Genomic DNA, 72,089 nt, shown 5'->3' with positions numbered 1-72,089 from the left:
CCGTATCCTTAAAAAACAACACAAAACGGAAAAATGAACTCTATAGTTTCTTTCATAACATGTTTCTCTTGAAATCATACGCACTCACACATTTATATCTCCACATATCTAGAAGAAGAGACACGTTAAAAGTCATTTGTCTTAACAACTTCATCTCAAAACCACAATTTACGTGGTTTGTCCTTTTGTTGCGTTTTGTTGTAAATACATGATGATGGTGTTGCATGATGCACACATAATATTGCACTATAAAACAGCAACCATCTTAACTTTTCAGTTTCTTGGCACCTCACCGTTGTACTCATGCACCTTACCGCACCATACCACACATTAAGTTTCGGTCTTGGGTTGCAATGCAAAAAGCTGAACGCAGCAGCATCAAAACACCAACCATGAATCTGTCTGACAAGATATACTTTGTGTGAGTTTTATTGCGATTAAAATGTGAAAAGTTTCCTGAATCTCTAGGGAAGAACTCATCCCCGCATATATACTCCATATTCTCACACCTTCCTACAAAAATAAAAACAACAACAACGCAACCATTCTGGGATATCTGGGATTGAAAAATGTGCAGTTGCATTCTTAAAATGGCAAAAAATACATAAATGTCCTAGAGGTGTTGTAGGGATGTTAAATAAAATAGGTGATGGTGCAAGTATAGGAAGGAAGGTGAGGTGTCTTATGGGGGCACAACCCAAACCCATTAAAAAAAAGACTTTATAAGCGTTTAATGCACATCACTGACACATTACGTGTCATCAGCACTAGCGCACTTAAACATGCAATGTTTGTTTATTCTCAAAGCGTCTTCGTTGTTACCTACCTGAAGTTCAAAAGAAAGAACCTCGCACTCTACCGCCGCGCATATCTATATATCCATATTCACTCCACACTCTTGAAAACGGGTATGATTTTCTTTTTCGTTCCTACAGAGTGGCTATTCCCTAGGGCAGTCTTCTTTTTTTTTGCATCAACAGCGCGAGCGGCAGGAGTAGAATACGAACCTCTTGGTGCTGCATTTTGCACATACCATATAAAGCCTTATATGACATGGAAAGGTTTATCCCAGGAGAAAAATAAAATTAAAAACTTTCCTAGATGTACAATTTTATTCTCATATCGACAGCCAGTCTACTAGAACTTTGAAGGAATTAATCTCTCACATCACTTAATCGTCCTTTAACCTAGTTCTATTTTATATGAACAAAACTGAATTTAAATAAATATATATTTAATTTATTTCTTTTGCAAAACGAAATTAATATATCCTTTCAAGTCCTTTTCCAAGAAAACAAATCCATTTTCAATTACAATAAATCTCCTAACATTTCTTAAATCCCTTAAATATTTCCAAATCAACTCCAAAGAGTAAAAGAATTTTACAAAACTTAATAATAATAAATCCATTAACTTCCCTCATTTATCACAAAATACAAAAATAAATTACACACGCACTCAAAAATTTTCAAAATACCCAAACTTAGTTTACCCATGGAGTATATCAAAGGCACATATTCAAAAATAACTGTATATAAACGAAATAGGACAAAATAATAGAGAATCCTGAAAAAGGAGACCCATAATAATTATTATCTCTATCTTCATTGTTTATTGAATATCTCAAGTCCTTTGTAAACATGAAAATCGTATCACATCAAATGTCAAACAGCTTAACCTTGAAAGCCCTTCTTTCTAATGCATCAACATAAAACCCCCATCATCATCATCATCTGTTCTCTGATGATGGTTATAATATGTAGATGTATGTACATGCTTATATATATGGATGTCCTTTACACCAAAGAAAACGGAACCATTTTCACATTTTCCTATCGCACAAGCTTTTCCCAAAGAATTCCTGCTGACAATCGAGTTAAAAGAAGGTCAAGGATTGAGTTAAGAAAAGAAAAGAAGAGAAAAAAAATGGTATTTTTTAACACCAAAACACATTAGCAAAGCCGCAAGAGCAATTTGCCTTTTCTACACTCTTTATATAGTATCTACCTCCCTTTGCCCTCTTTTTCTAGTTCTCGTGTATAATGGTGTCGGCTGCCCACTCTTGAACAACAACAAACATCATCACCACCATTCACCAAACCAGTGTATAAGTATAAAGAAAAGAAGGACCTTTTGTCACGTTTAAACTTTATTTGTGCTGATCAATATCCTTTTCAGAAAAAGGATAATCAAATTTACACTGAAATTAACCCCAGAGTTTAAGTCTAAAGTAAGCTGCTCCAACCCTAACCAAGTGATGTGTAGAGGAAGACGACGCCTTTGTCATCGTTCTTTCTGGTGCTTCTTTAAAAAAGCAAACGAACTAAAGAAAGAATGAAGGCAATAGAGAAAAAATAGGTATTCATGGCACTCAAAAGGATTAGAAAGGAAAACAGGCAAACATGCATCAGGATATCTCCCCCCATTCTATATAACAAGGAGAATAGTAGAAAACTTCTTCCCCGCATTGATTTATTTGTCCAAAGATATATATCAAAGAACAACAATTTAAGGATACAAAACATTGATACAAAACGTATCCCTTAAATGTCGTGTCCTTCTGACCATCAGTGGTGCCAAAACTAAATAGGGTACCAGCAAAACTTCTAAAAGATCCCCCCAAATAGAGATACGAGCATACAAAAATGCTGATGATGACGACGACGACTTCGACGACTAAGCAAAGCAGGCTCCGCTTCGTACAACTCAGCTCGAGATGTGACCAAAAAAGGATGCTTAATAGTTGGAGTGAAGAGAGGGGAGAGAGAGAAAGGAGAGGAGCACTGAAGAATCAACCAGCATTCAGCCAACAACTTTACCAACCAACACCAACAACATCCGCTTTGATAGACGCAAGCTGAAAAGCAACAAATTGAGTTAATCCCAAATGATGTGTGTCCCATCTGTTTAAATGTACATACACTGTCCCACCCTCACCCTAATATACATACAACCTACGTAACTACTCTACTATATCTGAGGGCTATTTATCTCGCCGGCGTTGCTCGTCGTCGTTCCCATCGTCGTCTCCGCAATCGGTCGTGGGTCATTGGGGCTGTTCCTGCTGCCCGATCAGCTATCCAACGGGAATAAGTGACACATACAACTACTCTACCTATACTCGTGTACACCATATACAAAATACAACACAACTGTGGATATAGCAATGAATGTCCTGAAAATCCAGCCGGACACGAATGGCGTTAAAGGAGCGAATGGGGGAACAAAACCGTACCATCAATTCACTGAACAGACGGACGGGCATTGATTAGAATCAAAGAATTTTTATTTTGTGACAGGCATCAGAGGGAAAAAGGATATGTGGACTTCTTTATAAAAAGAGGACTTTTGCAGCAACAGGACCGCATTCATAAAAGACTTTACCTTCTGGAATCGGAGTGAATTCTTTGTATAACTCAATATACTCTTATAAGGTATCAATTGGCTGGTAGTTTTTGGAAAAGGTTTTTTAAATCTAAAAATAACAAGGGAGATTATTGCCCGATTTTTGAAAATTGCGTTAAGGCATAAGGTTATATTATGACAAGAAGAATAATCTCCAGAGGGCAATTTTGTATCCAAAATTCAGATTTAACTATAATTTTTAATACATGTTTACTCTTTATGATCTATTATTTTCAAGGCTCAAATCAATTGGTATTTTTCGTTTTCAAGTGCATTTTAGGAAAGGGGTTGATTTTAGCAGACAAAGTTAACGGACTGCATAGAAGAAGAAATATGACATTTTATGTTTAATGTTTTTACAACATATGGAGCAATTATCCAAGAACTAGTTCTTAGTTCCGTTTCGTAGTTTGTAAAAGTTGCAGAAAGTTGCCGAAATTGAAATGTCACAATTCTTAATTCAAGATTGCCACAGAAAAAGAACATAACATTATGAAGAATATCTTTTGTCTCGCTCGAAGACTGCAAAATTCTTTAAAAAAATACCTTAAATTCCATGTTAGCTTGTAAATTTAAAACAAAGTGGTATGCACAATTCTTGTGAACTCTGATGAAAACATGCATCAGCATAGCGAGTAAATTAAGTGTACCTACTCAATAACATCAAAGGATCAAGTTTAACTTGGCTTCGTTGAATTGAATTCGCTTTGTGCGAAAGCTTCCGTCCAATTCAAAGATATACAATTGCAGAAATCATCAAGTTTTGGCAGTTGAACATTGAGAAGTATCGAAAACGGTGTGAAATAAGCAATTCAAAATACTGGCAACATCATCAATGAATTTGTATTAAGGCATTTTAAGGAACAAATGAGTACCAAGAAATTAGAATTTAGAAATGTTTCATCCCCAGCTGGTTAACGAGGAATTTCAAAGAACTGGAAAATGTTGATGTTTTGGAGTAGTCATACCACATTCTCAAACCTTAAACTCAAGAAATTAAATATTATATTGTGGGACGTATTGCTACCCACACTGAAGAATTTCAGTTAGTGAATTTCCTAGAACATTTTAGAAGGAAAATTGTCAGTTAAGACTTTAAAAGTAAGCCAAAAATATTTGATGTTTATCCAGTATTCTGATAAGATGTTTAAGATATTGAATTAAAAAAAAATTAATAGAAGTAACTACTTGTGTAATCGATAATATTTTTGAATATTTAAGTATCCAATATGATTCTCAATTCTCATGAAATTTGATTTTTTTTTTATATTTGTAGGAAACTTTCAGTTAAATTTTCCTAAAGAGTTCAGAATTCACAAAAACGTCAAACTTATTATTTTGTGTGATTTCAAATCGACAAGTTAAGTGTTTCTGTAATTAAAAGAAAAAATACAGACTTTTATAAAAAGAATGGATATCTTAGTCAGAAAAATATGGCAAAATATTAAATACCAATTTATAAAATCTGGAATAATGCACTTATTTTAATTGCTCTTGAAAATGTCCAAACTTTGAGATTAAGATTCACGGAAGCTTTTTTTCAAAATAATTTTTTTTAATTAATATTGTTTCCCTTAACTTGTCTTCATTCAATAATATATTTGTATATATTTTTCAGTATGAACAAAAATGTATAATTTTATCCAAAAACGGTCTTACGATACCAATACCTATAATATTTTAGTACTTGAAATTAATAGCATTACTTATTCGTAGAATATATTATTAAAATCAAATTTTGTTGGAATGTATTTTCCACACTGGATGTTATCATTTTCAAAATAAAGTTGTTTATCAGTCACATTTCGATCATGTTTATGTAGAAGAAATGATCGTAGAAAAAAGATATTCCACACATGAAGACATTTGCAGTAAATTTATCGTCGAAATATTTAATATGACCCATAACCTTTTTAGCTATTCAATCAATTGCTTTCATATTTCTGTAGTTAATGAAATCCTTTTTTGTTGAAATTCATAATATTTTGATCTTAATGTAATTAAAATGCTAAAAAAAACAATAAGCTCATTTGAATTTTGACCAAAGTGCTTTTTGTTAGGATTGTGAATGAAGGTATTAAAGAATACCACGAATTTTGTTTTCAACTAAAATTGAAAATTAAACTTCATGTTTTTTTTTCTTCTGCTAAAAACAACCACCCCTGGCGTATACAAATTTTAAAAGCTGATTCTTTCTATACAATCGTACAACTAAGCTACTCTTAGCCTCACCTTACCCCTAAATTGCCTCTTCGCTGTCTATTTATTGGGGGTTCTATCGATTTTATCTCATTTATTGATTTTCTGTCAAGATTGATTACCATAGAAATCTCTATACACGTATTTTATTTGTAAATGTCCATTCAATGGTCAGGACAGCAAGAATTGTTTTTAGTTTTTCGATTTTTTTTTCGAGAAGAAACAAAGCAAACTAAAACCAAAAAGTGTAAAACCAAAGATTTAACTTTAACTAGCTACACACTACTTTCAACCTCTCTTTCTGCTTTCCCTTTGTTGGTCGACGTTTCCTCATAAATATAAATAGAGTCCTTCAAAAAGGACGGTTGATATAATAGACAAAGTGACATCATCTACATAGGTACAGACAAAACAAAGCCACTATGCAATGCATATATGTATGCATGTATGTGTGTGTATGTGGTCACATATGTATACATATGTGTGTGTATGTGTTTAAGTGTAGGTATGTTTGATTGAAGAATTCCATTCAAAGTAAAAGGACACATCATTCAATGGACAATTATATGGTGGCACTTTTATGGAGGTAACATAATAAAACTTTGGACTTTGTTTCAGAGAGTGGATTAACAATGAACATGATGGAATGTCCACCATGTCGACGTAGTCGTCGTCATCATAGTCATCCTCTTCGTCTGTGTAGTCGTCGTGTCGTTGATGTTCGACGGATGACGACCAAGCAAAACGGGATGGGGTGTTATGCTGTTGACAATAAGGACAACATTCTCTTTGTGCTTTCTTTTTTTTTTTTTGTCAAATGCCAATCCTGCTATAAAGCAAATAAAAATGTAAGCTAGGTCTACGTTACGTTGACATTGCGCGCTCTGTTATAGTTAGGTTGACTATAGATGGCTCCTATATATACTGGTATCTATATAAGGACGAAAAAGTTCGTGTATGTCAATCATGATTTTGATGTTTTGGATTCAATTTGTTCAGTAATTTGATTGCTATTTTTGATAAGGATATACGTTCTCCTACGAACATACATACATACATTACATTTGACATTGAGAAATGGCAAAAATGAGAAATAGAAACCTTCTTTTTTAATGAGTTTAAGGGGATAGACCGATTGGATTACGTTTTATAAGGATGTTCTGTATAACTTTTGTATATACATAGGTACTCGTATGTATGAATGTAAGTAGTATGTTATTTAATTAGTACATATTATATTTTTTACTTCTCAAGAGATGAGGATGTTAAGATTAAATGAAAAGAAAGAAGATTGCTTTTGTCTTGTAATTGTTGTTGTTTGATCTTAAAAAGAAAGGTTTTTGATTACAAAGTATTTTTCGATTCACAAAGTTTGATGGAGATGGTTAATGTTCTTGTTCACTCGAAAATAATCAAATTTTATGTGGATGATAAGAATGTTAAGATTAAGACCATTCATGTGATTTAAAAGCATTTGGAATATTGTTTTCTTGTACTCAGAAGGGAAATAAAATTATAAGCAAATATAAAGTAGTTAAATTGAAGAGATAACGAGTTATCAGTCAGTAAGTCATACATTTAAAAATCATCCCTAAAACTTCCATTTGGTAGCTTGAAAATGTAAAAAAGGAGGTGGACTACAATCACATTGACTACCTTTTATTTGTGTCCATACATACAGTTTTTTTGTTTTAATAAGCCAAATTGAAATTTTAGTAACTTTGAAAAACTTTGCAATCAGTTTAATCAATTTATTTATATTTTTTATGTCGAGACCTTTGAAACGTTAATCCGATTCCGATGTATTTTTGATATGGTTTTATATTCTTGTAAGAAAAAAACTTAATTTAGATTATTATAAACATTTTGTTAAATGTAGGCAACAATATTTTCTATGAAACATTACAAGTTTAAAGTCAATATCTTTATTATTTGCCAAAATATTATTTCAAAATTTGCCCATTTGTACGTTTATTTTATTATTGGGTTTTTATTCTTAAAAAAAACTACCGTCATTTTAGAATATTTTTTTTATATCATTATCTATAAACAAAAATTTTGTAAGTCAATATCTTTAAAAGCTAGTTTTTAAGATACAATTTTAAGTTACAATAATTTCCTAAAATATTTTTAATAAGGATATATTTAACCTTAAATGTAAGTTTAGATTTTTGAATGCCTTTTTCGTTTTTTTATGTACCTATTATATATATATATTTTTTTTAAAATTAATTTTAAGTTTATTTTAGTTTTAACTCCTCCTTCAAATCATATAATTTTTTATTTAAATTAACCATTAAGCAAACTTTGCACTCAAAGGTAGGTAATGTGAAATACGTGTTTGGTTGATTTAAAATTTTTTATGCGTCAAACATCATTCAACACTTTTTTTCGCAAAGCAAAGGCGACCAAATCATGCCTCAGATAGTAGCATCATTACCACTTACATACATATGCAAGAACTTCACACTCAAAAAATGAGATTTCTCTTCCCGGAAGAAGCCTGGAAGCACGATCCAAAAATTAGTCACCGCTTTTATAAAGCTCAATTAGCCTCAGCTTATCCGGGATTCACATTAGTGAAAACTTTGTCATCGTTTATGCCATCGGAAGTCAGATGGAACTGTGCAAATGAGCTCTTCTTTCAAGTTTCCTATAAAATTCTCCATCACCTATAGCAAGTGAATATAGGAGAAGATAGTGATAAAGAGAAAGAAAGAGAAAGATATATACTCTAGAAGGCCAGGTCGGATAGCGATGCACCTATGGCTAAACTTATATACGCTGTCTGCTAACGTGTAAAAGTACTTTCGCAGCAAATTATGACATTCATACTATTTTCAGTTAGGTATGTACTCGTACATACCTTTGAAGGACCAAAAATGGAAGAAGCTCCATATTAAACCTTTGTGCGGTAGGTGTAGTGCTATATAGCACCTTGCCGTTGCACTTTCCATCAAAAGTAAGATCTGTGCATGTTCACATTGTGCAGCACAATGTATTCATTGAGAGATACTTAGCCCATTCACGAGTCACGACATATACTTTTACCTATCCTTGCCTTACTTTACCTCTATACCATTACCATGCAAGTGTGTAAATTATCCTGGGTTTTCATTGCAAAATTTAGTACTGCACCAGGATGTTAAAGCCCTATGGCTTCAGCAGCTTCAGCATCAGCACAGAATCAGCCGTAGAAGCCTTAACAGCAACAGTAGAAGATGGAAACTACTATAAGGAAGAATGACAACAGACCCGACTAGACGGCTGGCTATAGGACTACTGATGCAAAGCAAAGAGAGAGAGGAAAACTCACTTCCATTTTCGAACGAACAAACAGAAAAAAACACCCACTTTCAAAACTCACTTGGCCTGAAAACTTGACGTGTGTGCTTAATGAAGCTCCATCCAGCTGCAGCTTCCTTCGCAAAAGGAATGAAACTTTTCTCATTAACCTGGAGGAGAAGAAGACCATCATCACAGATATTTTCGTTCGTTTCGTATCTTCCAAAACATGAGAGCCAAAGAACGTATACGAGTCATAGTAGCTATAGCCGTCTGAAATGGTATCTATCTGGGTCTGGGTGGATATGAGCTCTGAAGCTGATGCAACATTTGAACACCTTCAGGACATGAATTGCATATGTTGTTGCAGATTTCTGAATAAGGGATTGCTCCGCTTGGCGGTTGTTTCTCTGATGTCTGTTGTACGAGGTTTAGGTTGGTCTTCGTCGTTGTCGTTGTTATCGTAGTCTCGTAGTCTTGTAGTCGTATAGTAGTTGTCCTCGTTGTTGGGCTCACTCGTGTCGGCAGGAGATGCTTCCTTGTCTCAATCCTAATTCAACCGTTAACTGTTTACAAATGAGTGTATTTTTTTCCATATGAAGAAGCATGCATGAGTGTGAATGGATAATATGAATAGGGAGTGTTAATAAACGTTGCACGTACAAGAAAGTCTAATTTTATGTTTCCTGCTTTCGCAGAATTGTCAGTGGCATTGCTGTAGGACAACGAATGACTCTATACTTGTACACTTGCCAGCGTCCTTCGTAATAGAAGAGACAATATTGTAGGGGAAAAAAATATCTGGAACAGAAAGATCTGTTTTCGGCAGAGATGTAAAACGAAATTACTTTCTGAAAAAGCAATTTTACAGGGAAAATAGTTGTTGGTACATGTTTATAAGACAAAGGCGATAAGAGGAGAATCTCTATGGAGCTGATAGGATTTGACGTATTGAATTTTTGAATTCTTTTTGAATTTAAATCAATCAATATACATTATTGTCTTGAACAGTCCTTAAGTATTTCAGAACTTTAAGTTATTGTCTTAGAAATTCCTATCAAGTGTAGTATATTAGGTTTTCCAATTAGGCAAGTTTTATTATTGCATTATTATTTAAGTGTAATGAACTGCCAAAGTGTGGAAGTTCGTATTGAAGGACCCTCTATAAAACTGAATATAAATAAAAATACAAATAAACTGAATGAAAGTAAATATTCAAAATGCATTGATTCCAATTCTGTTACCTTACATTTGCCATGAGGGTATGTTTTAGGACTTACTTTCTACAAATTTTAAAGCTATGCAATGCATAGAAGCTTTACATACCTGTCTTTATTAACTTTACGATTTGGTTGCTGTGAATATTAAATGAAGGACATCATAATCAAAACATAAATATATAGAAAAATAGAAGCAAGTTCAAATCTACAAAGTTCTTGACAAATGACAGGACACGCTATTGCTTCTGCTTCTACAAATATTAACCGTTTCGCGCGCAGAACATTATTCATAACACTTTTACATGAGCAAATATGGAAGTATGTATAAATATATGCACGTAACATAACTTGCCTGCCCCTCAGTTTAGCCCCCATTCGATCGTTTAACAATTTCAATAGCGAAACTTATGCATACACTACACATCTTTGTTTGCGTTGCACATACACTTTAACGTCAGCGGACAAAGTTTATTCATCCATTAATTTAATTATATCTCACACGTATATATGTATGTATAAAATAACTTATAATACGAACAAGTACATATATATTATATATTGTTGTACATAGTCATAAGTATAAAAAGTTTTCCAGGAGCTATGGTACTACAATACAATGCATACGTTCGGTCGTCCTTGTCGTTGTTGTTATTATTTCTTCTTCTGTTATTTGTTTTTTTTTTTTTTGTGTTCGTCTTTCTATTTTGTTTGACAATCTTCTAGAAATCTTGGAGGAATTATTTTGTAATGATGATGATGAAGCTTAGATTGTTCATAGTTCTCTCAGAGTTTAACAGAGAGATTCTGTGGTGCAGTTTGTCTAAGCAACACCATAACTTTCTTATACATTTCCTTGCTTCCGTTGCCGCTTCCGCCACCATCACTACCACTACCGATGATGATGGTATTCCTTAAGGACGTAATATGTAAAACTAGGAAAGTGTTTATATTGTTTGCTTTTCCTTTTTATGTTATACGGTATTGTGTAGTGGGGCAAGGAGGTTAGGTCCAGGAACATAGTGATGTTGATGGTCTCTGTCTTATTCTATGATCCTGTTCGTCTTTTAAAATTGGATTTTTTTTATGATCCTTGAAAGTTCTACACATAGATTTTCAAAGATTATACTTGTATAAGATTTTGAATTGATTTATTAAAAGGAATGCACTTTTCAATAACTTTTGTTTTTTTTTTTGCTCATTTAGGTGTCATAAACACAAGGAAATTCTTTAATAAACTTCTTGGATATTGAATTTTGGAATACATTTTTTTTTAATATTTAGGTAAAAATAATGTAAAGGAATGCAATATTTTGTGGAGAATTCCTGAATGAATATTCTACGCAAGTTTTGTTAATTTAAAAATAATTAACGTAAAGATCCATGTTTTTGACACTTTATTTAAGTGAAGAGGTCCTTTAGTAACAATGGAAAACAAATTCAAAGGAAAGAACTTTTTAAAAGGGAATTCTTGAATAAACTCTCAAAAATAGTTTTGTCTATAATTTAACCTTTAAACGTCTCACAAACGAACAACGCTCGCAAATTATTGAATTTTACTATCAAAATGCGTGCTCTGTTAAGAAAGTTCATAGCGCGCTTCTTCCATTTTATGGTCAAGCTCATTTTTTGCTTAATAGGTACGTAAATAAGCAGAATTGTCGATTTTGGAGTGAAATTCAGCCAGAAGCAATGCAATGCTACCAATGCATCCAGAAAAAGTTACAGTTTGGTGCGGTTTATGGGCTGGAGGCACCATGGACCGAACTTCTTCAAAGATGCGAATCGTAATGTAACTGCGAATGGTGAGATGATATCCTCTTTTTTTTCGCTTAATGCAAGACCTTGACTTGCATGACATGTGGTTTCAACAAGACGGTGCCACATGCCAAACAGCACGGGCAACAATGGACTTATTGACAGCCGAGCTCGGTGAACATTTTATATTACTATCGGAACCGGTCAATTGGCCGCCTAGATCTTTTTTAAACCTCATGTCTAGACAGACCAGCTTCAATTGACGCATTGATAGACAATATTGAAGCATTCGTGAAATACCGGCCAAAATTGGATTAAGCGGATGGACCATTTCAGGCGCAGTCTAGGTCAATTGTATGAAATAATCTTTAAACATTGAATTATATGGACCATATTAAGCATAAAAGAATGTTGTCAGTTGTTTCTCTTTAGGTAAAAGCTTATTTAGACACTGGCAGCTGCTTCCCTCTAAAAACCTTGATGAAAAGTCACGGAAAAGCCGCAATGGAAACGTATCCATAGAGAGTGACAGTTTGGTGTGGTGGCATCATTGGCAGATTTTTCTTCAAAAAAATCAATCTGTTCTAGGGATCTGTAAAGAAGGATATTTTTCGAAAAATTTTAATTTAACGAATCGGGCCAAGGTTTCGATAGAAAGAAAATAAAAAAACTCTTATATGCCCTATTGAACAATATTTTGTTTCAAATAATTTCTGTACATAAGCATCAAGCCCTAGTAGCTCCAATTCTGTATATTACATTATTCCTTACACGTATATTAAGTTTAATAAATTGTTATAATAAAAATACAAATGATTCGATCGCAATAACTTATATTTAAACTAAAACAAATAACAAAATTAAAATGTCTAAAACCTAAAATATATTGCAACTGACTTTACAATTGTACTAAAAAATATTTGTTGCCTTAAACATACAAATTTCTGAGGCTAAAAATGCATTCAATTTTTCGTTTTGTTTTTAAATAACATACAAACATAAAAACTATGAGACTTATGTGTGTAACATATAAACAATTAGTAATTTTCTGCTTCGTTCCGCCTAACAGATTTGAAATTATTTTCTAAAACATTATTTTGTGTAGGAAACAAAAAGGTTATCAGATCAATTATCAAGTTTTAAAGTAAACAGGTTGTTGGTCCTTGTTAATAGGATATTTTTGGTTATATTCCTCTTTTCAACACCTGTTTTCTTGTGTGTATATATGGTTACGTAGGTAAACATACTAGAAAGAATACTTATGTAAGTATATTTTCATTTTCATTTTTTTTTTGTTCAAAAATGACCTCAGCCTATACCAAAGGAATACGTAAGATTTTTTTCAGCTTCTGCCTGCGGTGCTAACATAACTTTTTATATTCCAAAAAATATATCCTTTTTTGTCTCTATAGCGCCGTTCGTTGTTCAAGAAAACCTTATTTTATGCAACTTTTTTCGTTCTTCTCATCTCATCTATTCTCTTCTTATTCTTTGCAATGATGTTCCTTCCCTCGGCTTTTGCTTTGATTTTCCTCGAGGTTTTCATTTAACTTTTACAATTTTCCTCATACCACCCAACCGCCTACATCAACACACCCCCACCCTTTTTTTTGCTGTGCCTCTGGCTCCGCACATAGAAAGGAAAAAAAGAAACGAAAAAGATCAGTAGGAGAGCGCAACACTTGAAAGTGGCAATCAAGAAGGTTTCGATGGCATGGAAGTGTGTTCGTGTGTGTTGATTTTTAATGTCGAAACTTTTCACTCTTGATGTGATGGAAAAATTGTACATTCCTAGTGCCAGCAAAACGCCAAAGCCACCCGCTAAGTTCCAGGGCTAGAACCATCAAGAAGAACAAAAAAAAAAAAAAAAAAAAAAAAAAACTGAAAAAAGAAAAGAAAACTTATTTCTGCGAGGTTGGTTTTGGTTGGTATGCGAGAAAGGATAACTTTTGTATCACCCAAAGCCTTTGGCGGTCCTTGGTGGTGGAAATCTTTATTGTTGAGGTTAATGTGAAACAAGAAATGTTTTTTTCTTCTTTTTTCCCTATATCTACGTACTAGTCAGGATACCATATAGTTAAATGTCTATATGTATGAGTTAAGTATGTTTGTACTCAGAATTTCTCGTTTTAGTTGTTGTTGTTTTTTCTTTGTAAGAAGAATTTTTGTGTGAGCATTTCACACATGGGTGGCATGAATGACTGACTAAAGCCATTTTGTGGCGTTTGCTGTTAGATTGAGGGTAGCCATCAAGGGATGGCAGATGGGGGTGTGTAGAGTAGGATGTAGGTATGGGAGCGAGAGTAAACCGTTTTAAAAATGTTATTTTATCTATGATAATGGCAGAGGAAGTGTACTGAATTTTTATGTCGTGATTAATAAAGTTTATTGGTAAAAATTCATTGTCTCGTTTTGGTGGTGTTGTTTGCCTGTGGCAGTCATAACTCCCAGTTCATACTTTGTAAAATAGAAAAACCAAACTGAAAAAAATCGTTCGAAAACACACACAACAAAAATGAGTTCCATTTTCATAAAGTTAAGGGCAGTTAGTGATGGTGTCTTTTTATTATCTCATTTAACTCCGTTATATACCCTGATGGTGTTGATTATAAAAAAAAATTATGTAGGTAGTATATATAAATATCGTTATATTTTATTAAATTTGATATACCTAGTAAAATGATATTGCATTTATTTTTTAAATGTCAATTAAAAGTTTCTAGAGAATCCAATAACATTTTTTTACAATCAGAAAAAAAAACATAAACACGAAACTGTTTTAAATTAAATCTTTTGATGACTGAAATATCATTAATTAAATTAAAACAAAAATTAAGATAATAAAAAGTCGTGTTTAAAAAAAATATATGGCTATGTAAATTTTAATGGACAAAAGCAAGTTAAGAATAAAGACAAATTATTTTATAAAATGTTTTATATTTGGAAAAAATTTAAGGATTGTGGTTTTTTTTTAAATAATAATATTTTTGAATCTTAATTTCTTCGAAACTGTTAATTTAAAAGAAGATCACGGGCGCATTTTCGTATTTAAATTGACAAACACATAACAAATATATATAATTAAATCGTACTCACCAGTTGTAAGGTGATTAAAATAAAATTGTTTTATTTTAAAATAGGTATCCAAAAACTATTTTTAGTACTAAACGCTCACAATCAATAGTTTTAAAAAATACAATAGAAGGAAGTCAGTTTTACATTAGAACTGTATCAAAACTATAAAATTTATTTTTGTTTAGTATGCAGGATCATGCATCTGCATTGGAAACTTTCTATTGATACAGAATAATTTTTTTGACGTCAACTTTACTACAATTTTACCACATATTTATATAAAACACCATTCTTTTTTCATCATTCGTGGAACCAACAAACAAGATTATTATAGTTCACTTTTTTACTTGCGAAATGTGAAGTTTTTAGTAATCAAAATAAATTTTCTGCATAGATAACTGTCTTGCTTTGGTTTTTTTTTTGTGTTTTTGTGTATTATGATGGCTGGTAAGTTTTGTCGAATATAGCAACATTCGGGGGCTACGAAAAAATTTGTGTTCTGTATACGTTCATACTGTTTTAAACAAGCCAGCTGTTCTAGCACTAAGTGAAACCCAGGTTGGCGAAAATACCGATCATATGGAGTTTAACCTTCATGGTTATAACTTAGTGCCATTATTCTTTTCTCACCATGGTCTAGCCGTTTACGTCCGTAATGATGTTGCCTACCAGCTTTTACCACAGTATTAATAAAAATCTGAATTATATATGGTTCAAATTTACTGTTCAAAGGCGCATTCATACTTGTTTTATTTGTCGCAGCCCAAGTTTGGATAAAAATTCGACTTCAAAGGAATTCGATGCGCTGTCCGACTTTATCCAGAGAATTGTATCCCATTTTCCACGCAGTGAGATCGTTGTTACGGGCGATTTCAATGTACACAATGCTTCGTGGCTGCGTTATTCGGGTCAGACAACATCCGAAGGAAGGTATGTCGAGTTTTTTGCTGAGTTAAACCACCTGACTCAGTTAGTTGACGAGGCAACTCGTATTCCTGACGTTGCAGGTCAACCCGCCAAGACTCTAGACTTGTTTCTTACTTCTGATCAGAATAAATATACTGTCAGTGTATTATCGCCTCTAGGTACATCAGACCATTGTGTCATATCTGCAAATCTCATGCCAAAAAACGTCAGTTAAATTTAAAATTCCTACGAGAACCGTTTGGCAATATGAGAAAGCCAACTGGGACGGTCTCAATGAATTCTTCAGGAACTTTAACTGGTCACTATGCTTCCTCGGTAGTGACGTGGATCCCAGTGCAGATATAATTACAAATTTAATTCTTTGCGTAACACTACGTCTTTGTCGTTTCCGACGCTTGTTTCCAAAGACACTCCCTATGTAAGCTCGATTGATAAAGGCAATTTGCTTGCAGCACAGTTTGCTGTAAATTCGATGCTGCCAGTGAGTGACATGACTCCGCCTGTACTTGAAAGCGTTAACGATTCTATAGGACGAATCTTCTTTCGCACTCGTTCAGTTACTAGAGTACTTAAAAATCTTGACATTCACAAATCCGCTGGCCCGGGTAGTATCCCCGCTATTGTTCTAAAGAGGTGTTCTTCAACGCTGGCAAAACCACTGCGTAAGTTTTTCCATCTGTCCTATTCTACAGGTCTCATTCCGAGTGGATGGAAAACTGCATTTGTCCAGCCTTTCCCTAAAAAAGGCGAATCCTCCTCACCATCCAACTATCGTTCAATTGCACTTACATACCTTCTTTCCAAGGTCATGGAAACGCTGATCAATTTTCAGCTTAAGAATTATCTTGAAGAACGAAAGCTTCTTAATGACCGGCAGTATGGCTTTCGTTGCAACAGGTCCACTGGTGATCTCACGGTTTATCTCACCGAACAGTGGAACAAATCTTTACATCGTTTTGGAGAAAGTAAGATTATTGCACTTGATATTTCAAAAGCATTTGATAGAGTTTGGCATCAAGCTCTCTTATCGAAAATGGGTGCATTTGGTATTGATGAATCCCTTCTTCGTTGGGATAGAAATTACCTTTAGGACCATTTAATTCAAGTAGTATTGAACGGGTTCAAATTCGATATTCATAAAAAAAACGCTGGTGTGCCCCAGGGCTCCGTTTTGTCTCCGATGCTCTTCCTCATTTTATAAATGATCTTTTGTCTGAAACCTATAACCAACTAAATCGTTTCGCGGATGACAGTACCCGCAGCTTTTCATATTCGTTTTTAGATTCTCATCCTTGTTCTTCGGATGTGGACTTACAACGGTAGCATATGATAAGCTCATTAAATTCAAATCTTGACAACATTGTTTAATGGGGAATCAAAAACCGTGTAGAATTTAATGCTTCGAAAACTCAATGCTGTTACTGTCGCAAAAGCATAACCCTCCCCCAATGCCACTATCCATGAGTCGTACTTGCAACGAGGAGACTGAACAGCTATCAGTCCTAGGTATGTGCATTACAAACCACTTGTTGTGGAGTGAGCACATATTTGACATCGCCAAAAATGCTGCTAAGTGTTTAGGTTTTCTCCGACGATGCAAGAAGTGTTTTACCCTTTCTGATCTGGCTACAATTTATAAAGCCTATATTCGTCCCATTTTCCATATTCGTACAATTCCCATATTTGGGCAGGTGCTCCTATAACCCACTTGAGTCTCTTGGACAGAATTCAAAAGAGAGCTCTAAAAATGATAGGTGACCATTGTCTAACTGAAACTTTTGCATCTCTCGAGCACCGTCGCGTCGTAAGGTTTCATGTCTCTCATTATTCTATCGCTACTTCCATAAGTAATGCTCTTGCCCAATATCGGTCAACTGCAAAGTTCAGAGATTCTTTTTTTTAGTCGCACTACACGAATGTGGAATGTTTTACCAGACTCAATATTTCCCACTCATTACAATGTGCAGGCATTTAAAACCAATTTGCATCGGTATCTAGTATCAAAACTTACAGTGGCGCCCATACAATTTTTTTGGTCAAAAATTGATAATTCGAATTTTCCCAAAAACAAACCGATGGATTTTTTAAATTTTCTCTAAAATTTTAGTTTTTAGCTTGGATTCTATTAATAAGAAAAACATATTTTTGTATTGCTCAGGAAAGGTACCGTAGAACCGTAATTTTTTTTTTAGTTTCCTCAGCAACTTAGCGAAGCGATTTCAATAGTTTTTTTTTGAACGAGCTCTTATATTACTTTAATAAAAGTCCAATTTTTTTGTTTAGATATATATTTAAAAAAATATTGCATTTTTTTCACAATTCTATATCTCAAAAACGGGTCACAATTTGTTTATGAAATTCAAATGCAAAGCGTATATTTACAATCACTGAACAAAAATTGTATGTATACAAAATGGTTTTAAAAAAACCGCTTTAACGATTTTCAAAATAAAAAATTGAAAAATCAATGGGTTTTTGATTCATAGAATGGCATTTCAATTTTTGAAGATCAACTTATTTTTTAAATAACATTTTTGAATCTTAAAATATTTTTATTATTATTATTTTAACTGAAATGGAAGATGAGAGGAGTCCATCTCACCAGATCAAATCCTGTGCATGAGCCCGAAAGAGCGCATTATTTTGAAAAAAATTTAAAAACATTCCTATCTTTTATTAAAATTAATGCATTTAGTACATATTATTACTATTACTATTGTAAATACCAACGATGGCCGTGTAGCGCCACTGCATCGGATTAACGAATATGATATATTCAACCAACAATCTATTTTAAATTGTCTATCAAGAAGTAATATCTTGATACCTTTGTAAATATGATTTTAAAATATTATTCTTTTACTTGCCTTCGCCTAATTAAAAGAATAAATACTTAGTACAAATTAAGGAAACGGGATAGAAAGAGTACATGTATTTTCTATTAGAATCACGTTTTCAACACGAACAACTATATATTGTATTACTTACAGCCTCTACAACTACTGCTTACGTGTCACATCATTACGTAGAATCCAAAACGCATAAGAGCCTGATTGGTAAACAACACATGAATAACAATTTCTTATGTTTGTTCATATGCTTGTTTCTTTTAAAATGGAACGAACAAAATAAGGTGAACGTAAAAATTCCATATTTGCGCTAAGAACTTGTAGGAAAGAAGGAATGTGATTGGACTGTAGTAAGTACATTCTACCAACTAATAGCATTCCTTTATTATCATCATAAATACGGCTGAGCACGCCAATGAACTATTCTTTATTCGTTTTAGACACCTGTCTAACTACACAACCAATAGGCGATCTCTTTACAATTTAAACATACATGTTCCTTCTCTTTCTTATCATCAGATATTTACTTTCCATCCTGTTTCTTCAAACATTAAACTAAAATAAAGCTATCCAAAGGAAAAAACTTTGAACGAATACAAACAATTGTTTTCGTTGAGTATGCTTACAAGTATTTTTCATTTCCGGGATGAGTTGTCCTAGGATGAGTTGTCCCTTGGGATGGACCGCGCTGTTTTTTTGACAAGTCAAATGGCATATATATTTTTGAAAACAAACTTATTTAACAGGTATATTTTTAAATCTAATATAGATACTTAAAACATACTCTTTGCGTACAGGAACAAGTTCGTGCGACCCAGTCGTGCATTTTATTATTTTAGGATGCAGGGTCATTCATCAAGTGCTCCGTTCCTTAAAATTTAAATTTAAAACGATCTACTTCATAAACTTTCTATTGATACAGTATAATTAATTTGAAAATATATATACAAAATTTCAATAATAGATAAATTAAAATTTTACCACCTATTTAAAACACCATTTTTTATCATTCGTGGTACCAGCATAGAAGATTATTATTGTTCACTTTCTTTTTTAGTTGGTGCCCTTGTGTCTCATATAATACAATTTAAGTCAGTTGGTAGTCATTGATTTTTATTTTTCGCTGTTGACGGTGATAATGTGGTTGTATCTTTTTTCCAGAGTCATTTCAAAGTTATTCCTCATTGTCTATGGTGCAGGTTAAAGTACCAAGTCATAATGCAAAATTTACTAAGTTGTTGTCTGCGAAAGCCCGAGATTTTGCAATTGACCCTGATACAAAATAAGGTACATACATAAGTTTTCTGAATCCGGTTTAAATAAGTGTAATAATCTGATTGCAATTAGTTTTATCAGTAGAACGATTACGGCTATCGTTCATTTGAAAAGCTCCCGGAAATGAAAATTTGCCCTGAAAGATTATCCATTTTTAAAAAACTGTTTTATCATTTGTACATATTATCAAATCATATGTATTACCGTCCATGTTGTAACGTCCGCTAATAACGATCAAACTTGAAAAGTCTCTACTGCAAGATCCTTAATTCATGTTTTTCAATAACTCATTTCACGTTCGACTTATTTATCTCAATATACTTAACCTTTTACCAATACTTTGCAAGCTGTTAAGTTTTATTTTCAGAGTTACTATCACTCTGCTACTCAAATGGCAACTTATTAAATGCAAACATGAATTTTGGGATACTCTTAATAATATTTAATAATTGATTAACTGTATTATAATATTTCTCTTAACTTCAAGCCATTAAGATAAAGTTATACATTCACAGAAAGATAACTAGTAATTTTGTAATTATTGCGAAATCTACGGAAATCAAAATAAACCCTTTCCTTCATAACGATTGCTGAAGCTAATCAGAATTGCATACATTATATAATTGTATAGTTTAAGAATGTACGCAGACGCGAATCAAGCGTTGCTCTGTTTCCATTTCTATTCTAATTGAAATTCATAATTGATGTGTGAATTTAGGGAAAAGCAAACAAAAGTCCAAAATTTTCAAATTTCATTCTAACACTTATATACCTAGTACTAGTTTCTTGTACAGTAAAGCTGTATAGAATATAGGTCCTAGTACTGGAAACTGTAATCAAAATAGAAGAAACCCCAAAAACATCAAATCCCATTCACATACGACGAGTGTTAAGTAAACCACACTAAAACTTTTGCCTACTCTTGTGATTTTTTTGTAATTTTTTTTTGTTGAGGAGGAATGAGCTATAAATAATATTTCAACTAGAAGAATGCAGGTTATGCAATGTTGTTTTTTTTTTGCTTTGTTCAACGTTGAAACCTACTTTAGTCCTTCCTACGGTAAATACTCATTTACGTTACCTTGGCGCAGAGAATTTATATGCCTGAAACAAGTAAACACTATGAAGTTAAGGAAGAAAGCATTTATACGAGCAGATACATAGATACCTTTATATCTGGCTGCTTATATGTGGCCATGGATGTATTAGTCTCTTCGTGGAAGATCCTGAAAAACAATGGAATTTGCATCTCCTTCCTGTTGTTCGAGCATAGTTTCAAATGAAGAACGGAGACTGAGTCTGAGTTTAGAGTGGAAGTCAGTAGTCAGTAGAGTCAGTGTCTAAAAAGTTGTGGTATGAGTTTGAGTATTTTAGGTGCGGTTATATAAGTGTGGGTATGTTGAAAGGAAGGCATCATAAATTCACCTTTGCAGGAAAAGCATTAGCTTGTGTAATCTCGCAGACAACCTTCCCCATTAACCTTTGTGTGTATGGTGAAGCTGCATTATATTAGAAAGAGAGCTTGCTTTTATACCTTATACCATTTGTACCTTATACCTTATATTATAACAGTGGAAAAGAGGTTGGATGAGATACGAAAATGACCAACATCTGGCATTGGAATTTCATATGCATTTCAGAGCATATTTTCATTTAATGTTCTGCATTTGCAACAGCATGAAAATATGGTTTGCCCCGAACTTGACTACAGTAGAGAGTCGAGCTGAAAAGTTCCATATCTAGTTGTGCATTTCTTTTCCTTATGATGATGATGATGATGGTGATGGCGATATGAACAACGAAGCCATGAGGTTTGCCCCAAATCTTATACTCCAGAATAGTGCACTGGATGGATATGGGATGGAATATGGATACTGTTGGCTGGATATGGTGTATGGTGTGTTCTCTTGCATGGCATGATGCGGTGAATTTAAAGTACTTTATTACATTCAGATCAGGAAGTTGAATATATTGCAAGAACGGGAAATGAGACACACAGCCAGGCAAGGGTATCATAATATCATATATAACTTTTTTTCTTTCATTTTTTGTTCTTACATTAATATTGATGGATTTGATGCTATGTAAGGTATTTGCTTAAGTACATACATATATGGTAGAATGAAAATACGAAGTTTTACAAAATATGTAATGTGTATTAATATCTCAGAAATTAATTTTAAAAAATTGTTTAAACAATAATTTCCTAACAATTTCCCTGCTTATTTCTCTAAGCTCTACAAACCGTGCCATCTGGAGACAAAATCTTGAATTTTGGGAAAGATTTTTTGAGTGGAAAAATTAATATTATAAGATCAATGAAAATTTACATGAACTCGAAAGAACTTATGTCAGTATAATAATCAACAAGGTTTGGGAAAATTGGAGTAACAGAATGCCCATTACTATTAGTAACTTTTTAAATAATTATCATTTTTCAGTTATTCTTAAATTTGAACTAAACAAGAGCACAAATAGAACAAAACTTGATCTAATGAACGGACCTATTAATTTAAAGTTTCTCACGCATTTAAAAAGTCTCAAAATCATAATCTTCAAATATTCAAATGGAATTAGTCTACAAAATTCTTAGCTCATATTTTTTTTGTTAAAACGGTTATTGTTTTTATTTTTTAATCAATTTTATACACTTAACAATATTTAAAGAATTGTGGGCATAGTTATTAAGTTCATACAAATATAAGTTTTAAGCTTAAATTTCAATAAGGAATGTTGACGCGTTTTTGAGATACCGAATTTTGAAATACCAAAGAGAAAATTGCAAATCTTTATTGCAATTTTTTAGAAAATTCGAATTTTTGACCAAAAATGTGAATAGGGTCTACTCCCATTATTTTTGGTCTAAAAAACGCTAAGTTACATGTATTTATAGATTACTAGCTTTTTACCCGCGGCTTCGCCCGCAGTGGAGAAATTAAATAAGTATGAGAGATAAAGGGTAAGGGTATAATAATAGAAATGAGTCAATATAATAGCTAAATTTTATTGCTTGGCAGAGATCAACAATTTTTAAAAATTACTACAGACAATGAAGCTTCAAAACCTTAATATATGCTTATTGAAATGCAACAACAAATGTTAAAATATATTTCACTGTAACAAAAATAAATAATTCTGAATTTTAACAATTTAAAAAATAAAATACAAAGTATTAGTTTAAGATATTTTTATAGACAATGTTATAAGTTTTCCCGTCGGGTGCAAATATGTGTAAATTCCGGGCATTAGATACACGTGAACAGGCTACATAAAGTTGACCATGAGAGAAGCATGGGTTTTCTAAAAATGCCCTCCTGCTACCTGTAATGTTTGTCCTTGTGCCTTGTTTATAGTAACAGCAAAGCTAAGCTTGACGGGAAACTGAACCCTTTTAAATTGGAATGGAAGGTCAGTGGGACCTGTTAAAATAGTAGCACCAAGTATATTCTGTCCCAATTTTGTTATCCGAAGCTTTGTTCCATTACATAGCCGAGGAGCATCTAGATTTCGCATAAGCATTACTGGTACATTTAGTTTCAATTGAAGTTTATGTGACGGTACACCCGATAGTTCAAGTGAATTTAAAAACTCCACAGGACATGAAGTACTTAGTTTCGTATCCATAATTGTATCCATTGACAAATATTCCTTCATTTCTCCTTGAACCTCGTTTAAAATGACAGTGTTGATCCTATTTACAATTTCATTTTTTGGTGCTAATATTGCTCTTGCACTCAACCACTGATCATGATCACTACACAAGTTTTGTTGCAATTCCGGAAAAACATTAGCAATGAGATCCACATAACTTTCTACTAAATTACAAAATTCTCTTGATAGTGATATGTAGCCTTCAGCGTCAACGTCTAAACAACCATCATCAATTTTCAACAACATTTCTGCGTAAAGTCCTGAATCCACGTCATTATGAAGATGCACTCTCATATTCGTTTTCAGGCGGAGTTTTTCAATTGTCGGCCATAAGCTTGATGATTTAATGCACGCTTGAATTTCATCTGCTGGTGTCCCCCTTTGAATCACTGGGAGGGTTTGACGGAAATCACCAGCCAATAAAACTACTATGCCTCCCATTATATCTGTACTATCTCGCAAGTCCTGGAGGGTCCGGTTTAAAGCTTCTATAGCCTTCTTGTGAGACATTGTACTTTCATCCCACACTAAAAGCTTGCATTCTCGCAGCATCCTACCTCGTGAACTATTTTTACTAAAATTACAGATTGGCTAATATTCCTGTGCCAAATTCAATGGTAATTTTAAAACGGAATGTGCCGTACGACCGCCTTTTAATAGCGTCGCGGCAATACCTGACGAAGCTACAGCAACTGCTATTTTGTGGTCTTTTCTGACGGACATCTATACTAATATTATAAATGCGAATGTAAGTTTGTTTGTTAGAGTAAGAATTAACATCAGCGAGTAAGATCTAAAATAATAAAGTAACAGCTAACCACAAAAATTATGGATAACCTCAAAAATGTGAATAGTATTATACTGCATGTAACGACAGAAGAAAATAACAATAAATATAGAAACATTAGAAACAGTTGAAACTATATTCAATTGAATTAGATATTGTCGTCACCGTCGGTAATACAGTGGCTTGGTATTACAGTATTCAGGGTTGAAACTTCATTACTATGATGCTAGATGGCGTTTAAGTAGCTAAATTTGACGATATTTTGACAAACAATTTTCTTATTTATCGTAAATTTTGTTTTTTTTTTTAAAGTATCCTATGTTACTTCTAATCCCTTTAAGAGTGTATGTGCAAAGTTTTATGATAATAGCACAGATAATAAATATACAGATGTCTCATCCCAGCGGGAAAAAATGAAACATTTTTTTCTCTTAACAGACAAGCCTTAACAGACAAGAGCTTTTAAAAATAAAGCTGAGGAAGCTCTTTTTGCCTTGAATACTTTTTTTCTTTTTAGAAACTTTTCTCATCTCCTTTGTCATTTTGTTTGCCTGAATACAAAAACAAAGTTTGGTCCGTTGCAAGCAAATGTAAACAATGCTATTTTATACAAGGAAGTATATGGAAGTTGGAGTAGGTTATGTCTTATGTATATTTTGTTTTTTTTATGCGCGTTTTGGTGCGTAAAAGAAGAAAGGGGTGATAATGTTAGATCTTTGTTTTTGTTTATTTTTTTGTGAAAGTTAGATTGTTAGGTGTCCGGTAAGGAGAATAGAAGAAGTTGCTTGTGTATTGATATATGAGAATATTGTGTGGGCATTTAGGCAAGTAGGGGCAAGTGAATGTGCATATGACTTGGTTTGTTTTCTATTATTTCTTTGCCATTTGATTTGAATGCATTTCGCGCCTCTTTTAGGAATTCGAGGATTTTTTCAGATCGGAATTTCAGTTAGAAAGTGAATTCATTAAGATCAAGAGTAAGATATTATATCTGTGATTTGTGGTTTATGTTTTAATCGTGCTAACTGAGTGTTTAAGAAAATCAAAAGTTTTTTTCAAAACTTAATAACTTTTAAACAACTGAAGGATACAAGTGGTGTAAGATTGCGGGCGCTAAACATTTTTTGTATTTTATTACCTAAATTGTTTTTATTACATTTTTTTACTTCTCTATTTATAATTTGAGTTTCTTTTTTTGAGTTGTTTCATAATATATTTCCTTATTTTCACGTTTTGATATATTTTTGTTTCCAATTTAATTTATTACATTTAATATATTTATGTATAAGTTTATATTACTGATTACTTTTTAACTTTATACCTATTTTATTAATTAAGAATAATTTATATGTAAATTTATCTACAAAATCTAGTATTTTGACTGATTAGTGTATAATTCTTCCTATTGCTTATTTATCTATACTTAAAACAAAAATTAGCATACAAAATATTTTATTATAAAGTAAATACAAAAAAAACGTAAAAATGGCATCTTGGAAAAGAACAAAGTGTTCAATTATTCATTGTGAAGCCGCAAAAACTCTACGTTTAGATATAAAATTATTTGATTTTCCAAAAAAAGATACTACAAAGTATACGCAATGGTTATCGTTATTAGGAGAGTCACAAGAACACGTAAAAAGCCTTAAACGACCCTATATATGTAGCAAACATTTTGAGAAAGCATTAATCGGAAAAAAATATTTAAGAAAGAATGCATATCCTTCACTCTATTTGACGCGATCTGAGGAGGTGTGCATTTCAGATAGTGAATCCGTTAATTTTGATCCGAGCAAAGCCAAAATAACTTACGAAAAACGAAATGAAGCTGATATGAGTAATAATGACCTTGATGCTGAAGAGTTGAGTCGTGCGTCAAAAAGGTTATCAGCAAAAAAATCAAACGAAGAAATAGAATTCACCTGTACAAACTGCGAAGCTCATTTAAAAAGGCAATTATATTATATAAAAAGCATTGGCAAGCTAAAGAAAGAAAATCGTGCCTTGAAAATTAAAATACAGACAAATCGCAAATCAAAAATAAACATGTTACAGAAAATAAGTCGATTCAAAAAGACTAAAAAAAGGCTTCGGTCTGACGAAAAGAATTCTCTCGAAAGAGAAATCGATTTAATGGAAGGTATAAATCGAAACACAAAGACTTTTGCAAAACTTATTTTATCGCAAACCTTAAGAGAATATACCAATGAGGAAAAGTGGATTACACAGTGCATTTTTTTCCGTTCGTCCTGCGGTTACAACTTTCTCAGAGATCAACTTGGATTACACTTGCCCAATCCATCTTCCTTACATAGATGGATTAATATAAAAAGCCTTTCTCCTGGGCCAAATATTAAAGTTTTAGAGGAAATAAGGAACGTTACATCAAGTTTATCAGAAAAAGATAGAGAGGTTAACCTTATTTTTGACGAAATGAGCTTACAAACTAATTTGACGTACAATAAATTCAAGGATGAAATTGAAGGTTTTGTTGACTATGGAAAGAACCAAAGGTCAAGTATTTTGGCTAAATCTGCATGCGTCTTCATGATTCGCAGTGTCTGTGGTAATTTTAAGCAGGTTTTATATCATGTTGTGTGTCCAAGCAATATTCCTATGAAGCAACTTGAAATTGAAGTACATAATTGTCTTGACATATGCACAGGCCTAAATCTAAACGTAAGAGCTATATGCTGCGATCAAGGCCCTACAAATCGTAGCTTGTTTAACAAATTAAATCTTGATGAAAGGAAATTCAGTTTTATGTACAAGGAAAAAGAAATATATGGAATGTATGATATTCCACACCTTATCAAAAGCATAAGGAATAATTTATTAAAATACAATTTTTCAACTTCTGATGGAATTGTAAGTTGGAAGGTAATTAAATACCTTTATAATAGTGAAAAATGTAATACCACTAAAATATGTCCGAGACTGACTTCAGCACATATAGACCCAACTGAATTTCAGAAAATGAGCGTAAAGTTGGCTGCTCAAATTCTAAGTAGATCTGTTGCCTGTGGAATTGAAGCATTAAATAAACTGGGAAAGTTTCCGGCCGAAATAAATCAGTTTTCAAAATCAACAGCAGAATTTATTAAAAAAATTAATCGTCTGTTTGATCTATTAAATGGAAAACCAGCACTCATAAGAAATGACCAAAACATATTGTTTATAAAAGAAATGAAGCTTTATTTACTTAATATAGAGCTAATAAATGCAAGAAATAGACCGTTTTGTTTTAAGGGATTAGCATTAACAATTGAAAGCATTCTTTGCATACGAGAAGCATTATTTAAAGAGTATAACGATTTATACCATGTATATGTAAATAAATTTAATCAAGATCCATTGGAAAACTTATTTGGAAAGATAAGAGCTCGAAACGTTAACAAAAGTAATCCCAGTGTTTCAGAATTCGGTGCCCTGTTAGCCAAAGTTATATCGCTCAAATTCTTATTTAATTCAAAATGTTCCAATTGCGAAGAAGATGATACGGAGTATCTTCAGGTAGACTGGAAAGCCATTTTGCAGAGCGATACAGAAGATAAATCCAAGGAGCAACCTCAAATCGAGGAAATGTTTGATGTGACCGAATGCATTGAAAATGACATCAATGTTAGCAATGTAGAATATAATCAAGCTAAAGATGCAACAATTGTAAAGGTGCCTGAGATCAACGACCTTGGTACTAGATATTTTGCAGGATATTGCTTTTTCAAAACGATGAAAAAAATAAATAAGATCTGTGAAGATTGTGTTAGAGAAATGTCCAAGGACAAACACAGTTTTAATTTTACAGAAATATTAATAAGCTTAAAAGAGTACGAAAATTCAAAAGAAAAGACACTTCTGTTATGGCCAACCGAGACCTATTTTCAAGTATGCCGTCTTCATGTGAAAATATTTTCTTCTTATTTTGAAAAATATCCATATGTATCTAACTTACGAGAAAAAATAATCAAAGAATGTATAAAGGCGACAAATATACAATTTCCAGACTGGTTTAATGTGAACAGTAATTGCTATGAGCATAAAATTGATTTAATAAACTTTCTAATGGTAGTTATACTTTGGAAAAATTGCAAATGGTTTCTTGATCAAACCGTTAGTAAAGAAAACAAACCAAAAAATAAAATACGAAAATTAATAAATGTTATGAATGCTTAAAAAATGTATGCCCAAAGTTCATTGTACAAATATTGTATTACATAAATAAAATTAGTTAGTTATTGTTTAGTTTTTTTTTTCTTTAAAACTGTCAATTCAATATTTCTTATAAGATGAACTAACATTATTTTTAATAAACTGACTAACTGACCCACTGAGTGACTAACTAACAAACTGACTAGACTAGGACGTGGAATGCAATGTAAGTCTACCTCCTCGTGGTGCATTCTGGGTAAAGCCAAATGACTTACTGTACTTTTCTTTTCTTTTTTTCCTTGCTTACATAAATATGGGTCAAGGACTGAGTATAACGCCTACCACCTAAACGGAGGGTGATAACCCCCCCCCCCCCCTTCCCAATGTAAAAAATGCTTGTTTTTAACTGTTCTACACAAATCTGTTATTAAACTTCGTCGCCTAGTTATCATACTCTCCCCCGTTATTCTTTTTTGCACAAAATTATTTTTGAGATAAAACCATTTTTCGTTCGTACAATTTTTGTGGTGACAAATTCTTCTTCAGTTATTTTGGTTTATAAAAAAATAGTTAATTGGATATTTTCTCCAATCACGTGTTATCACGTTTCAATATATACATAATATAAAATTGAATTTAGCGTCATGGGTTTGTGAGATATTTAGGGTTAACCAAAATGTTCACCTTTTTTGCAAACTGCTATTATAAAAAAAAACCACCCACGCAATTTTCTTGAGAGCCCTTTCTGTATTTTTCTGCACTATTATCTATATAACAAAATTTATTTTAAGTCGATATCTCTTCTGGTTCTTGAGCTATGGACGACGAAAAAACGTCGCGATCGTACGTACACACGCACGCACAGACATCTTCTCAAAAATCTTTTATTTCGAGTCTATGGCAAGGAAACATACAAATCAAGGGCAATACAAATCCACAGGAACAATCCTTATTTGAACAGAAAACAGTACATATTTTATTTTTTGCTGCACAAAATGTACTTGTCTATTTTGAGGAATTTATCTTCTTAAATAAAAAAAATAAGATCAGTTTTTTTCAAACTAGAAAAAAATATTATTTTAATTGTTGACACATTATGTACAATGAGGTACATACATACATGTGCATTGGACATAGGTACCTCATCATCCAATTGACACCAGTCAACAACACTTCATTACGTTTAAAAAGATATAAAACTGAAAAAAAAAATCCACATGAATGCACGCAGCTAGCATTTACATACCCATTATAAGAACTCGATCTATAAAGACAACCTTGACCTAACTTTGTTTCTATTTCCAAAGCCAACTGTAAATATTTTTTTTCTCGTCGTCGACAAGCGATCAACTCTCCGGACCTATTTTCAACGCATCACCAGCCACACCACACCACAAAAAATCAAAATAAAACGAGTTTTGTTTTCATTTGTGAAGAATGATCATGGTGTATTATGTGTTACTGTGCATTAGGATTATGAGAGGAAAAGAACATACAAAAATGATTTCAGATTTTTCTTTGCCTTAGTTTTCATTCATAGGAAAGAAGACGGGCAAAATAGCTTTCGTGTATACATTTAGTAAATGTGTTGAAACTTTTTGAAAAAGCTCTTTTTTTGGTTGATTTCAGTTTCATATATCATTTCTCGCCATAAGGGTGAGACATCTGTATAAATTTATTATCTGTGATAATAGGTTAAGTAGTTTTTGCGTGAAAGCGTAACAAACAAACATACATTCGCATTTATAATTTTAGTATAGATTAAAAAATTAAGCATATTTGTATTCGAATACAGTATTGAAAAAACAATCCAATATTATTATTTTTCAAATAATATTTTTTTTCATATTGTGCTGCGAATACCCTTTTAACGCTTTTGCGACAGTAGACACCATTGAGTTTTCGAAGCATTACATTTTACACGGTTTTGATTCCCCATTGAACAATGCTGTCAAGATCAAAATTTAATGAGCTTATTAGACTCTTCCGTTGGTAGTCCACGAAGAACAAGGATGATAATCTAAAAACTAATATGAAAAGGGTACTATCATCAGCAAAACAATGAAGTGGGTAAGAAGTTTCATGCAAAAGATCATTTATAAAAATTAGCAAAAAGCGTCGGAGACGAAACGGAGCCCTAGGGCACACCAGCATTTATTTTGTGGATAACACATTTGGACGGGTTCCAATACTACTTGAATTGAATAGTCCGAAAGGTAATTTCTAATCCAACAAAGAAGAGAACAAAAAATGTTAGTAACGTTGTTAAAAATGTTTGTTTCTTAGATTTGTTTACATTTATATGTTGTTTTTAAAAGATCTTCTAATTATGTAAAATGTATACGTTTATAAAAAAAGGTTTTTTGAATCCAATTCTGATGCTTGTATATCACTGTAATGTTAAGGGTTGTCAAAATATTTATAGTGAAATATTTATTTCAAAAAATAAATTTCTACAGAACACTCCATGTTTCCTATATTTCGTAGAAATATTTCCACACCCAACCATTGACAGAATAACCTTTAGATTATACAAAGTCCAAGAACTTGAGCGTATTTTAAAAGAAAAGCTTTTATTTTAATCAAGATTTTCTTAAAAATTCGTAAATCAGTCCTTAACAAAGATTAGATGTATATATGTAGGTACTTATAGTCTGAGAGTCTGATGATTGCGCCTTTTAGATTTAACTTCTCTTTGAGTTTTTTTTCCAACTTATACATTCGACTTCCCAAATATCCTACCTACCTGGCGTTGCTTACCTTTTTTCAAGGTGGTAGGTATAAAAATTGTACCAAACGCGTGATGCGCAAAAATCCAATTCTACTTTTTCTTAAAATATTGACTAAATTTCCCTAGGGCGGCGGCGGGATGGTTTATTAAAAATAAAAATTTCGTTTCTTATGCCCCGAATTTCGTTCCTTTTCAAGAAAATACCACGAGTACCTATACTGGTAGTAGCTACCTAAATAATAACAGAGGGAACAAAAAATCAAAAAGAAAGGAAAAAAAGTGAAAATGAAACGAATATAATAAAGGAAAAATTCTCATTCAGACGTCTGTTGAACTCCATAAATCCGACCCTCGAATCTGCCTTATATTCTTCCTCCTTCTGCTACTCCTCCCGTACCTCCTTCTGCTGCTGATGGCTTCTACATCGGAGTCATAAATATTTTAGAGGGAATTTTATTAAAAACTCAAAGTGGGTCTTATTTTATATTTACAAATGCATTCACTTTGCCAGCTTGGAGCACTCTCTCTCTCTCTCAATGTAGCCGACTTGGTGCTTCATCTGGCTAGCACCCAGTTTTGGATAGTACCTATACCAACTGCTACTCCTTATGTCGATGTAGCGTCGTTGGTCGGGGAACAATGTTAGTCTGGGCTAATCCAACATCTCTATGGTATCCGTATGGCTTGTTTAGTGTAGTGGACTGGACTGTTCTGTTCTGTTCTCAAACCTTATAATCGTAACCAAGCTTGCCTAGTCGAATATCAAGAGCTTAAGCAATGGAAAATTTATCGGCCAATGAAGTGTACCGGTTTATTGGCGGACTTGTCGGCCAATCAATAAATCAGAGTCGAATGGAGGGCGACTTTAGTATAAGGGTACTCGCATAGCTAGATGGCAATATAAAAAATAGCGAAATAATAATTTTATAAAGCTATACTCCTGAATGACGTTACCAGCACCCAGGACACAGAACCATATCAGCAAGCAAAGCAATAGAAGGAGAGGCGCACTTTACGCTTGTCCAGCAAAAGTTTCCAGGCCAGACTTTGTTATATTTCGTGTTGTATTTCTATTTTTTGTTATATTTATTATTAGATATCTGAGTTAGTGTGAGCGTGTGTTTCGATTCGAGTTATTGGCGAAATATTTGCAAAAGCTATAAATCCTGCCAAAGGACATGAACGGAATCAAATATGAAATGCTGTTAGATTGTAATTTGGTTTTAGAATTTATGGGGCTGTCTACGCTTGACTAGTTCTCTGCACTGCTATGCCTTTATATTGATGGAACTGGCAATGGTGACAGGGCAAAAGCTGCTCGCTTAATTTATTTGAAATTAAAATGCAAATTGACAGCCTGGACACATAAAGGAATATTTTTTCAGATTTTTTTGTGTTCGTTTTCATTTTTCTGATGTTGTTGTAGTTATATTTTTTTGCTTTGACTTTCTTTTTATTTATAAATTTATTTTGCAAAATACGCAACAGAGAATGATTTCAATTTAAAGATATTATGAGCTTACATTTGACCAAAAAAAAAGATAGCATGTCCGAAGCATTTTTTACGCTTCAGAGTTCTGGTTTTGCCCGTTCTGGGAGTAGAGTAGAGTTGTTACTGTATTTTTTTTTCTTTGCGTTCGTTAACATTTGAATCATCTATTGTTTTTGTAAGCGGATTTTCTGATTTTTCATGAAAATTGATATGTATTTTTATTTGTTAAAAAATTGTTTATTTTTTACGTATGTATGTATATATTTCCTCGTTCAGTTTTTTAAAACTGAAGATAAATGATTTATGTTTTATTAAATAATAATGTTAATTCTCAAATTTCATGGAAATTTAGATTTACAAAGAGGATTGTTTTTTGTAGTTCTGAGTTTCGTTTATTGACTTAATTAAACAAATTTGACTTAATTGAAAAAAGTTAACGTTTAGTTGGTTTCTATTTAATTCCACTGGATTGAATTAATTTTTTCAGAAAAAATTCAAAATCAAGGTTTAAATTTATTTGACCTTTTCCCAAAAAATAAGGTGTTTTTTTTAACTAAGGTCTAATCCGTGATTCTCTTGAAGTTAAAGACGTTTTTGGATAGTGGATACGTTTAACTACAGAATATTTTTATAAGTAGTTTCCAAATCTACGTTTAATTGAAACAAAGTTTGGGTTAGATCTTAACGTCATTTTACTTCTTTAAAATGTGTGTCCCAAATGACAAATTTACCAATAATCTGGCGTTTTACAGATACACGATGACATGGTTTAAATAAGCTTTGAAGACCGCTGTGGTTTAAACTTCAGAAAACTTAAGTGTATGTGCACGATTTTGGTAGACAATTCAGACCACCTCCAAGTAAGAAAACTTGGTGATTTTCTTATTGTCCAAACGTTACTTGTCCTACTAGAAGAAGTAAGTAATCATTTAGCGTAAAGATTTTAATCAAACATATCATTACGATGGCAGGGAAGTAAAAAAAAGTCAGTTCGGCGATTCTGTATAACATTCTGTCTATTTATCCTCTCTTTCTACAGCCGAACCTATTAGTCAACATTGAATATCAAACTTTGAAATTAGAGTCTTAAGCAGATTTCCGTTAGGCTGTTTTTAAATTGTATTCAAGCTAAAAAATGAAAAATATTGGAATCGTAATAAATTTTGAACTCGAAATTTTAATCGGACATGACATTACGATGGTAAAGGAGTTAAAAAATAATTGCGTCCTTTTGTCCGTCTGTATGTCTGTCTATACTGGCCCCTACACTCTACAGCTCAATGCATGGGGTCGATTACCTTCAAATCTTGAATTTAGTTTTTGAGTCGCTAAACTCATTTTTCTTTTTTTTTTAATACTTAAAATAAAAGTATTCCCCAAACAAGTTTGTTGTTTAAAATATAAAATTCAAATTTACTCAAAAACAAACCAAAAGATTTTTTTTAAATCTTTGTTTAAATATGTTTTTATAATTTGGCTTCTTTCAATATAAAAAAATATGTATATATATCCAGAAGGGTATCCCCTAAAGAACCAATATTTTGTTTTGAAATTTTCTAAAGAATTAAAAACCGATTTCAAGCTCTTATATTGTCTCATTAATATTTAATGATCAAAAATGTCATTCCTTTTATTTTTGACTTAAAAATAGTAAACATTTTTTTTGAAAATTAGAGAAAAGGGCTTGTTAGTTCTTACGAAATTAAAATGTAAAACGTATATTAAACCACTTTAAATAACGGCATACTAAAAATATTTTATGACTATACTTGATAAATTTTATATATACACAATTGATTAAAAAAAACCATTCTAATTCTAACGATTTGCAAATCAAAATTCTTAAAAAGTAAAGGTTTTTGAGAAGTCAAATGGCATTTAAATTTTAGAAAACAAACTTTTCTGACAGGTGGTACATTTTTAAATAATCAAATACAGGAAATATTTTTAGGCAGTCCCTTTGGATAAAGAAGCGAGTTTGTGGCACCCAGTCTTGCATTTTGTTTTTGAAAATGTTCAAAACCTTTCTTATAGTGTTCTAAGCAATATTTCAAATAGGTATATCATAAATATTATACTTTATATCGCTAAGTTTCCAGACTCCTATTGACCTTATTCGTTGTTCAGTAAATTCTTAGAAATAAAGGTTTAGAGAAATTCAGCATTCTCTCCTTTCTAAAATCTTAAAATATTTTTGATCCACGCCAAACAAAAAAGTATGCAAAACATTCAGAAAATTAAAGCTTTCCACTTAAGTTCACTTTTCCAAGAGTTTTTTTGAGGGAAGGCTACTTACTTATCTATTTTTTCTAAACGATTATCACAAGATACGTTAGGAAAGGCGCTAGTGGGTGGTATTAATAATGGATTAAATCTCAACCTCTTAAACGGAAAGTGAATTTCCCAGTTTCCAAAGAAAAATTAAGAAATTTAGTTTCAAACAACTTAGAATTATTGTACCTTTTATTTAGAAAACTTCATTCTAAACAAATATAGTTTTGTAAGTAAGTGTAAGTGTAAGTGTTTACTGCTGAATAAATTGTTGCCTATTTTTTCTGAGATATTATGCATTTTTGGAAATGTTTACTAATTTATAAATACCTAAAAAAGGAATTTTTCCTTGTAAAGTGCAGCCAATTTATAAAACTTACATGTAATGTCTGAGAAATATAAAACAAACCGATTTTTTTGTAACTTAGCTTGTTTGAATTAATAATATTTACTCACACCAATACACCAGCACTACTATATATACAATTTATAAAGTGAAGAAAAAAAATAAAAAATAAAATATATACACGAATAAAAAGAACTTTTCTCACTTAATACAGAGACAAAATAAGTACGAAGGATAAAAAAGTGATGCCAGATTTTTGTCGTCATGTGATTTGTCTTGTAAAACTGCAACAAACTGGGATCTGGATCTGGCTTAAGTCAGCGATAAATGGCACCTGTGACATTTTGACAGTGGAATAAACTATCATACCACTCTTCTCCTTTATTCGTTATTCGCTTATTTTGGCTTCTTTTTTTACAATCTGAAAAGAAAAGGAAAGAAATTCACTGTTTCTCAATATAACAGTAAAATGTTACTAATTTGACGATATCCTTGATATTTTTAACATCCATACAAAAGTTAAAATGAAAAGAATATAAAACCGTTGATGTACAAACTTGGTGTTATGTTTTTAGTAGGGAGAGAGATTTGAAGACGAATTCGTATTCTTATTCTTTTGTCGTGGTTTTTATTTTCATTTTTTTAGTTTCCGCTAGGATGAATTCAATACAAAACGAAGAGAAGAGTGAGGAAAATATTCGCCAAAGAATCCTGGAATACAAAAAAAAAGAAAAAAATATGTAACAACACCAACGCAAAAAGGCGAGATATCGAAGAAGTCGAAGAAGATTAGGATAATGCTGGTTCTCGACAACCAGGACGATGAGGAGAATGTAGAGGAGAGAGATGCCAATACAGAGCAGAGGTGATGTCTCCCCCGGGGCTGTATCTTTATCTGTATCTTTGTATATAGATAGATAGATTGTGTTCTATACTTTTTCTTAAATTAAGGATGAAATATCTTGATCTAATGGCATCGAGTGATGTTGCTGCTTCTACTGCTGCTGGGAAAGATGGGATGATGAAGGAAATTGATGCTAACTTGTTGATTCAAGTCAGGTAAGAGTGTGACAAAAGAGAGCGGATGGCGGATGGCAGATTAACAAATCACAAGGAACATTGATTTTTATTTATTTTCTTCTTAAGCTATACACATTTTTTTTATTTTTGCTTTTAATAAATATTCAGCATTAGGAAAACACGAAAAATTTAAAAAGGGGAGTTGATGTACTTTTAATCTGGTTGGATAATATGGTTTCGATGTTCGAATTATTTTGTTTGGCTTTTTATTTTTCAATTAAAAGCTTATATAGCAGCTATAGAAGCAGCTACAGGTAAATATAGGTGTTTAATTAAAAAGCAGTGATGTTTAAGATGTTATTTTATTTTATTTTTTAGAGGCTATATACATTTAATTAAAAGTGAAAATATCAATTGAGTTGGGTAGGTATAGCTAGGTATTAACAAAAACTCAATTAGACAGGCACCAAGGTCTAATTATGCTTTTTTTGACAAAATAAACTTACACTTAAGCAAAAATGAACCCATCATCCTTATAACCACCTTAATTTTTAATCGTAATTATTATCGTTCTTCACAGCATCTTAAGCCAAAAAAGATTTTTGTCTCAAGGCTAATGATTATTTATAGAACCCAAAAGATAAGGGTAAATACATGGTTGTTTAAAGAACCTATTTTAAGAACCTATTTTTAGAGATATTTCAACACAATTTTAATTTTTCAGAAAACAAATCCGAAAAGACAGATTTGAAGATAAATGTTATTGAATGAAAAGCTTACGCAGAGACTACATTTTTGGGGAGGTTCATATATATAAGCTTAAGAATATAAACAAGTTTCTAGTTTTTTTTTGACAAATTCGTCTTTGAACTTCAGAGGTTCATGAAAACTTTATTCTGGGATACTTGAATTTTTAGAACAGTATGTTGTGTTCCAAAACATGTTTCTTCTTTTGTTGACTTTGGCTTCGAAAATCTTTTAGCCTCATACAGATATGGGATATTAGCAGGGAAATACGATTTGAAAGTTCATTTAAAGAAAAAACTTCAAAAAGTTTAATTATTTGGTTCAAGTTTTTGGTGATAAATTCTTATCAGTTTTTGCTTGGAACTGTGAAAAATTGTTGCTGGAATTGTCAATTTTTAAAATATGAAATATAAAATATGAAATATAAATGTAAGCTCATTTTAAATCTACTTTGTTTTAAAAAGTGCAAACATTTTTCTGAACATTTTTGTATGGAACATTGTAGAAAACTTAACATCATTTTAAAAGTCATTTCGATTTCTATTCTTAGTAATAACTTAGTCAGAAAATGTACGCATCAAAATCTGATATTCACAAAAAAAAATCTTTGAAAAGTTGCTATAAGGCAACACAAAAACTAGAATTAATAAGTATATTGAATTTTACTGAATTTTAAAAAAATCGCAGATAATTTTGCTGCCGATTTATGGGATATTTGCTGAAAATAACTAAAATATTTAATTCCATCTTCATAAAATAATATATATTATTTTTTAATAAGCACACACTTGAGGGGATATTACTACACTTATTATGCAGACACAGTGTGAGCGCTAGGAAAAAGAAGAGAGGGTTTGAAAAGAGATGTCGGTGTCGGTGACTAGGAAAAACAGAGTGTAGTAAGGCATTCCATATTCGCGTAGTACGGCTAAAGTACGAATCTCTGTATTTAAAAGTACGACCGTAGTTGAGCTCGGGGGTAAACTGATGAGCATTCCTAGAAGCGCGATTGAACTGTTTAAGAGGAGGAATTCAGCTTGCTCATTAAAAAAGGGTCCGACAAGAAACCTTACGACGATGTTTAAGTGAAGTAAATGAAATTATGATGATATTATCATCTATCAATTTAAATGCTCTACGTTCAATACTACCTAAGAGGCTTAAGTAAGTTGCAGGAGCACCAGCCCAGAGATGGGGGTACTCAAGCTTTGGACATATATAAGTCTTGTAGATAACAGCCAGATCAGAAGGGGTGAAATATTTCTTGCATTACCTAAGGAAACCCAAGCACCTTGCGCCATTTTTGGCAACATCTCATATGTGATCGTTTCACAAGAGGTTGTTGGTGACACACATACCGAGAATATCGAGGTGTTCAGTCTCATTGTTGCAAGTACCATCCATTGAAAATGGCAAAAGGGGTATATCTCGCTTTAACGATACACGACAGCATTGGGTTTTCGCAGCATTAAATTCAAGTTCATATTCTTTGTAACTAAATTCATGGAATAATAGCACATATACCTTTTTTTACAGATTAGTTTACTAGTTGCTTGAATATAAGTATTTTCAGTTCTTAGCCATTGGATTCTTGAATGACTTTTTTCAGTTTTTTTTTTATTCATAAAAGATAAGTAATTATTAAATTGTAATTTTTCTTAAAGTATCATATTGAACTAAGTAAATGTTTTCATTAATCTTGCGGAAATTTAAAGAAGATAACACTTTTTCATAATTTAAAAATCTTATCGAAAGAGCAATACGCTATCTCCTAGAGAAAAGAAATTAAACAATGCAATACTCATAAGGATTACTGACATAATTTTATTTTTTTTCCTTCTAAAACTAGATCGGGGTCAATTTAAAAAAATCCATAAAAAAAAATCCACCTCACAAAGATAAAAATAAAACACATTTTTACATGACAGACAACTTCTATAATAATTTCTTAATGCATGTCAGCCATCGATGTCACGCAAATAACTAACCTCTACCTTCCCTTTGAATATAATTAATGGGTGGCTGGTTAACAAGTTAGCAAGTTAAGCTAAGGACAAATTAATGCAATAAGTGTCCTTCTTTACCTTCTTTGTGACTCTGTAAAATTTTAATTTTTTTCAACATGCACCATAAACTGTCTGGAATTCCTTAAAAAACAAGATATCAAGGTTAAAAAGAATTTCCAATCTTCTTTCGTTTTGATGGCCTTGCAGGTTTTCGTAAAACCGCATATTTTTACGTTAACTTTAAGGTTATGTACTCACAACAAATTTTAAAACCTTCAAAATGTGTCTTTCTTCGTACACCGTAGAAGATGTGACTTTTTGCAATTGAAAAAAGTTATTAAGTCAACTTTTTGTATAGTTTATGTTTAGTCTTGTTAAGACCTGGACAATTTCATTCATTCAGACATTCTTTCCACGCAATTTTCTATCTCAAAAAGGTTATCTCAAAATTATTATATCTTTTGTAAGGGTTATTTTCTTTGCTTGCCAGATGAAGAAATTACCAAACGTTATAATAACATTTCCCAAGTATTTCTCATGAAATATTCCAAAGTCTTAATTTATAAAGCACTTTAGTTTAACTTAAACCATATTACCTTTTTTCCAACCAAGCGAACCCTACCCAACAAAAAACAACAAAAAATAAACGAAAAAAGTAATAAAGACATATATAAAGTAATATCAAAGTACTTCAGGTAATGACAAATAAATAAAACATTCCCTGGCTGCTCCAGTTTATATATGTACGAAAGACAAAATAAAAAAAGAAATTCAAAGGACGAATAACGTTTTTACGAAGTAAAAGTTCTAGATACCGAAACGATTCGACTTGACTACCCGTACAATTCGCATGTGAAGAATGTCTTAGGGAAAGTCTTGCGATATTTATTTTAAGGTTTTCCCCTTAAAATGATCGCCTTGGACAATCTATCCCAGAACCCAGACCCAGAATTCATGATCCCACCATCAGTATCACGCTATGCACCGCCCCGCGCCACCGCCACTCGTCACAGTAAGTTTCCTAAACTATTCACATTCAAAAACACTGCATTTAGTTTTGGGAATGGTAAATGCAACACTGCATACAAATGTTTACATTACCGTCGCTCGTCGACCTCGTATCGTACTCTTGGTATAGTCGTCGACGCTCGTCTTGATATAGTCTCGTTATAGTCCTGTCCTGATGATATGGATGGAATGCTTATGCAGAAATAAAATATAGAAACTCCTTTGGGGTAGTCGTAGAAGTATGTAGTAGATTCTTCAAAATGGTCTTTTCGAGGAATGCGCTTTCTGTTTGTTGATGTTTGGGAGCAGCGGTGACGGGCTCGTGTTCGAGTTCGGTCTCGTCTCAGGCTTGGGGTGCAGCGGGCACGGTTATTTTTTGTTCTACATACCTATAGAACCTAAAAAAACCGTAGGTACTTAGTAAAGTATAGAGAGAAGAAGAGTCTTGAACGGCAAACGGAATATAGGGATAGATTGACTCACTTCATTTCTAATGCACGCCAACACACAGCAAAACTCCTTTAGGAGAGTCCTCCGCTTCCCGTTGCTCTTTTTTTCTGGGTTCACTAAAAGTTACTTGCCCTGCGTCTCCCTACCGCTGCGCTGCTAGCAACAACTGCACTTTACAGTCTGAGTATGAGCCCGAAACTTTTCAAACCCACTACGAGCGTGCTTCGGGTCGGGAAGACCCAAAACTATCGAAACTGGAACTACTGGGAAAGTACCCTTTAATATTGCATTTGGGGAATTCATTTATTTCTCAGTGCTGTTTTAGATGTGGATGTGTTTGTGTGGTAAGGGTACCATAATGTATGTGCTGTGCGAGCGACCCGCCCCAACTTTCTGTCATACATCATTCCGGGTGGTTGCTCTTCGAAACGCTAACTTTAGGCAAAAAACTTTTAACATAAATTTGTGCATAATGAATAAATTATTATGCAGGGCTACTATACTCTTATATTATATACCCTCTCTGTACCGTTCCATCATATCGTAAGGTCCTTCTTGGGGAGTTGCTTTCTGCAGCACCGCCCCGCCGCGCCGACCGCTCCAAACGTTTCGTCTTTGGGTTGAAAGTGCAGCAGCAGCTTATAACAGAAGCTTCACACGAGACGTTACTCGTTATACTTGCTATCACTGTAGCCCTTTGTATGCATCATGCTATAACAGTGAAGGACTCATTTACTTGAGTTTTCATACTTTGGTTTGCGGGACGCGCGCGTTCTGGAAACAACCACATCGCACCGCATACTAGTGGTGTGATTCCTGATGGCACGGTCGGCGTGACGGCACCTTCCTTTACTGAAACGGAATTCATATACCTACTTCGTCCTGATGCCCTTATGCGAACACTCGTTGTTCGCTTGACTCCATGTGTATGGTACATGCGGCACATCCGAGCCATTATGGGTGGTACAGTACATTGCAGATATAGTAACGCTGCCATGGGTGGTAATAGGGTGACATGAAGGCAAAAGCTAGTCAGTATGGGAAGAACTTTTGCGATGATAGTTTTGACTGATATACAACTCATTCTCGGGGATAAAGGATGAGTCGCTAACTGGTTACTTGAAAGCTCCTACAGAGGGAGTAATTTGTGAGTGTGGTGTTTTGCGACATGACTGGATTGCATGCACATTTTCATATCTTCATAATAATTTACATACACACATATAAATAGGTAGGTTGTATATGCTCATTTTTGGATGATTTGATGGAAGCAGATATAGGCTACCAGAACGCTCGGTGTAGCGTATAGTCATCGTCGAATCAGGGTGCTAGGAGTGGAATTAAGAGAAGTAATCCTGCATTCGTTATGTATGGTATAAGCTCGATATAGTTTGTATTATGATCTTTTTTTTGCATGAATTTCCTTTCTGATGGATATGTATACAAAAGAGGTGATTGCTTTGTTCACGCGGTGCTATATGACATATGACAAGTCGATGACGTAACTGCAGCATGCTCAACACTGCACAACAAGTTAAGAATATTATGACGATGATGGAAGTGTTTTGAAGTTGAAATGACACAAACACTATATCTAGCTTGAGTGATGACTCTATTAAAAGAGTTGTAAGTAGGAACCGAAATAAGAAAACATTTAAATAGCTACTTGGCTTCATTATTATGGGATCTGTTTGATGCGGTAAATATGTATATTTTCTCATTTGCTTACATTTTTTTTGTATTGAATTTAAAGATAATCATGTGCTAAAACGGTGTTGTGGTTTGAAGCATATATAGTTACCAGCATTTAATGTAACGTAATGTAATACTGACTGGAAAGCAAGGTAGGTGAGGACGGATTTGGTTGCCACTTTAGTTTGGCTTATTCACAAAATACTTTGACTTCAAAAAATCTTAAGGGTAAATCTACCACTGGAGTTTCCCATGCACTCGAATAATTTCTCTGAATTTAAAGTTGCATTGATTCATGCTTCATTTTCCCAACAGAAATATGGACTGCCATGACAATATCAAAATCCACACTAAAAATTGGGGTTTTCCTTTGAATTATGTAGGTGTATTTGTATCAAAGTTTACCTTGAGCTCTAGGGTCATTTAAATTTTTTTAAAGAGAGTCATAGTCAAGCCACGAAGCAAAATTCTCGTATTTTTAACTTCCCATAGTAAGTTATTGTGATCGGTTCAATTTGTCGATTTATTGACGTCAAAAATATTTCACTCTATAAAAATATAGTTGTTGTTTTTTTTAATATAATTGGCGTTTTTGTTTATAAAAAACAAAATATTTTTTAGAATGGTACTAAAAATTGGTAAGAATTGATTTTTGACTTAAACACATAATATAATGAAAATACATTTATTTTATCATATGATTTTGTATTAAAATCAAACATTGATTTAATTTATTTTTTAAATTTCTCCAAAAATGTTGTTATTAATATTTTGTAAAACTTTAATAAACATCGACATGACATGAATGAAAAGTAATCAGTGTGGGTCGCATGTCAGCCTTTTTTAACTTCCCATAGGAAGTTATTGTAATGGGTCCGATTTGTCAAATTGAAAATTTTGACATTTCTCGACGTTTCAAGGTCCCTAGAGTCGAAATAAAAGATTTTTAGAAAGATGTCTGTGCGTGCGTGTGTTCGTACGTTCGTACGTCCGTACGTCCTTACGTTCGTGACGTTTTTTTCGTCCTTTATAGCTCAAGAACCAAAAGAGATATCAACTTCAAATAAATTTTGTTATACAGATAATAAGGCAGAAAAATGCAGAAAGGGCTCTCAAGAAAATTGCGTGGGTGGTTTTTTTTATCAAAATTTTATATAATATATTGTAACGGAATACCAAACAAGTATATTTTTTGAAAAATTAATATAATGGTTTTTTTATAAATCAATAAAACTGAAAAAAAAAATTGTCACCTCCAAAATTTTACGACTGAAATATGATTTCATATCTAAAACAATTTTGTGCAACGAAGAATAATGTTTTTGACATCTGATAAAATTTTGTGTGAAATCGAATGCACAGTTTTTTTTTATAAAAAATAAAAATCTAAAAAAAACATTACTCAAAGTTTGTAAAAATTGAATATTGATTCAAATATCTTTTCAAAAACTTAAAATTTAAGCTTCAAACTTATTTTATCTTATAAGGAATATTGTTCTCAACATTCTTAAAAATGTTGAGAAAAATCGAATTCACAGTTTTCTTACAAAAAATAAAAACCTAAAAAAAAATGTAAAATGTATAAAAGTTGGTAGAAATTGATTTTCGACTCAAATATCTTTTCAAAACTTTGAAATATTGGCTTTAATTTACTTTTATCTTTCAAAAAATCTTGTTGTCAACATTTAGTTAAAGTTTGAAAAAAATCGAATTGACAGTTTTCTTACAAAAAATTTAAAACCGAAAAAAAATTAACAAAAGTTGGTAAAAAATGATTTTCGATTCAAATATCTTTAAAAAACTTAGAGATAATATCTTCTTGCTAATTTTTTCTTATAGGAAATATTGTTTTCAACATTTGGTAAAATTTTTAAAAAATTCGAATTGACAAAAATTGCGTTGCGACTCAAATATCTTTTCAAAAATTTAAGATAATAGCTTTTAACTAATTTTTACTTATACGAAATATTGTTTTTAACATTAGGACACATTTTGAGAAAAATTTAATTGACTATTTTTTAACAAAAAATAAAACCAAAAAAACAATGTATTAAAGTTGGTAAAAATTGATTTTCGACTCAAATAGCTTTTCAAAAATTAACAATATTGGCTTCAAACTTATTTTATATCACAGAAAATATTGTTTTCGTTTTTCAGTAATTTTTATATAAAAATCCAACAGTTCGTTTTTTCATTACATATAGACAAACTCTTAAGCAGGACAAATCGACAGACGGGATTTGAAGTTATCAGTGTGGGTCGCATCCCACCCTCTTTTCTTATTTTGTTTTCCGGCTATCTTCTCATAGCTTTCCTTTTTAATTGTTTAAGAAAAATAATGTTCAGAAGTTGGAATTATTTTACAAAATTAAGGTCATTTTCCTTGGTGTAATTTCACTTATTTATGATTAGTTTAAGTTTTATATTTTCATCGAAATTCAATCAATATACTTAGTTACCTTCGCATATTTCAGTTTAATAATTTGAATTAAATTAAACAATTGATCACTTCTATGTGTTTTAATAACCGAGAGTTTATTTTTGTCTAATAGCAGAAAATATAACAAAAATTTCAATCATTCAAATTACACAATATTCTTCAATCATATAAACAATATCATATAATAATTCTTGTACATACTAAAATTATATTGAAATCCTTCTCAAAATAATATATTTACACAAACTGGCATTATTATCCTTAATGTATCTTTCACTTCCTGTTTAATGCATTCAAATGTTTCCCATTTTAATTCTTATATGTACCAATAGTATATCCTCTCTGTACAGTGTAGGCACAATACGTAGTACAAAGTATAATATTACTCCCATAAGTAAGATATAGTTTCTTCAAATTACAACAACCCAAGCTATTTGCCTTTTAATTTGCAACATATTCCAGCTGGTTGTGCAATTAAAATAATCCACAACTATTCCTAATATTACCTTATCCCTGCATCCCCCTCCAATAACAAACATTCTAGGTTTCTACTTATATAGATGTGGAAAGAAAAGTCTTGACAAAAACAGAGCTGAGCCTCATTGCAAATTTATTCCATTCGGCCTCATCCACCTAATGATTCTCAAATCTCAACTTCCATCCATTCACATAGTATTGTCGTGTTGTAACATTATGGGGCTAAAAGCAAAAGCAAAACCAAAAGTATAGCAAGAGGCAAAAGCAGAAAGCAACCTTGTTGATGTCGCTTTCAACTACAAAACACTAAATACAAAAACAACAAAAACAAAAGCAAAAACGACATCATAGCAAAGACTACTGTAGTAGGTATAGGTACTGATGCTTTTATCCTTTAGGATGCTTTGCCTTGCCTGGGCGACTTAATTAAATAAACTCATATTTCCAATTAGGAACACAGAATGGTTCATCTACCCAGGAGCTGGCAGCTTGGGATTAATTAAGCCGTTAGTACATTCTAATGTACCTACTCTTGCTCTCTCCAACTCCTATATAGCTCACAATACTATTTCACAAAGACGCACAATTCACTGCGTGTATCTATAGCAGTGGAAAGAGAGGGGGTCGCAGAATGATGTGTGTTAAAACGAATGAGTTGGGGTGCTAGAATAAAAGCAAAATAAAAATAACAGAATTCCCACCATTTCCTGTTGCGAAGTAGCTACCCATCCGGTGATCCACACACATATCCTTTTTTTTGCTTCTATTCCTTCTAGCTTAGCTACAACCTATACCTCTACTCCTGTAGGTACACTATACTTTCTGCTTCTACAAAACAAACTTCCGTTGCGAACAAATTGCAACACTTTTCTCGCCTAATTGAAACCTTGTCCCATATAATCCTTGAGTACGAGAGATTGGTGTTATACCTACAATTATTCTTTGTTGCTCCTTCGTCCTTGCTTGCTTTTGCTTATGCTTGTGCTTATATGCCATCATCGTCAAAGAAGAAGCTTGAAATTTTTTCCATATGTATGATTGTGTTCCTGGGGGCAGATTCACCGTGTTACAATTTTTTTCCATTCGGTATTCGATTATACCAACTAGAAATATATAGCAGGATAGCATAGCGCGTCCTTTAAGCCTTAAACAACATTTTTTTTTCACTGAGCAAAGCTTTAGAAACAAAAACAACAACAATAATAACTCCACTGAACAGAACTGACTGAAATGAAAACAAAAATTATACCGCACAGTGGAATCGTGACAGTATAGAATATATCCTTTATATTCCAGCAGTAGTTAGTATAGCACTCGCGTATACCAGCTCGGAAGGAAACTTGGGGTTATACACTGCATCAGAATGCATGAAATGCAAATCCAAAGTGCGCAGTTCATTGATTCTAAATTTTAGCTATAAATTTTTATTTTACAGGACTCGCTGGAATTTGCACTGGTTTTTTAGATACATATGTATGTATGCATGAATGTAGGTAAAGGCAGCAAAAACATCGTCATCATCATCATCATCGTGATGGGGATGGTGCTGCTTGTGTGTACAAAGGATTAAATTCCAACTCATATGCGAATAAATTACTTTATCCGCTGGATCCTGACCTAAAATGCACGAAAAATTAGAACAAAAAACAGTATAAAAAATATAAAAACTTAGGTTGATGGTAAAAGCGGGACAAAGTGAATGTTGTATTGGAAGAGAGACGACACGTTGTGGTTGGACAGTGTGTGTGGAAAGAATGCAAAAGCAATAATATTTTTAATGCCCGTTATGCGCTTCTTCAATTAAGTAGTATTCGTATAGCTTGGAAGTAAGAGGTCCTGGGTTCAATACCTGCGGCTACCACCTAAAGAAATCCTCCAAGACTTAATCTTGTCATGAAAAGTGCTTTCTCCACTTAGCCGTTCGGTTTCGGCTTAAAAACTGTAACATTACTCTCACAGGGGAATTGTTGAGAGTTGTAAATCACTAGGACTTAGTTCAGAACGGAATGTTGTGCCACCTAATTCATTTATTTTTTAGAGTATATATTAAGAAGTAAAGAGCCTTATTATCATAACCAGTGCGTAGAAATTGAACAAATTCATAAATTAAAAGTTTCAAATAAAAGCTGAAATGCTTTTCTCGTAAGTTGATTAAAAATTTCAAACATCAAAAGCTTCCATGTTTTTAAACATAAGTCTTTTCCTTGTTACAAACCGCTTAAAATATATATGACAAATTTGAAAACCTAACTATACTATTGGAATTGTGTATTTAGTTGACGACATTATATCTTAGTTAGTTGCTAATGTTGTAAAAGTCGATTACAGTTTCGACAGTTGTTACTGTTACTTTATTTAAATGCATAGAGACAACTGTAGTATGTAAATAATTAACGATCTTCCAAAGATTAAAATTCTTTCTATAATAAAAACTTTATCATTGAAGAACAACTTTGTGGTAACACCGGTTTAAACAGCTGACGCACGTTTTGTTTCACTCTCAAATATCTTCAGGTTGGTCTATAATTTAACCATGAATTGTCTTACAAATGAGCAACGCTTGAAAATTATTAAATTTCTTTATCAAATTGCGTGCTCTGTTAAGAAAGTTCATCGCGCACTTTTTAACAAAAAATTGTGTTCAGCGAAGAAGCTCATTTTTGGCTCAATGGTACGTAAATAAGCAGAGTTGTCGATTTTTTAATGAAAATCAGCCAAAAGCGTTGCAAGAGCTAACAATGCGTTTAGAAAAAGTCACAGTTTGGTCTGGTTTATAGGCTGGTGGCATCATTGGACCTTACTTCTTCAAAGATGATGTGAATAGTAAGGTAACTGCGAACGATAAGCACGCGCAACAATCTACTTATTGAGAGGCGTCTTCGGTGAACATTTTATTTCACGTTCGGGACCGGTCAATTGGCCGCCTAGATCGTGCGAATTAACGCCTTTAGACCATTTTTTGTGGGGCTATGTTAAAGCTCATGTCTATACAGACAAGCCCGCTTCAATTTACGCATTGCAAGACAACATTGAAGCATTTATTCGTGAGATACCGCCGACATTTTGGAAAGAGTATCTCGAAATTGGACGCATGAAATAATCTACAAACATTAATTTATACGGACCGTACTATGGATTCAAATAAAGATTTCATACATTCTTTTAAATTTTATGTTTTCTTGAACAACTGTCTTTTAGCTTTTAAAAGATCACCTTATATTATATTACCTGTAAAATGTGAATTATAGCCTTAATATTTCTGGTGTTTTATGTAAATGTTTTTTTTTTTTATAATATTTTAATAACCATTATTTTAAAACAATGTATATCAGTTCCAAAAACCACACAAATAACAGTAGTACACTTGGGTATATACGTACTTTTTTAAATTAAACTAATAATTTATTTACTTTACTTTTAAAAAGTCATTGGCTTCAAAATAAATACACATTTTCTCTTTAAGTCTTAAAATTCCATTTAAAGAAGTTCTGAGCCACTTTAAAATGATTGTTTCTCATGTTATGAACAAAAATAAATAGGTAGATTTGTTTCATTTTATTCTTCGTTGTATTTTGTATGTTTAGAAATTATTAATACAGAACTTATTATACCGTGTTTAAAAAAAATTATATTGTTGGATAATTTCTTAAAATAAAGAGTAAAGATGACAAAAAAACGTGCTCTGTGGTCTTTTCGTAAATTTTGATCAGAAAATTTAAAACTAATCCTTTTAACTGTTTTTCTATAACTTACGATCTAAGTGCAAAGTTTCATAATATTATTTTTAATTTTTAATACCAATGGACAATATTCAAATGGATACAAACTTTATGCTAAAATTGTATACACAATTTCAAAATTTACATTTTTGAAACACTGCAATTTTGTCTGCATTTTCAATATTTTTAAAGCAAAAATAAGAAAAAAACAAGAAAAGAAAAAAAGAAACACCACAATCGAATTTCGAAATTCAAACGATGCAGACATTTAGGGCTCATTTTGTGCTTATTTATTGTTCTAATCCCGATTTGGTTTAAAAATCCCTTCCTCCTCAAACTTGTGGTGTTCCCAGCTTGATGTCAAGCTGCAAACACCATACCTTTAAATTCATAATTTCAAAAAAAACGATCCTAAGTTAGTCAAACCCAATTTGGTATCTTAAGCCCTTACCCCCTTAATCACGTCACAAAGTTGAAATTTTTGGAGACTTTCTTATCTTTAATGGAATGGTATTTTTTTTCAAAACGTCGGGCACAGACATTTTATTTTGAGTTTCAAATTTTAAAATTGTTCAAATTTCGTCAGGGTAATGCAATACAAAAATGTTTGCACTTTTGAAATTAATTTTTAGGGGGAAGCGATTTTTCAATTAAACCGGGATAAGAACTTAACTAGCTTAAAATGAGCCCTAACTTACCCCATCATTAAATATTTAAAATTTTGTTTGGTTAAGAAAGTCTCCGAAAGTTTTAACTTTGCTACTCAATTTAGGGGGTAACGGATAGAGATACTAATTTGGAGTTTCGCTAACTTAGGAGCACAAAAAGAGCCCTAAATTCTCTCATCGATTGAGTGATATTAAAACATCTAGCCACATAAATGATGTTGCCTTTTGCAATATAAGGATTCGTATTTTAATTTTTCTTAGACCGAAGAAGATTTTACTATAGTCTTTCTGTGTCAATCAAGTCTTAAGTACTTTGAAATAAAATCTCTTTCATAAGAATAATGTATTTCGATTTTTCTTTCCATCCATATTGTTGTTACTTACACCCAGTACGTATTCAAATCACACCCACACCTACCACATTGCAAAACCTGCATAGTGTTAGATTCTTTTATTTGGCTAAAATAGTTATAGGTGCCCACAGAGCATTTGCAGCACAGTCAAAGAGCCACCGAGTCAAATAGCGTTGCACAACCAGCCATCAGCGCAGCACCAGCGTCAGGACTCCAGAACCCAGAACTAGCACCAGCACCAGCACTATCCAGCGTCCATTTTCAATGTGAAATATGAGCTTGCTGGCTATTTGTATCCAAACGGGAATAAATAATTCCCTGGGGAATTTCATTAAATGCAATATTCCGCCCATTTGGAGCTATCCTCTGTAGAGGTACATTCGTTTGCTTTGTTTTTTCGTTTATTTTTCTTTCTTTCTGCTTTGCTTTTAGCGGGCGTTATTCAGTTTCGTCCTGGTTGGTAGAAGGCAGAGGGGTTTAGAAGAGTATATTCAATGAGTGATCACTTTGCAGCGTTTGTTTGCGCTGTTGCGTCAATAGTAACACGGCGAATATTTCCTCTCTAACACAATAAAAAGGATTTTATTTTTTAGTTTGTTAGCTGCATGGCTTGGGTACATATATATTTTATGTATTGTTTCACTGAATGCTTTCATTTTTCTAGGACCCTATGCACCATGTGAGTAAAGAGAAAGAGTATTTTTTTAAATTCAAAACCTAATGGCTCAAATTTAGCGCGTAAAAAATATAACCCCTTATTCCTTGCGTGGGTTGCCCTTAAAACAGTGAGAGGGTATAGAGAGTGCATAGAATTGATTTGCATGCCCGCAGTTATTCTAGGCTTTTGAAATGGGGGCGGGGATGTAATTTTTTCTCATTTAAAGTGGCATGAGGGCCATTTGCCAGTCATATAGTAACATGTAGGATTGTAACGTTACTAGCACATATCAGTGTATTTAGTAGATATATGTTTATAACTACCTATATAGGGGTATAAGGGCGTTCGGCTGTAAAATATTTCACTGTCCATCCAGAGACCGGATGTATTCACTTTGGTGCGATACGCTAATACGTTTCCACTGTATATATGCAGTGCCAGAGTGTGCTGTGCATTTCGAGGGCATTCGTTTAAGTTGAGTTATCAAATTAGGGATTTTGTTTTGTTTCATTGCACGCGCGTCCTAGGTTATACATTATACTGCATGCATAAAAGAGGTGGCGAGGGGAAGAGATGGGGGACAGCAGCAAAAACTGAATCAGAAAATTTTGTGTTGTGCGATGGTAATGTTCTGATTTCGGATGTGAAGTGTATTCCCATTAGGGACTTGCGTTGTTTTACGCTGTTAACTTTGTTTTTTCTTTATTTTGAAACCATTTTTTTTTATATGTACATAGTTATAGATTATGTATGTTTTACACAAAGTTAGTCTTGCCAGCAGGATGCGCTTTTGAACAGTCAATTGTTGTTGTGTTATATGTGTACCTATGTTTATTCATATATAAAGTGTGAGATTGATTAGTTCATAGATAAGAGCTTGAACATGTTAGGAACGTATCAAAAAACTTTCATGTTTTTAAAGGGAAAACTTTAAACTTAAAATTCTTTAAATGGGTTGAAAACAAGAGTTAAAGTTTAATTGGATTTAATTTAAAAGTGAAGATGGGTCTTATTTAAACAAATTTAAGTTAAATCGATTGTTCTTTTTGGGTTAAGGGTGTTTTTTTTTTAAGGTTTAATGAAGGATATTCGTTTGAAAGCTCATGCAGTCAAAATAATAAATCAAAATTCTCACTTTATTTTTTTATATAGCATTCCGACTTTAAAGTGGAAATTGAATGCTAATGTTAAACTTTTTTATGTAAGGTTGTGATATAAAATTGATGTAGGTTTCAAGGATGAAAAACTTCTATTTTAATTACTTTTATGAACTAGAAGAAAAGTCCTGAATTTTAACTTTCATGTTTAAAATTATAAAGAACGACTTTCCGACTCGTATATAGGTATATCTTAACTCTGTTTGTCCGGATTTTGTCCAAAGAATAAAAACATAGTAGAAAAAAATATACACGTCAATGCGTACGACGAGGACGTATATTCTTCTTACGGTATATACAAAGATATACCTACTTGTACCTATTTAGAACCCAATTAAAACAGAGAGAAAAAAAAATATATATATTCAAATGATCCCTTAAGCAAAGTAAATGTAAATACGTGTAAATTGCCATCACGTGCATGGAATGATGGCGGCGGGCGCAATGGGTCTGTTTTTCGTGCCTTTGCTCCATTTTGATGTTAAATAGAAAGAAATAGGTTCCTATCTACCAACCTACTATAAATAAAAGAAAAAAGAAGTGCTATAGGTAGGTATAGCCCTCCCTTACTCTTGTTTTGTTGCTAATAAATTTTGCTTTTTAAATTATCTCGGTATTTTTGTGTTTTGTTTTTTAAACTAGATTGGCTACAGCTCCACACACCTTTAGAGAGAAGAGATTCTTTGGGTTTCTAGTCAGGGATGCGAGGGCTCACTTGTGGGAATTGGAAATGAGGGATGGGGGGAATGAAACCACAGAATCAACAATCTGTTCTATGCTTTTGGTCTCAGGTGGTTTGTCCTTATATATAATATTATGTAGGTTTATGTATGTGCGGGTTTGTGAGTTTTTGTTCGGTGGAATAAAGCTCCGATGGACGTTAGTTTTTCCCCTTCACGAATTAATTAAAAAGTCTGTGGGTCTTATCTAATTAAAAATCCATTAAATGCTTTCGTCTCCTCATTATGAACACCGCACAAACAGAATAAAATAAGAGATTCCTTTCTCTCTATCTCTTTCTCTCTCTGGTAGAATTTATAATTTATGGTTTGAAATTTAACTATGCTTTTTAAAAGTGAATTATAAAAACAAAAGACGTTGATTGTAAAATTAACACCCCTCTGTGTGGATGATGATGATTATGTCAAAATCTCATTGATGTTTTTACACAGGGTCAAATCACACAATAAGATGAATTGGTTTGTTTTGATTCAGGAGTAAACTGTTTCCATTATGTATTTACTTTGTTTTTTGATTAAATGATTGTAGTTTGATCCCAGCCAAACAAGGATTTAAATTAAGATGAAAGGATATCGATGTGTTTTCATGTAGATAGCCCATTTTCACATTATACAAAATATTGAATTATAAAAAGTCTGTCAAAAGATTTAACTCTGCGATTAAAAATTAGTTTTTTTTGCATGAGATTTCACGTGGGGGTGATGTGAAGTAATCACCGAGATCACAGGCTTAAACAAATAATATTTTTCCAATGTGCCGTACTTAATTGCATTAATAGGCCTTAAAAACGAATGAATAAAGCCTTTAAATTTTGTTATACAGATAATAATGTAGAAAGGACTCTCAAGAAAATTTCGTGGGTGATTTTTTTACCATGGGTGATTATACAAAAGTTGGGAAACTTTTTAGGATATTTTTTTTACGATAGTTATTAAATTCAACTTCTACAAATTTGGGTGTATATGATAGCTAATCTTATTCCAGTCACTTTTTTGAATACATTGTATGATATTTCAGAATTTGACTGCCAGGGGACTGACGAGTATTAACAGTTTTGAAAGTATTATATTGAAATTTTTTACAAATTAGTAAAAATCTCTTAGGATTTATTAATGATAACGTAAAATCACTAAGTAACAATTAAAATTAATTATTAATACGTAATACTATAAGAAAATACCATATCAGTTTTTAAAACAGATTTTTGACATTTAACATGAAGTTATTCAACTATCTTTTACAACTTTCACATAGTTTTACCAAATATTTCTATGTAATCAACAAACAATATGAACAAAATCTAAAAATATTCATCTTAAAAGTACTAATGATCATTAAATAAAGAACAATAACTATATACCTAACACTGGACTGACGCCATAGGACTGACGAAAAAGACGAGATTTAAGATTATAACCAAAACTAATGTTGTTTTTTGTAATTTCGAGTATCAACAAACTACATTTTAACAAATCAAAGAATAATATGAATACATAAAAATAAACTTTAGATTAAAAAAAAAAACTAACGACTCGCCATAGGACTGACATGTTGACTGGCTTAGCACGGGTATAGACAACAAAACATAATCCAAACTCTGGTACAATGATGGTGGCCGTCAAATTGTGCGACCCGTAACTAACTTTATTACCAACATTAAAATTTAAAGTGAAATTTGACGTTGAGTCGGCGACATTTCGCACGAATTTTAAATTTAAATAACACAACGGACTGATAATTGAAACTGAACACAAAATATCTTATTTTTTTTTAAAGTGGAGAACACTGCATTAAAAATCACAGATTGATCTCAATTGATAAGTTTTCTAAAATCAATGATAATTTTTAAGACAGCTACGTATTTGTTGGTTTTCAGGGTTGTGATATGCCAAAGGACTGACGTTTTAAGAACTATTTGTGTTTTTTTTAATAACTTGTTTTCAAAATGAATAACTACAATTGAGTGACCAAATAAAGTTCTTTCCATTGTTTTAAAATAAATTGTAATCTCAGTAAAATATTATAAGACTTTGTATATATTGGCTGATGACATCGAGTAACCCAACTTTTGTATAATCTTCCATATATATACATTAGGGTGATTCAAAACATTTTTTTTTTTTTTTTGCAAACAAGCTTAAAAGTTCAAATTCAATGTAAAAAAAATGCCAGTTAAAAGTTGAGCCCTTAATATTAATATTAAGACTGTCCGCATCGCGTTTTTCTATTTCCCGTAAGAATAATATGGAAAAATTATTCTCTGCACTTTTTGAATTTTATTGCTAGTCTGTCATGTATTATAAAAAAGAGACTTTTCCTTATTTTTGTAGAGAATCGAACGCTGTACAAAAAAGGTCTCTAATAATTTTTTGATAAACCTAATAGTTTACAAGTTATTTAAGGCCAAAGTTAAATTTATCGAAAATTTTAAGGTTTTTGATGCATTCCAGCAATTTTGATGGTTTTATTGGAACAAATCACTCAAAAAATTCATGTTTATTTTAAATTTAGTTACTTAGACAATCATTGCTAATAATTTTTTGCAATAATGCGACTAGTGAAACTTTTGAAATTATTTTTAGCATCGATTAGCTTCGAAATCATAGTCCATCTTTTTTGTTTAATCTAAACACAAAAGATTTTGTTTAATCATTTGTAATACTCACAGAAGGAATATATTAACTAACAATGGGTTTGTTTGAATAGAAAAATTTATTCACTTTTTCAAGAATTATTTTTAAAATTACTTAGTCTAATGTAATATAAATTAATATTGCTATTGAAGACTTTTTTTTAAACAATCTGGATAGCGTTGTCGATGTTCTCGAACTACCTGTAACAAATACTGTAGTTGATTTTCATCTTTGGTAAGGTAGTTGTTGTATTCTTCGATTAATGCAACTCCTCTTTCTGCTACATCATTTGTTACTTTTAATGCTTTAAAATATTCAGCACATTCGATGTAATTTTCGTCACTAGACCAAATTAAAATATCCTTTTCTAAAAAATCGCTTGGTAAATCAAATTTTTTAAACAACTCCAATGATTGTTTTGATACAAAATCACTTAAATCTTTTTGTAAAAATGATTCGTGCTCATTTTCGAGTACTCGATACCGCTGATCCATTGTTGTAGAAGCTGATCGAGAATTAATTTTCTCAATCATCTTTCTTTTTATTTCAATCGAAACATTGGAATCAAATAAAGAGATAACAGCTAATTCTTCATTTAAGTACCACAAGTGCTCACTCATTTTAGCACACGCTTTTTGTGAAATTGCTGCATCAACACGATCATAAGTAATCAATTTTTTTAACAATTCCAAATCATTATTTGGTGCCAGAATAGCAGATGTCGCCGTATACCACATTTTCAAGTAAAATACAATCACAAATATACAAACTTGTCGTAAAGTATTTGTTTCGCGTAGTGAAAGATGAAATTGATCTCGAAACATAAAAATTTTCAAGCTGTAGATGGCTTTTGCCATCCACCGCGCATGATGTATGGCACCAGGACGCTTAAAAATGAATGTCTCTCCTGACCAGCTGTTAAGAAAAGCTAGTGATAATAGTAACAATTCTCGATAATCGTCTCGTGGTTGAGATATCTGAAATTAAATTCAATAAATTACTTATGTTGAATGAATAAGTTTCGTCAATAATTTTCACCTGTAAGCAATTGTTAATAAATGTGACAGTTTCGGCACGTTCATTCGTTAAGATATCCGCGACAGCTTCATCTTCCATCCCATTTTTGTACTTTGACTGATCGAGTTTGTCCCAAGAATTTTTGAAACGACCAAATATCGGTACATTAGGACCAGATGTCGTACTCCAGTATATTTCAAAGACTCCTCGCAAAATAATTTCCATTACGTGATGGCGGCATGGAAGCCATACTAACTTCCTTTTCAACTCTTTTTCAATCAAAACACATGTGCCTTTGTGAATACCTACAAGTGGAGAAAAAATTTAAATCAACAAATAAGATTAAATATAAAAATTTTAGAGTAATTTATTATTTGCATAAACTTTACCAGTGTTGACAGCTGGCGTGTCAAAACACATTGCTTTTACGTATGGAGCTACATTCCATTTTATTTAAAGTTGAAATAACAGCTGAAGCCGGTTGATGTGCTGTTCCACTGTCAGCTTTTGGAACTCCAAGAAGCTGATCAACTCCATTAACCGATAGAAGAATCGCAATGCGATCTACAGATTTTTTTTCAGAAATATCGCACAGAACTTTACCGTCCCAATGCACAACATAACGGTCGTCTGTGCGAAATTCGTTTTTCAAATCTTCAACGATGTTCGTACGAAACTTATTACGGCCTCGATAAAGTGTACTATAACTAAGATTGAGGGTGGAAATATCAATCCCTACGCTCTTATACGCAGCAGCCAATACAAAAAGAGCGTTCCGATTACTAATTTTTCCTCGATCAAGTGCTCCAGCAAGTTCAGGCGTCATTATGTCAATCTTCGTAAGTTGGCTCGCCGGCATTTGAAAGTCAGATTCTGGAATTGATGTTTGACTAGACGTGGTCGCTGATAAATCAGATTGAATAATCCAGATTGTTGTGAGGTTAAAAGCATATTACTTTCAACCTCACCTACATCTAAAAATATAAATATTAATTCAAATTTACCAAATAATCATTTCAATTTGAAATAGCTATCAAAAATGTTATAAACGTACCAGCACAATCAACAATCACATCTTCATCGATTTCTTCCGGTTTTGAAGCATTATCGATTAATCCGAATCGACTTTTTGATCTTTGGCCAAAAATAATTTTTGATCGTCATTGATAAATTTTTCGACATTGAATTGAGCAATGTCGAATAAATTTTTTAATTTATGACCAAAAATTGACTCTTTCTGCTTCTGTGTCTTTGACCGTCTACGCTTGGAACTTTTTTGTAAGTTTTTCACTTGATCTAAGAGGCCAGAAAGGTTTTTTATTGCATATTCTGTTCCACACGTTGGAATTCCTGCTTGTGACCACTTTTCTTTCACTTTATTAATAGTAATCAAAAGACATTCTCTCCGTTGTGCTTTTAAATTTTTCTTATGATAAAGATATACTGACATAACCTCTTGTACGGAAGGAAGCTTACGTCCATCAAAATGTTCAATTACATTGTTACCAATAACACCACTTAAATAATCCATGGTTAATGGATTGCTCTTATTAAACAAAAATAAGATTAAAAGTCAAATTAACCAAATAACTATCAATATTTTATGAAAATACTTCAACAAAACAATACACGGAGAAAAACATAAATAAATTTTTCCCAGTATCAACAAACTAAACTATTTTATTCACAACTCTATTTATAACGCACTTTAAACTTATTCCCTAACATTACACCTAACGGCGTGCATCATTGATATGCTTTGTCAGCGACCTTGACCTAGTATTCGTGCATTCACCTTAATGCACCGTTGTCCGTAATACGATACCCACCAATCGTGGGAGCTTATGATTGTATGCTGTTTTGCTGATTTGACAAAGAATGGTCGCGCGTGTTAACTAACGAGGTGTTAACTAACTATGTTACCGACGAAACGTAAAAAAATTTCTTTCTGATCGGTCAATCAATAATGAATTAATTTTTCAGCTTTAATTTTGGGAATTTAAATGAGCATTTACAGACTATTGGATGAACAGATAAACAATTTAACATAATTTGTATTTTCATACACAAAATTTATAATAAATCTTTAGACTATTCGATTTTTCTTTGGATAACTACCGAGAATTATTAGCAATGATTGTCTAAGTAACTAAATTTAAAATAAACATGAATTTTTTGAGTGATTTGTTCCAATAAAACCATCAAAATTGCTGGAATGCATCAAAAACCTTAAAATTTTCGATAAATTTAACTTTGGCCTTAAATAACTTGTAAACTATTAGGTTTATCAAAAAATTATTAGAGACCTTTTTTGTACAGCGTTCGATTCTCTACAAAAATAAGGAAAAGTCTCTTTTTTATAATACATGACAGACTAGCAATAAAATTCAAAAAGTGCAGAGAATAATTTTTCCATATTATTCTTACGGGAAATAGAAAAACGTGATGCGGACAGTCTTAATATTAATATTAAGGGTTTAACTTTTAACTGGCATCTTTTTACATTGAATTTAAACTTTTAAGCTTGTTTGCAAGAAAATTTTTTTTTTTGAATCACCCTAATATACATATATAATATATATAGGTGTACCAAAGGTAAATAATTTAGTTAGCTCTAAATAAATTGTAACGTGATAACAAACCATTACAATTTTGGAAACAAATCTACTTAACGGTTTTTATTATAAATCAAAAAAACTGAAAACAAATTTTTCACCTCGAAAATTCTATGAATAAAAAAAATGTATATCCAAAACAATTTTATGCAATGAATAAAACCGTTTTTAACATCTGATAAAGTTTTGAAAAAAATCGAATCTACAGTTTTGTTTATAAAAAATAAAAACCTAAAATAACATTACTCGAAGTTGGTAAAAATTGAATTTCGACTCAAGTATATTTTCTAAAACTTTAGATTATGGCTTTAAACTTATTTTATCTTATAGCAAATATTGTTTTCAACATTCGGTAAACTTTTGAGAAAAATTTAAAAAGAAAATTAAACAAAAGTTGGTAAAAAATAAAAACTTAATAAAAATTACTCAATGTAATTAAAAATTGATTTTCAACTCAAATATATTTGCAAAACTTTGAGATATTATATTTAAACTACTTTTATCTTTTAAAAAATATTGAAAAATCTAATTGAAAGTTTTTACAAAAAAACTAAAAAAATTAAAATAATTACTCAAAAATAGTAAAAATTGATTTGCGTTTCAAATATCTTTTCAAAAAATTGATATATTGGCTTTCAACTACTTTTATCTTTTAAAAAATATTGTTGTCAAAATTCAGTACAATTTTGAGAAAAATCTAATTTACCGTTTTTTTTACAAAAAATAAAAACCAAAAAAACAATGCTAAAACATGGTAAAGTAAATTTACTTTCGACTCTAAACTTTTTTTATTTTACAGCAAAAATTGTTTTCGATATTCAGTAGGTTTTTGTTTTAAAATGCAACAGTCCGTTTTTTCATAAAAAAATAAAATCTAAAAAAAAAAATATCCAAATTTGGCAAAAATTGATGTTCGGTTCTTGATATCTCTCAAATTAATTTCATTCATCCAATTTGTAAAAATTTAAGAAATACCACTAAAATTGGTAAAAACTTGTTTTCGACTAAAAATCTATTTAACAAAACTAGATTTTCAAACTTAACTGTTTCTTGATATGAAAAATATTGTTGGTTATTTTTAAATCTGTAAGAATAATTTAATGGCAAACTATTAAACAAGACAAATCGACAGACGGGATTTGAAGTTATCAGTGTAGGTCGCATCCTAACCTCTTTTAAAAGTAATCTCATATAAAAGTAAAATTTTCAGAAAACATCTAGTTGACAGTAAATTTTTACAAAAAATAAGTCCGAGAAAAATGGACAAACATTCATGTTTGACTCAAATATTTTAAAATCAAATAAAGATATTGACGCTTAACCTTTTAATCTTATTTTAAAAATAGAAAAGATTAGAAATGAATTCCAATGAAGAATTAAAAATTGTCAATATCAGTAATACACAGCCTTTAATGAAAGACCCTCTTAAAAGCATAATTTATGAATATAACCGGTCTCGCACTCGAAATTTAAGAATAAAATTTAACAATGCAAATAGTGTTAAAAGAATAACATTATTAATTAACAAGAATTTAAATATTAAGCTTTAAAAAACTGCATTTTTTCATAATAAAGGATTTTCTCATTTAAGTTCCCATTAGTTTAATGGATTCGTGTTTTATTGTGCTTAGAGCTATTTGACAAATAAAACTAACACAAAACTAAAATTGCTCATTAGAACACTGTGCAGCGTGGTGGGTATTCTGAAATATGTACTCGTTATTCGTTCGCACGAGGATATTCACTCACTCCTTATATTTGGAAATATCCTCCGCACAATAATAATTCGTCTCCTTCATCATTATTCCTAGTTTTGTGTCTGAACTAAAATAATAATTTACCCACTGGCAATGCGCTCTGTATACTGTATAATGCTATGTGCAGCGCAGCTCATAAAACTGATGGCATGCCAAAATGCAACATCGAAAAATACACAACGGAAACCTAAGCTCACAACGATTATAAATCAAAATTGCAACACAAAACTGTTGGCCAAAATAAGCAATATTGATTTGAGCTGCAAATCCGTTTTCTCTTATGTAGGAAATTCAACGGTACCTATACTATACAATCCTCACTTTGGTAAACAGAGCAGTAGCATGAGAATCAGCCATAGTATAGCAGCATCAGCTCAGCATCCAGCAAGACCACAGGACAACTTTATCCGGTTTACCAAAACAAAAGGGAAAAGCCAAACAGAAAATAATAATAAAACGAGAAAAAGAATAACATTCTTTTTTTGTGCAATATGTTCTTTTTTTTGTTACTGTTTTTACAGCCGCGAAGAAACCGTTTCAATAAAACCGAAATGAATCATTCGAAGTGAGAGAGAGAGAGGGTTATGGAAGCGAACCGAAATCTGGAAACTGGAACTAGAACAAACACCATGTGCGCGGTCCCATGAAAATCTTTTCCTGCAAGTTGATTTTCCTTTCCACACCTTTTAACAGCACACTTTAACGAACACGGACACACACAAGTTTGCCGTTTTGTCTGCCGGTTATACAACCCAAAACGAACCGAACCAACTCCACCCAAATCCAAACCCACCGAACCCACATAAGCCCCCAATCTCCATCTGTCGTATATGGATGGTATCCTTCTAAATGCGATCGACTATGCCAGGCCAGGCCATCCCAAAATTTCAGAGGACTTATGCTATATATCTGCACCGCAGGATGTACTAAGGTGTGCGGCAGTGGCTGCATTCACGTAGGTAGCGGTACCTTGTAGTGGGTCGGTTGATTCCCTATATCGATGCGATGCTATGGTAGAGCGTTAAACTTATTCACTGCCGGTTCCCCCAAAGCGGTGTAGAACAGGTGTAATGCTTCCTTGCGCCTCTGTGCCAAGGCTGAGAGGGACTGGGTGTTTTGATAAGAATGGCACAGGCTTACGTGACTGCATAGGTTTTTGACTTTACGACAGGGACGGGCAAGGTTGTATATATGTATGGGTGCTGGTTTTTGGCATAGGATATCATGCCAGCACTCGCACTCTGAAACTACGTGAGTTGGGTATCCTGATTGTTCTGATATAACCAGTAACCTCCGTTGTTAGTGTGGTGAGTACTTATGTTCATATACATATAGGTAGATGTACACAATGACATCTCCGGCCGGCTGGTAGGGACGGGATTCATGTTACTCTCGGATAATCTTTCGTCCTTGATCTAGGCGGTGTCCGATGGCGATGGCAAAAGAGAGTGTATCAGCTTCAGCATAGGAAAGTCGATGTGGAAACATTTTCGACAGGAACCGCTGGAAATTTAACCCATAGACTGGACAACACGGCCACCAAATTGAATGCTTAGAGCAATGAACGTGATGTGAATTTTTTTTTGATTATGGTTTGCATTCAAAACCTACTACACGTATACAAATGGTGTTGGAAATAGCAAAAACATAGAAAGGACGAAAGATATACTCAGCTCGTAGCGTACCTACCATCTCTAATGGCAGCATTATCAAAGATGTGATGAGAAAATTTTATTCCCAAATGGTTAATTTAATTACTAATTTGGACAAATTTATGAACACCCATATTATTAATGAAGGTTAGGACAAAGATTGACATTCATTATTTTTATGTGTGGGTATAATCTCGCTTGGTATATAAAGTTGAAATTTATTGTAAAGGAAGATACCTAATTTGCATCGTGCAAGCGATTAAATTGGTATTGTGGAGAATTCGGATAGTGACTAAATTAGTTTATTTTTTTTTGTTACTGTATGAAATTCTCACAAGTTACCTTTGGTCAGGAACGAGATAGGCTTCTTAAATACACACACTCATTAGAGAAAAAATTGACTTTTATTTGAAGGAAATTGCAATTAATGGGGAATATATTTTAGTATTAATATCTTAAATGGAGCAGTACTGGCAGAAGAATTTGATTTTATTAAATTAATAGAAATGCCGACAAATTATACAAATTTCAGGGTCAGGAACTAATTATAAAAAAAGGAGTTTTGATTAAAATTAGTTTAGCATTCTATTTTCTACTATTTTTACGGAAGACGTACAAAAATTTGAACTAGATATTTTAGTTAAAAATAACAGTACAATATGGTATAGAGAAGTTGAAAAAGTCTGTCCGGCGATTCTGTCGGTCTGCCTGAGTAAAAACTTATAAATTTAGTTCATAATGCTCAAAAATGTGTATATTTCGTTTGTTTGGATTTTTAAAAATGAAATTTTTGTATCGAAATCTTAAACACATTTTCTAGAATTATTCAAATGTAAAACGTTTATTTGTAGAAACTAAATAACTGCGTACCAAAATCAAATTGAAAAATTAATTTATGTATAGCAAGGAAATGTCTAATATGGTGAAATCATAAATTATCGGTGGCCAGTTTATCTCCACGGGTGTATCACTCTCAAATAAAAAAGTGTTGCTTTTAGAATGCATGAGATCTAGACGCTCTTGATGATTTGGTATCGTGGCAAGCTCATCAAGAAATGCGACTCTTATATATTTTCGGTTAGAATACGATGTAGTTTTAATTTGTTCCAGAATTCAGAACATCTTTACTTTCTGGGTAAATTTTTATTTGTACTTCCCCAAGTCACGATACAAATTTTGTTCTTTTTTTTTTTTCTCTTCAGTTATACAGTGACGATTTTTGTTGCAGACTTTGAGTTTAATTGACATACGGACCAAAAAAATCTCTTTATTAGAAGACACCTTAGTTTTTCCAACACAGCTATTCCATTCAAAAAAATTTAAGGATTGGCTGCTTTAGAACCTAAAATTACCTATAGTGGGATATTCACATGATTAAATTAATCCCAAAGGGAGATTACCAGCCAACTATTTCAATTCACTTTTTTTCAGTTAAATTTGAAGTGTTTTTATTCTAAACTTGCTTAACACTCCTTGATACTTTAAATTCCTAACATCATTACTAAGGGAAAAAGTAAAAAGAATACTAAGCTATATACATCTATGACTCTCCAAATAGATCGAGTATTGGATTCACGAATTTTTCAATAATCTTAGATTCCGTTATCAGTACTTAATAAACTCAAATCTAAAATTTCACCCTAAAACAATAAAATTATTGGCAAACTCGGTTTTCATTCTGTGCAATTTGTTTTGTGTTGGTATTTCTTTTAAATATTTGTTCAAAAAAAAAGTACACCCAAAACTTCCTATTTTTTTTTCTTCAACTTCAACATCAAGTTACTCCGACCAGTCCATTTGCTTTCGATTTTATTTACAAACAGAAGTTTAGAAGATAAATTGAGACAAATGACCTTTCTTTATGTGAAAGGAAATCTATCTATTTGTAGAACATTCTCCGGAAAGTTTAGCCCTTTGAATTAAATGTGAAATCATTCTAAAATGTATAAAGAATTCCAGTTTGTTTACGTGACATTCTTTTTAACCATTGCTTAGGTAGGTATAATACAAGATTATCTATTTTTGGGAATTTTGTTCACACTTTAAAAGTAAGAATTTTAAACTAAAATTGTGTTTTGGGAATTTTGAATACTTCTTTGATTTCAGAGCGCCACAGTAAAATAATATCACTATTACTATCTTACTAAGTTTTTATAGACTCAAAACCGTTTAAGAGAAGGCTAATTAATTAAATTAAGAACCTATTGAAGAAATTCTGTTTGGTCAAATACCAATTATGTTTTTCTAGCGAAGACTCGAAAACCATACAAAATGTTGAACGTTTTTTGACTGGCCTTAAAAAGATAGATATTTTCAGATTAGTTTTTAAGAGCTGAGCAGCTTTTTTATTTATATTGACCATTTTTGGAGTGATCCAGTATTGTTTGCAACTCTGACTCTGTAGATTATTTTTTGCTACTTGTAAACTTTTATGCACATCGGAAATCTATAGTTATTCTCAATACTCAATACAATTTTCTCAAATACATAAACTTTCAGGAAAAATATTCAAAGCAAAGTGTATTTTTTTTTTGATTAATTGTAAACACTGAAAATAATTTAAATTTGGACATCGTAGGTTATATTAAGAATTTTTAGTCCTATTTGACTTGTTTTGACATTTATCGACGTTTGAAGGTCACTAAAATAAATACAAAAAACAAACTAAAAAAATGTAATTCTCCGCTTTTCTACCCTATTACCCTTAAAATTACTAATGCATAATTTGTATGTATGACTAAAATACCTCGACAAGAAAAAGCTTGAAAGTTCCAAGATTTTACTTACACACAAATACCTAAAATTATAAAGAAATCATTGAAAATAATAAAGGTCAACCAAAAAAAAAGTTTAAATATAATTTAATGTTTTATTGTGTTTTTAAATTCAAACAAATAAAATATGCAAAGTCTGTTTTTGAAAGTTTTTCTTATGTCAAATTCATGTTTTTATCTTCGGGTGCTAAAACTATAATGAACCGGGTATAAATTGTCATCGAATTCAAACACAAACACAAAAAAAGCAAATTTTTCTTAAAGGATCCAATTCAAAGTCATCTGAATTTGTTATAGGTGCCTACCTCCGATGGCAGGAAAAAAAAATCAGATTAAGAACTGTCACTCACCAAACTACCATTAATTTTTTATAAATTCTCTCAAACACGGACGAAAAACATACCCATGCACAGTACAGCACAAGCACACTGCACAGGACATACACCCTGGAACCTACTGATGGAACAAAAAAACAAAAAAAAAACATAGAAACTCGAGAAGCAAGAACCGGTATAATGTTCACAGACAATTTAACTATGTGTCACCTGGCTCCATGCGAGCCGAAAGGAAGAGGAGCATGTGGGAAAAGGATACTTATGTGCAATTACCACTTTTCCCACCTGCTTTGCAGTCCTATCATACATTCATTCATATAGAATAGTTAGATAGCTATGTATAGGTATATTCCTATACTGTACAGGATGATACAAAGAGAAAAACCTGTGAACGGTATCGGATTTACTGTGAGCAGGATTACACAACCATATATCCCATTATAGACGTACCTAACTACCTATACAACACGAGTAGTTAACTGGAAGGTATATCTAAGGACACAGAGTGTATTTATTATTTATAGGCCATTTGATCACTTTCGGAATTCCTGCCACTATCAGCATCACCAGCGACAGCAATATAGCAACAGCAACAGACAGGGAAATTTGTGGAGAGTCCTTCAATGATGCACATTCCCGGTCGACGACGATATTATTCACCGGTTCGTTGTCTGTGTTGGGGTGTAATTCAATAATTGCGTTTGTGAACGCTGGCTTTTCCGATGTTTTACCCATCGAACAATAAATCACAGCACGGGTCAAAGGGGTTGATTTATTGTCCTCATTCACTTCGTCCCGTTAGAGATATTTTTATTTATTTATCTCTTTATCTCTGTGTTTTGTTGTGTTGTGTTTCGATGTGGTGTTTTTTTTTTTTGTATTTCTTTTTTATATTTTTTTCTTCGTCCTGTGAGATCCTTATGGGGATTTTATTTTGTTAGTATTTTTGTTTTGCTTTTGATTTGGTTGAGATTTTTCTATACTTACGAGTATAGGTATTCGTTTGCTCTGTAAAAGGATGCTAATATGTTTACATGCTATGGAAAAGATGTAGGTTATTCTGAAGAAAAGAGGAGCTTTCTTTGTGTGTCACTTTACCTCTTCTTATATGCTTGTGTCATAGAATCCAGTATGTGGGTCAAAGTTCGGTTCGAAATTCTTGGCAGAGTAGAAAAGAAAGGAAGTATACGAATTTATGTTGATCTGGACGACACATGCTGTTCGCTAGGGTAAGGGTATGTTTTGCGTTCTGATTTAAGAGATGGCGTATGATAGTGGATGATGCTATTTTGCTGCTGGGAAATAAATTGAAATATTTTCCACGAAATTTTTGAATGAATTTTTTTATCACTGTACAAACTTGTTTTTAATATTTTGTTGCAAGAAGATCAAAGAGAGACAAATATTTTCGTTTTATCCACCACTTCAAACAACTAAAATGATTCAACAATGTGATCTAAACTGTGAAAGTAATTTTTTATATATGTGACGTATAGGAAGAAGTTTAGAGTTTTGTTTGGTAAGAAATTTCAAAGACGAAATTTTAATCAGGCATGACATTAAAACGGGAGAGAAGTAAAAAAAAATGAGTCTCCTCATTCTGTCTATCTATTTGTCTATGTGTCCTCGCCTCTAAAGCACAGAGCATTGAGTAGAGTAAGCTCAAACTTTTAAACTATTGGTTTAAGCCAATTTTTAAGGGTTTTTCTTGCTTTTTTTAAGACTAAAAGTCGAAAACTTGGATTAATTTTGAATTGAACAGATTGAAGTTGTTTTCTAAACTTGGCTTCTTTCAGTATAAAAAACATATTTTGTATTGCTCCAGAAGTAATATATTGTTCTCTTTATAAAATTGTTCAAGAACTAATGAAACAATTTCAATACTCTTTTGTGCACAAGCTTATACTGGATTAATAGGGATGATGATCAAAAATGTCAGTGTTTATTTTTTAGATTTTTGAAGATTTTTTTTTTAATTCTAAAATTGAGTCCTCTGTTTTTTACGAAATTGAAATCAGCTAGTTTTTACACAAAATTTTCTTTAGTTTTTCAATATTAAATTAATCCTTTCAACGCCTTTTAGGTGATAAAAATAAAGCTTTTGAGGATTTTTTTTTCAGAAGTACCTACTGCAAAATAAATAAGAACTGCGGAAATGGTGTTTTATTAAATATATATTGATTCTTTAAAGTAATTTAGTTTAAAGCGATTAATGGTGGCTGTGCAGCGGTTTTTAAACAGTTTACGTAACTTTTTAAGTTATAATGGTTGTTCTTGCATATCAAATCCTAAGAAAATTTTGTCTTTAATAGAAAATAAACTTCTCAATGTACATTGTACAAAAAAATTCCTCAAAAAATTTTCAAAGGCATGTTTTTAATTTTAAGTTGAAAATTGTCCGGGTTTTGAATTCGGAAAACTTTTTTCGTTCGAATTCAAATAAATTTTGTTATACAGATAAAAAGGCAGAAAGGGCTCTCAATTGCGTGGGCATTTTTTTTTACCATAGCAGTTCAAAAAAAGGTGAACATTTTGTTTAACCCTAAATATCTTAATAACCAAAAACGCTAGAGACTTTCATCAAATTTTATATAATATATTGTAACGTGATACCACACAAATATATTTTTTGAACAAAATCTAATTAACAACATTTGTCAACTTTAAAATTTGGAGAATACAAAATATTTTATCTCCAAAACAATTTTGTACAACGAAAAATATAGTTTTTAACATCTGGTACAATTTTGAGAAAAATCGAATTGACAGTTTTTTTTACAAAAAATAATAACCTTAACAAACAAATTTATAAAATGTGGTAAAAATTGATTTTGGACTCAAATATCTTTTTAAAACTTTGAGAATTAGCTTTGAACTACTTTAATCTTTTAAAAAATATTGATTCAAATTTTGAGAAAAATCGAATTTTTTACAAAAAATAGAAATTGAAAAAAAAAAAATTTAACAAAAGTTGGAAAAATTGATTGTCGATTCAAATATATTTTTAAAAAACTTAAGACTATGGCTTCCAATTAATTTAAACTTATAAGAAATATTGTTTTTAACATTTGTAAACATTTTGAGAAAAATCGAAATGACAGTTTACTTACAGAATATAAAAATCAATACAAAACAATTAATAAAAGTTGGTAACAATTGATTTTTGACTCAAATATCTTTCCAAAACTTTGTGATTAGGGCTTTCAGCTAATTTTAACTTATAAGAAATTTTATTTTGACCATTTAGAAAAATGTTAAGAAAAATCGAATGACAGTTCTTTTACAAAAAATAAAAACCTCAATAAAAAAAATGTATAAATATTGGTAAAATTTGATTTTAGACTGAAATATCTTTTCAAAACTTTGAGATATTGGCTTAAAACTTCTTTTATCTTTTAAAGAATATTGTTATCAATACTCAGTAAAATTTTTATTGAAATCAATTAAAAAAACATAAAATCTTCAAAAAGCTTTTAATAATTAAAAATATTGTCTTCAAACTTGTTTTATTTGACAGAAAATGTTGTTTTCAATATTTACTAGTTTTGTTATAAGAATTCAACAGTCTGTTTTTTTCATAAGAATATAAAAATATACATTTTTCGACTAAAAATCTATTTTTCAAAACTAGATTTTCAAACTAAACTATTTCTTTATATGAACAATATTGTTGGTAATTTTTAAATTTGTAAGAATAATTTAACTGACAACTTTCTTAACCCAACACGAAAACCTACAAACTTGTAAGCAAAACACAATGACAGATGGGAAGTTATCAGTGTGCGTTGTACCCAGCCTCTTTTTTGTTTTTAGAGTTTGATACAATTTTTTTTAACAATGACTTTTTATCAAAAAACAACAATTTATTATAGGTCTCAAATATCTTCACAGAAAAAAAGCTTATGCTTCAATATTTTATTTCGTGTTTTTCAAAATTTGGCTTATTACAAATAATATTATTGTAAGTAAGTATAGTTTCAATGTTTTCCCATTTACGAAGTTATTGTAATCTGTCCTATTTGTCGAATTGAAAAATTTGTAATTTCTCGTCAAGGTACCTAGAGTCAAAATAAAAGCGACCAAGCTTTGAAGCAAGTAGCAGAGCTTGCAGCTATTTATTTGCTTAGTATATTAAAAAGTTTTAGGTACAGGGGTGGATCGAAGCGATCCGCTTATACATAGAAAACCTGAACGGTTCACTTTATTTATGTATTTTGTCGTGGTTTATAGCTTTCTCTAAAGCAGTCCACCATACTGCCACACCGTACATTAAAATCGGTCTGATAACCGATGTTAATAACCAATGCGTGATTCTATTTTGTAAGCCCAATTATTACCAAAAGCTTTTTTGCATGAAAAGAGAGCTACAGTAGATTTTTGACTCTTTCCTGTACATTGCTATTCCAATTTTGCTTTTTTTCTAAAGAAAGACCCAGGTTCTTAGCATCGTCTAAAAACTTTAATTGGATTCCTCTAATGTAGGGAGGGTTAACAAATGGAATTTTGTATTTCCTCGAGAATAAGACTTATTCGGGTTTGTGTTGGCTAACACCCAGTCCACACCGATCAGCCCAAAGTATTAGTCGGTGTAAGGCATTTTAAGATGCTTTCCTGAAACCGCTATACCTTATCCGCTGGGGCAATCACTCTGAAACCCTCCGCATCCAGATTAGTTAGGTTTTCATTCACCACTAGGTTCCAGAGGAGAGGGGATAGAACACCACCTTGCGTGTCCCTTTATTAACGAATCGTCTGCCAGAAGAGTTGCCTAGTTTTGATATAATTTTTCTTCTAGTCAGCATTAACTCCCGAAACCAAACTCTCTACATTGAGGGATGTTAATGAAGATGTGTCCACGTTGTTAAAAGCACCTACGACGTTAGCAAAGGAACCAAAGTGAACTATCTATGATTGAGGGAGTATTTGAAGGTGCGTACTAAGGTGTGTAACGACGTTTCCACTGATTAACCTTTACAGTAGGCATGTTCAGACGAAGACAGAAGTCTTGTATCATTACTTTCCCTTAAATGAATGTCAATCAATCTTTCTAAGGTCTTAAAAGAAGGAATAAAGATAGACTTATTGCCTCAAGGAGTGGTGGAATAATGTATGATACTTTTTGTGGTTCAGCTGGTATTATCTCATCTGTTCCTGCAGATTTAAACGGTTCGAAGCTGTCGAGAGACCATTGTATCTTGTCCCTTATGCTCACACCTTGTGGATATGTTATATTTATACTAGAATGAATATGATTGTTGCAAGTTGCGGTTAGAAAACTACCAGAAAATTGAGTAATCAGTAGTAAGTTCAGCGATTCTTCACTTAAATTGTCCAGGAGCTGCCTGCATTTTTCAGACAGCTTAGCATCGCTGGATTAGTTGAAAGAATTTTCCGTAGCCTGGAGGCTTTAGAAGTTTCTTTATCTTTATCACAGAAGAATCGCTTGGATAGTGTCTACTTATAAATTCTTAGGAATTTATTTAAGAGAGGCTAGTCTTGTATAAACTAAAAAAAACCTGAACAAAAATAATTTCCACCCTGAATATTGTACGAACAAAACTGATATTGTCTCCAAAATAATTGTATGCAACGAAAATAAGCGTTTTTGACAACTGGTAAAATTTCGAGACCATACAGCTTTTCTTATAAAACATAAAAACCTTGAAAATATTAGGTATATTTGGTAAAAATTAATTTTTGACTCAAAATAATCTTATCTGACAGAAAATATTATTTTTGATATTCAGTAATTTTTTATAAAAATCCAACCACTCAGTTTTTTGATAAAATAAAAAATAAAATCTACATAAAACAGTACGCAAATGCTATCAGTGTGGGTTGCATTCCAGCCTTTTTGTTTGATATTAAATCGTTAAGAAGCTCAATTCCAGACCCAATGCAACACAGGTTTCATGATTTTCAAAAAGAAACAAACTAATCTTAACGCACACAAAAGTCCTTATGAGATTATAAATTTGAGCTTATTTTGCGGAATGTTCATTTTGGGCATTAGTGACGAAAAAATGCCAAAGAAAATCCCAGTAATCCCTAGCGGCTTTTCACTTCCTTTTCTTTTTATTAATAACGACGTTTTCTCATTTTTATTTATTAACAGCGCAAACATTATTATTCAACAGTAAAATTACCACTCAATGAGAAAATTTGTATATTCTTTCGAATTTCTTTTTAAAAATCAACATTCGTTTTTCCGCTTTCTCTAACTAATTTTTTTACATTATTCTTAAAAAACACACCACTCTATGTAACTTCTGGTAGATCTAGAATTCTGAAAAATACAACGAAAGATCCAATAAAAATCATCAAACGTCTTAATAATTCGATTGGAATCGTAGCCATTCATTCCGGTATCATCTGCGTTACATTATTTATATTAAATGGATGGAAAGCGTATTCCCGATGATATCGATATCAATTTGTTATCGGATAAGAGTTAAGATGTACATACATAGATACAACTAGGTGTATCTGGATATAAATATAACTTTATTCCAGGGATAAAAAATCATCATCGTGGGTGAAATGTTTGAGGTCGGTATCACTGTCATTGTCTGGTGGCACGCTCAATCACCTGTCTCAACAATGACTGCATTCACCTCAATCAGCATAAAAGAATAGAAAAGATTTTCAAGAATTTCGTATATTTTCTGGGTTTTTATTTTTTTTTATTTTGTATATTGCCGGCTAGCAATTTTTCTTCTACGATGTGTACAGTTATGGCCAAAATAATATGAG

The 72,089-nt window shown here is 32.1% G+C and overlaps 3 protein-coding genes across 3 annotated transcripts; 1 reads left to right on the top strand and 2 right to left on the bottom strand.

Annotated features, from left to right (window-relative positions):
- Positions 1–23,290: 23,290 nt before the first annotated feature.
- LOC129950755 (uncharacterized) lies at positions 23,291–24,193 on the bottom strand. Its single transcript, XM_056062676.1, has one exon. The coding sequence runs from the start codon at positions 24,191–24,193 to the stop codon at positions 23,291–23,293; it is 903 nt and encodes a 300-aa protein (XP_055918651.1).
- Positions 24,194–25,863: 1,670 nt separating this feature from the next.
- LOC129950754 (uncharacterized) lies at positions 25,864–39,049 on the top strand. The gene is made up of 4 exons (XM_056062675.1): positions 25,864–28,119; positions 36,180–36,282; positions 36,369–36,476; positions 39,034–39,049. Exons 1-4 carry the CDS (start codon positions 25,914–25,916, stop codon positions 39,047–39,049), a joined length of 2,433 nt encoding a protein of 810 aa, XP_055918650.1. The 5' UTR covers positions 25,864–25,913.
- A 15,874-nt stretch (positions 39,050–54,923) lies between these two features.
- LOC129951216 (uncharacterized) lies at positions 54,924–58,490 on the bottom strand. The gene is made up of 2 exons (XM_056063256.1): positions 56,225–58,490; positions 54,924–56,163 (listed from the first exon to the last, which is right to left on the bottom strand). Exons 1-2 carry the CDS (start codon positions 56,426–56,428, stop codon positions 55,330–55,332), a joined length of 1,038 nt encoding a protein of 345 aa, XP_055919231.1. The 5' UTR covers positions 56,429–58,490; the 3' UTR covers positions 54,924–55,329.
- Positions 58,491–72,089: the final 13,599 nt, after the last annotated feature.

The sequence above is a fragment of the Eupeodes corollae genome, chromosome 3, assembly GCF_945859685.1.
Source record: "Eupeodes corollae chromosome 3, idEupCoro1.1, whole genome shotgun sequence".
NCBI classification, from domain to species: domain Eukaryota; kingdom Metazoa; phylum Arthropoda; class Insecta; order Diptera; family Syrphidae; genus Eupeodes; species Eupeodes corollae.
Note: the sequence above shows the minus strand (reverse complement) of the source record. Positions and strands in the feature narration are given on the sequence as shown.

Bases quoted from the DNA above. Each gene is read 5' to 3' on its own strand.
- LOC129950755 (XM_056062676.1), bottom strand. From the start codon at position 24,193: ATGCTGCGAGAATGCAAGCTTTTAGTGTGGGATGAAAGTACAATGTCT.
- LOC129950754 (XM_056062675.1), top strand. From the start codon at position 25,914: ATGGCATCTTGGAAAAGAACAAAGTGTTCAATTATTCATTGTGAAGCC. The intron at 28,120-36,179 runs GTACTAGATATT...CAACGCAAAAAG, and splicing joins GCCTGAGATCAACGACCTTG to GCGAGATATCGAAGAAGTCG. The intron at 36,283-36,368 runs GTGATGTCTCCC...TCTTAAATTAAG, and splicing joins GATGCCAATACAGAGCAGAG to GATGAAATATCTTGATCTAA.
- LOC129951216 (XM_056063256.1), bottom strand. From the start codon at position 56,428: ATGGAAATTATTTTGCGAGGAGTCTTTGAAATATACTGGAGTACGACA. The intron at 56,164-56,224 runs GTGAAAATTATT...ATTTAATTTCAG, and splicing joins TTATTAACAATTGCTTACAG to ATATCTCAACCACGAGACGA.